The sequence below is a fragment of the Rutidosis leptorrhynchoides genome, chromosome 5, assembly GCF_046630445.1.
Source record: "Rutidosis leptorrhynchoides isolate AG116_Rl617_1_P2 chromosome 5, CSIRO_AGI_Rlap_v1, whole genome shotgun sequence".
In the NCBI taxonomy this organism is placed as follows: Eukaryota; Viridiplantae; Streptophyta; class Magnoliopsida; order Asterales; family Asteraceae; genus Rutidosis; species Rutidosis leptorrhynchoides.
In genome coordinates this window covers 32,131,828-32,203,916 of record NC_092337.1, presented here as the reverse complement: position 1 = coordinate 32,203,916, position 72,089 = coordinate 32,131,828, and the positions used below count along the sequence as shown (strand labels likewise).

At 35.5% G+C, this 72,089-nt stretch overlaps 2 protein-coding genes across 2 annotated transcripts; both read left to right on the top strand.

Moving 5' to 3' along the window:
* Positions 1–27,880: 27,880 nt before the first annotated feature.
* Positions 27,881–31,995, top strand: LOC139846901 (glucose-6-phosphate/phosphate translocator 2, chloroplastic-like). The gene is made up of 5 exons (XM_071836452.1): positions 27,881–28,588; positions 29,091–29,316; positions 29,406–29,628; positions 30,340–30,553; positions 31,708–31,995. Exons 1-5 carry the CDS (start codon positions 28,100–28,102, stop codon positions 31,717–31,719), a joined length of 1,164 nt encoding a protein of 387 aa, XP_071692553.1. The 5' UTR covers positions 27,881–28,099; the 3' UTR covers positions 31,720–31,995.
* Positions 31,996–32,774: 779 nt separating this feature from the next.
* LOC139848506 (uncharacterized) lies at positions 32,775–34,158 on the top strand. The gene is made up of 2 exons (XM_071838235.1): positions 32,775–33,000; positions 33,212–34,158. The coding sequence occupies exons 1-2, from the start codon at positions 32,775–32,777 to the stop codon at positions 34,156–34,158; spliced, it is 1,173 nt and encodes a 390-aa protein (XP_071694336.1).
* The last annotated feature ends 37,931 nt before the right edge of the window (positions 34,159–72,089 follow it).

Below are 72,089 nucleotides of genomic sequence, written 5' to 3'. Positions count from 1 at the left end.
GGATTTTGATTTTCCTTTACCAAATTGTAACTTATTATCTTCGCATCTGGATCCTTTTCTAACTCCGTCCATTCTTTCTCTGATTACTGATACTAATTCACTCGGTAGTATGTCATTATTTCTTTTAGTGATCAAAGCGTGTAGCATTAGACCATGGTTTAGTTCACAGGCAGTCTTCATTTCGTAAAAACCTAAAAAAAATAAAAATTCAGAATGGGGGGAGAAGACTAGTTCTTTAGGGTCTGCTAGGGAAAGACCATACGTGTTCCATTTTCGAGAACTACACGAAAACAGACAATCTAACTCTAACAGAAATACATATTATCCTTTAAAGACTTTATTCTCCCCACACTTAGTTAGCTGTGGTGTCGAAATTGTGATTAACTTCGTTGTCGACTTCCATCGGACCATGTATGTAATGTTTAACTCTGTGACCATTAACTTTAAATTCAATCCCATTTGAATTTATTAATTCTATCGTTCTGTATGGGAAAACTCTTTTGACTATGAATGGTCCAGACCATCTTGATTTCAATTTTCCAGGAAATAGCTTGAATCGTGAATTGAAAAGAAGAACTCTGTCTCCTTCTTTGAATTCTTTTGAACTTCTGATTCTTTTATCATGCCATTTCTTCGTTCTTTCTTTATAGATTAACGAATTTTCGTATGCTTCATGTCTTAATTCTTCTAATTCGTTTAGTTGACTTAATCGTAGACGTCCGGCTTCATGTAAATCAAGATTACATGTTTTCAAAGCCCAAAATGCTTTGTGTTCAATTTCTACTGGAAGATGACATGCTTTTCCATAAACAAGTCTAAAAGGTGTGGTTCCAATTGGAGTTTTGTAGGCTGTTCTAAAAGCCCAGAGTGCATCCTCCAATTTAATGGACCATTCCTTCGGATTTGATCCTACGGTTTTCTCTAGAATACGTTTTAAAGCTCGGTTGGTATTTTCAACTTGTCCACTTGTTTGTGGATGATATGCGGTGGAGATTTTATGAGTTACTCCATATCTTTTAAGAACTTTCTCAAGTTGATTATTACAGAAATGAGTACCCCGATCACTTATTAAAGCTTTCGGTGTTCCAAACCTTGCAAAAAGACGTTTTAAAAAGTTGACTACAACTCGTGCATCGTTAGTTGGGAGAGCTTGTGCTTCCGCCCATTTAGATACATAATCAATGGCTACGAGTATATATAGATTATTATGAGATTTTGGAAATGGACCCATAAAGTCAATACCCCAAATGTCAAATACTTCACATACTTGGATGACATTTTGTGGCATTTCATCACGTTGACTTATTCTTCCGGCCCTTTGACATGCATCACAGGATTTGCAAAGAAGGTGTGCGTCTTTGTAAATTGTAGGCCAATAGAATCCAGCTTCATAAACTTTTCTTGCTGTTAGTTGAGGCCTATAATGCCCTCCTGTTGGTCCTGTGTGACAATGGTTTAAAATTTTACTAGCTTCATCTCCAAATACACATCGGCGTATTATTCCATCGGGACAACTTTTAAACAGATGTGGATCTTCCCAGAAATAGTGTTTTATATCACTGAAGAATTTCTTTCGTCTTTGGTACGATAATCCTTTTTCAAGGAATCCACAAACTAAGTAGTTTGCATAGTCTGCAAACCATGGGATTTCTTTATAATCTATCTTCAATAGATATTCATCAGGAAAGTTGTCTTGTATGGCCGATTCATTCAGAACTTCTAATTCGGGATTTTCAAGACGAGAAAGATGATCAGCGGCGAGATTTTCTGCTCCTTTTTTATCTCGGATTTCAATATCAAACTCTTGTAAGAGTAAGATCCAACGGATTAATCTTGGTTTAGCATCTTGTTTTGAAAATAGGTATCTAAGAGCAGAATGGTCGGTATAGACCACCGTTTTTGCTAGAACGAGATATGATCGAAATTTGTCAAAAGCAAAGACAATAGCAAGGAGTTCTTTTTCAGTAGTTGTATAGTTCGTTTGTGCTCCTTGTAATGTCTTACTAGCATAATATATAGGTTGAAATCGTTTTTCAATCCTTTGTCCTAAAACGGCTCCCATTGCAAAATCACTTGCATCGCACATTAGTTCAAATGGTAGATTCCAATTTGGTGTTATCATGATCGGTGCATTAGTGAGTTTCTCTTTAAGAATATTAAAAGATTTGATACATTCATCTGAAAAGATAAATGGCGCATCCTTTTCTAGGAGTTTATTCATAGGAGTGGCAATTTTAGAAAAATCTTTTATGAAACGTCGGTAAAAACCGGCATGCCCTAGAAAACTCCTAACTCCTCTAACATTGGTGGGATGTGGAAGTTTAGCAATTACATCTACTTTAGCTCTATCCACTTCAATTCCTTCTTTTGAAATTTTATGTCCAAGAACGATGCCTTCTTTCACCATGAAATGGCATTTCTCCCAATTAAGTACTAGATTTGATTTTTCGTATCTAATTAGCATTCGTTCCAGATTAACTAGACATGATTTAAATGTATCACCGAAGACTGAAAAGTCATCCATGAATACTTCCATGCATTCTTCTATCATGTCGTGAAAAATCGCCATCATACACCTTTGAAAGGTTGCAGGGGCGTTACAAAGTCCAAATGGCATGCGTTTGTAAGCAAAAGTACCATAAGGGCACGTGAATGTGGTTTTCTCTTGATCTTCGGGTGCTATTGGAATTTGAAAATATCCGGAAAATCCATCTAGAAAACAATAGTAACTATTTCCGGCTAATCTTTCCAACATTTGATCTATGAAAGGTAAGGGAAAGTGATCTTTTCTGGTGGCGTCATTTAATTTTCTATAATCAATACATACACGCCATCCTGTTACAGTCCTAGTAGGAATAAGCTCATTTTTCTCATTTATAATGACAGTCATGCCACCCTTCTTAGGCACGCATTGAACTGGGCTTACCCATGGACTATCAGAAATTGGATATATCAAACCTGCATCTAGCAGTTTAATAATCTCTTTCTTAACTACATCTTGCATATTAGGATTTAGTCTTCGTTGGCGTTGCACATAAGTTTTATGACCTTCTTCCATAAGGATTTTATGTGTGCAATACGAAGGACTTATTCCTTTAATATCATGAATCTTCCATGCAATGGCTGGTTTATGAGCTTTCAACACAGAAATGAGTTGTGATTTCTCATTTTCAGTAAGAGAAGACGATATTATTACAGGTAATTCAGATTCACCATGTAAATAAGCGTATTCCAAATGGTTTGGAAGTGGCTTTAACTCTAATTTCGGAGGTTCTTCTATCGATGATTTATATCGATATCTGTCTTCTTCTTTTAGCATTTGAATTTCTTCTGTTGTTGGTTCATATCCATTAGCTATAAGTGTAGCTAACATTTCAGCTTCATCAATTGGTTCATTACCTTCTCCTAAAGAACATTCTCCTGTTCCTTGTAATTCTGGAAATTCTTCTAATAATTCTGCATGTGCATCTATAGTTTGAATATAATAACATGTATCATCTGCAGATTGTGGTTGTTGCATGGCTCTATCCACTGAAAAGGTAACACTCTCATCCTCTATACTTAGGGTCAGTTTCTTACCGAACACGTCTATCATTGCTTTAGCCGTGTTTAAGAATGGTCTTCCTAATATGAGAGGAACTTGAGAATCTTCTTCCATGTCCAAAACAACAAAATCTACTGGAAATACTAAAGTACCAACTTTAACTAGCATGTTCTCCATTATCCCTCTAGGATATTTTATTGATCTATTGGCTAGTTGTATGCTTATTCTTGTTGGTTTTAATTCTCCAAGGTCTAGTTTAGCGTATAGTGAATACGGCATTAGATTTATACTAGCACCTAAATCTGCCAATGCTTCTATTGAACTAAGACTACCCAGAAAACATGGAATTGTGAAACTTCCTGGATCAGATAGTTTTTCTGGTATCTTATTCAACAGCACTGCTGAACAATTAGCATTCATAGTAACAGCCGAGAGTTCTTCCATTTTCTTTCTATTTGAGATTAGATCTTTCAAGAATTTAGCATATCTTGGCATTCCTGATATCACATCAATGAAAGGAAGATTTACATTTATCTGTTTAAACATATCCAAGAATTTGGATTGCTCGGCTTCAAGTTTTTCTTTCTTCATTTTACTCGGATAAGGAAGTGGTGGTTGGTATGGTTTAACATAAGGTTTATCCTTAACTGTGTTATCTTCATTAACCTTTTCAACTACCGGTTCTTTTTCCTTTTCTTTATCAGGTTGTGGTTCTTGTGGAGTAGGAATAGTTTCATCAGAAGTTACAGGTATTTCAGGTGATTTAAGTGTTGTACCACTTCTTGTGGTAATAGCTTTAGCTGTTTCATTCCGGGGGTTAGCATTTGTATCGCTTGGTAGACTTCCCTGTTTTCTTTCACCTATTAACCTTGCTAGGTTACTTACTTCTTGTTCCAGATTTTGAATAGAAGCTTGTTGATTTCTAAATGCTTGAGCATTTTGTTCATTTGTTTGTTTTTGAGATGTGAAAAACTGCGTTTGAGTTTCAACTAGCTTCGTCATCATATCTTCTAAATTCGGCTTTTTATCATCGGTTTGTTGTGGTGGTTTGTTTTGAAAATTTGGTCTTTGCTGATTATAAGTATTATTGGATACTTGTTGATTGCTAGGACCTTGTTGGTTATTGTATGGAATATTTCGGTTATAATTCTGGTTTTGATTGTAAATCGGTCTTGGCGGTTGATAATTATTCTGATAATTATTTCCAGGCCTTTGGTTTATGTATGAAATATTCTCTCTTTGTTCCATTGTTAATTCAATACTGAGACAATCTTTTGTCAAATGTGGTCCTCCACACTGCTCACAACTAATTCGTATTGAGTGAATATCCTTAGTCATCTTTTCCATTCGTCTCTCGAAAGCATCTATCTTTGCCGAAATGGAATCTAAGTCTTGGCTAGAATCGGCTCTAGCTGCTTTAGATGATCTAATGATGTCTTTTTCTTGGTGCCACTCATGTGAGTGGGAAGCAGTGTTATCAATAATTTTGTAAGCATCAGTTTCGGTTTTCTTCATAATAGAACCACCAGCTGCTATATCTATGTCTTTTCTTGTAGTGATGTCGCATCCTTGGTAGAATATTTGTACTATTTGACAGGTGTCTAAACCATGTTGCGGACATCCTCTTAACAATTTTCCATATCTTGTCCACGCCTCATATAGAGTTTCATTTGGCTTCTGTGTGAACGTAACAATTTCTGCTTGAAGTCTTACGGCTTTAGATGCAGGAAAGAATTGTTTAAGAAATTTATCAATTAAAACGTCCCATGTATCGATCGCCCCTTCAGGTAATGATTCCAACCAATCTTTGGCTTCTCCCTTTAAAGTCCAGGGAAATAACATGAGATATATCTGTTCATCCTCCACTTCTCGGATTTTAAATAGTGTGCAGATCCTATTAAAGGTACGTAGATGTTCATTCGGATCTTCCTTCGGCGCACCACTAAATTGGCATTGATTAGTCACCATGTGTAGAATTTGTCCTTTGATTTCATAATCTGGCGCATTAATGTCTGGATGAGTAATTGCGTGACCTTGGCCAGTGCGTTTAGCTCTCATTCGGTCTTCCATACTTAAAGGTTCCAGATTCTCCATAATTGAATTTGTTGAATCGGAATCACTAGATGATTCTGATTTAATGGTTCGATCCTCAACAATCTCTGTTTGAATGATTGGTGGTTCCGGAGGAAAGTTTAATGGTTCAGGATCTATGAACCGTTCCTGAATATTTTCTGGATTCTCAATTGTGAGGTCGGGTTCAAAAAATGGATTATCGGAAATTTGAACTGAAGTACTTGGTCGACTGGATGACGATTCTAAAGAAAAATCAACGGCGGTTATATTTGTTAAACGATGTCTTGATCGAGTTACAGGTGGTGAACGTACAAAAGGTGGTGAACGTCTTGCTCGGTGCATTCACTGAATATCTTATTAGTTTTAAAAAGGAAAGAAAAATTATAATAAGTTATCCAATCAATAGACTTTTCTGATTTTGCCCACGTTTCGAATAGCCAAAAGATGCAGCAGAGGGGCAGGATTCGTTTGGTCTCAATATAATTGAGGACTGTTTGGCTCCAATAACCCGGTCCACGTACAAATCCAACTATTACTACGAACCAGAAAATTTTGATGTCTATTAATTTAACCACTTAAAATAAATTTTCGTAATTTTAAGAAATTTAGATAAGAAGTAGAAAAAAAATTCTAAGTCCTAAAAACTAGAATGGCGAGAAATAAGAAAGAAAAAGAGTTCGTCGCAAAAGGTCGAAAAAGAAAAATGATTGAAAAATAAAAGGTGACGGAAAAATAAAAGAAACTTATAAAAACTTAAAAATACTTAACTAATTTAACCTTATTACTATAACTAACTTAAAATTATAATCGCAAATTGATATTACTAATTGGAATGATAATTGATACATAGTAAAAGGTCTAAAAATATTAAAGCTTACAGGAAAAACTAAATCCCAAATGGAAATAACTTAAAAAGAAACTAAAACTTAAAAAGGCGTCGCAAAATTCTAAAGCACCTAAATCTTAGTCTAAAGAAAAAGCACTTGAGGAATTCTACGGCAAAGCCTAAAAATCTAGGAGTAAAAATAACTATAGCAAAAACTAAGTTTAAAATTAAATATGAGCTAAAAAAATACTAATTTTACGCTACAACGATTAAAAAGGTACAAAATATAAAAATATACAAAAAGTTGTAAAAAGTACAATTTTTATAAAAATATTATTTTTATATTATTTATTTAATAAAACTACTAATTTTATAATTTAATAAAACTAATTTATACTAAATACAAATTAAATAAAACTTAAATTAAAATAAAACTTAATTTTAATATTAATTAGGGTTAATAATAATAATAATAATTAAAAATCCGTAATTAATGCAGTTTTAGGGCATCTGTTCGCGTGTCAGATAGTCTCCGCGAGTTGCGGTGATTATTGAGGAAAACCCCGCGAGTCGCGGGGTTCAGAAATTCTGTTGACAGCTGATAATTTTTACGCGTTTTTCTTTATTTTTTTTTTTTTTTTTTTTTATTTTCTGTTTTCTGTTTTTTTATATAAATAAAAGATGTTTAATAAAATTTATATTATTATAAACTAAAATAAAGATAAAGAAACTTATAAAACTTAAATATTTAACAAAATCTTAAAAATACTAATATTTTTGTTTTTCTTTTTATATTTTTCGAATTTTTAAAACGTAATTTTACAAAAACGACTTTTAATAAAAGTAGATAAAAATTTTTTTTTTTTTCTTTTTATATTAGCGTTGCGCTTCCGGCTTTTAAGAGTGTTCCCCGGCAGCGGCGCCAAAAATAACTTGATGTGAAGCGAGGTGTATATAAAATAGCTTATATTTTACTAGGAAAAACTATTAAATACGATACAATTTTACACAAGATATTTATTTATTTATAGAATGGATATACTTAAACCTTGCTACAACACTTATAGGCAGTGTACCTAATCGTACAGTAGTGTAGTTTTTAGTAAGTCCGGTTCGTTCCACAGGGAAATCTTTAAACAAAGCTCAACGCTATATTAGTTTATTTTTATAAAAATACAAACATATATATAAGTAATATTTATTATAAAGGGGGGTTTTTACCGTTTAATGACCGGTTTGTCGATTTTAAGACTTTAGTCGCAGTTAAAACCTAATGTAAAATATAAAATAAATACAAGACTTAAATTAAAGCGTAAAGTAAATAATGATAATGAAATTGCGAATAATAAAAGTGCGATAAAATAAACTTGCGATAATTAAAAAGTACGATAATTAAAAGTGCGATAAAATAAAATAAATAAAAGTGCGATAATTAGAAGTGCAATTAAATATAAAATAAAGGAAATTAAATATGAAATAAAAGAATTATGCTTATTTAAACTTCCGTAATCATGATGTTTGACGTGTTGATTTTAGTTTTATGCCCATGGGTTAATTGTCCTTTGTCCTGGATTATTCAATATGTCCGTCTGGTTTTTGTCCATAACAGTCCATCAGTCATAAATATAAATTGCAAGTGTCCTTGTCAAATTATTATTATACCCGAAGATAAATATTCCAACTAATTGGGGATTCGAATTGTAACAAGGTTTTAATACTTTGTTTAATGAATACACCAGGTTATCGACTGCGTGTAAACCAAGGTTTTACTACTTTGTTAACAATTACACCAATTACCCTTGAATGTAATTTCACCCCTGTTTTAATTATTCTAGTGGCTATTAATCCATTCCCGTGTCCGGTTAAATGAACGATTATTCGTACATATAAATACCCCGCCCATCGTGTCCGATCGAGTGTATATGGTAATTTATAGGGACGCCCAATTGTAAATCTTTATATTAACATTAACAAACTTTCATTTAGTTAAACAAATATAAAGCCCATTAATAGCCCATAGTCTAATTTCCACAAGTGTCGTTCTTTTATCCAAACCCCAATTATGGTACAAAGCCCAATTACCCAATTTTAGTAACTAGCCCAACATCATGATTACTTCGTTTTAAATAAGCATAATAATAACTTAGCTACGAGACATTAATGTAAAAAGGTTGAACATAACTTACAATGATTAAAAATAGCGTAGCGTTACACGGACAAAATTTCGACTTACACCCTTACAACATTCGCTAACATACCCTTATTATTAGGATTTAAAATTAAAATTAAAATTAAAATATAAATTATATATATATTACGTATATATTGAGAGAGAGATTGAGAAATAAGATATGAAATTTGATCAGAATTTGGTTTGCTTTATAGCCAGACTTGATTTTTGGGGCTCCGCGACTTGCGGCAAAATGCCCTTCAAACTCCGCGAGTCGCGGAGATAGAAATTACAGCTCAGTCCTTGGAGTTTTCTCTGCCGACGGTTTTTATTATATATATATAATATATATATAATTAATATAATTAATTATATATTATATTATATTTATATACATAGTTAACTTGTAATTTTTAGTCCGTTGCGTCGAGCGTTAAGAGTTGACTCTGGTCCCGGTTCCGGATTTTCGAACGTCCTCGCGTACAATTTAATATCTTGTACTTTGCGTTTTGAATTTTGTACTCTTGTGATTTCGAGACGTTTCATATCAATAATTGGAACCTCTTTGATTGTCTTTTGTTCTTTTGAGCTTTTTGGTCGTTTGCGTCTTCAAATCGTCGAATCTGTCTTTTGTCTTCACCTTTTATTATTTAAACGAATATCACTTGTAAATAGAACAATTGCAACTAAAAGCTTGTCTTTCTTGAGGAATAATGCTATGAAATATATGTTCGTTTTTAGCATTATCAATGTATCATATAGAGGTTAAGTACCTCGCGATGTAACCAGATGTAATGTATTCGTCCTGATGGATTAGGACGGGTTGTTAGACTTTTAAACCTTTTGGGAGAATTTACTGACTTAGTAACCATTGACTTAGGTTGAGGACCTTTTGGATCGACCAACTTACTTGTTTGGACCGACTTACTACTTGCTTACATTTTCTTATCGATTTCACTGCACATTCACTGTGAGTTATAGCTCCCTTTCTACTTTACTATTTTTGGGACTGAGAATACATGCGCTTTTTATGTTTTACATACTAGATACGAGTACTTAAACTTTATATATGTGTGGGTGATATAACGGCACAAAGATTCCCCTTAGCAAGGTAACGTTTAGTCATTGTTTTATGAACCGGTGAACGCGAATCTTAGATATGGATCTATAGGGTTTGACATCCCCACTCGAGCTAGTCGCGCTAGCATTTAACGGGTGTTTAATACTTCGAGAACATACGCACTTACCAAGTGTACTTTTAGGGGGTGATATATTATTTTTACGTTAAGTTAGTTATCGAGTGCCCACGGATAAGCATATACTTTATCATACGGATTTGAGATACTGTTTTGAATACAAAATCTCGTGGTCAACATTACATTGTTGTTTACAATCAAACTATAGCTCACCAACATTCGTGTTGAATTTTTAAGCATGTATTTCTCAGGTGCTTAGACGTTGTTGCTTCCGCTGTTAGACTTGCTGTTATAGTCTTGGTGTCATAGACTTGCTATTACAGACTCGCTATGTTAGACTTCCGCTGCATTGTTTAGAGATGTCTCAATCATGGAACTTTTATTTTGCATTCACAACTTATGTTATTTACGAGCTATGGTTTTGTAATAACCTTTGTGTCACGTACTTATGTTAATGCTCTCTATTCGTAGGAGCACGTTATCTTTTGTAAAGCATTTTACGTTGGTAAAGACGTTATCTTTTCATGAATGCAAAACTTGTTTTAAAACAGCATATAGTGTTGTAACCGTGTAATGATCCTATTGTTGATGATTCGTATACGTTGATTTTGTATGGGGCGTCACATCGCAGGTTACTATCGTAGATTCATCGAAGGTTTCTCTCTAATTGCACGTCCTTTGACCGCGTTAACTCACAAAGGAAAGAAGTTCGTTTGGGCAACCGAACAAGAGTCAGCATTCTAAACCCTGAAGCAAAAATTAACCACCGCACCTATCTTATCCCTTCCCGAAGGCAGTGATTACTTCGTTGTATATTGCGACACCTCGAAACATTGTTTTGGGTGTGTACTGATGCAACGAAAGAAGGTTATTGCTTACGCCTCCCGACAATTGAAGATTCACGAGCGAAATTACATGACCCACGATCTCGAACTTGGAGCCATTTTCTTTGCACACAAACTGTGGAGACACTACCTTTACGGAACCAAAAGCACTATCTTCACTGACCACAAAAGCCTCAAACACATTTTCGATCGAAAGCAGCTGAACATGAGAGATCGAGACGTTGAACGATTATGATTATGAACTTTGTTACCATCCTGGCAAGGCAAATGTTGTAGCCGATGCCTTGATCCGAAAGGAAATAATGGTACCTCTTCGTGTCCGTGCCTTAAATATCACCATCCACACGAATCTCAATAGCCAAATTCGTGTAGCCCAAGAGGAAGCTCTCAAGGAGGAGAATATTTCTCATGAACACTTGAACATTCTCGTCTCTCGATTCGAGGTTAAAGAGACTGGACTCCAATATTTTGCCGGAAGAATTTGGGTACCTAGTTATGGGGATCTACGAAGCCTTATTCTAGACGAAGCTCACAAGTCAAGATATTCAATTCATCCAGGAGCTGGTAAGATGTACCACGATCTCAAGGAACAATAATGACGGACAAATCGAACGCACAATTCAAACATTGGGGGACATGTTACGAGCTTGTGTTATTGATTTTGGAAAAGTTTGGGAAAAGTATTTGCCTCTAGCCGAATTCTCTTACAACAATAGCTATCACGTGAGCATTAAGGCCGCACCTTTCGAAGCTTTATATGGTCGCAAATGTCATTCTCCTATTTGTTGGGCCGAAGTAGGTGAAAAGTAAATCACCGGACCCGAACTCGTCCATGAAATAACCGAGAAGATTGTCCAAATTCAAGCAAGGCTCAAGACGGCCCGTGATCGTCAAAAGAGCTATGCTGACCTTAAACGTAAAGATCTCGAATTCCAGGTAGTGACAGCGTGATGTTGAAAGTCGCACCTTAGAAAGGTGTAATCCGTTTCAGAAAGCATGGGAAGCTAAATCCGCGATATATTGGTCCTTTTGAAATCTTGGAGCGTGTTGGACCCGTTGCATACCGTTTGGATCTTCCGAATCAATTGAGCTCCGTTCATCCCACTTTCCACGTATCAAATCTAAAGAAATGTCTTGCTGAACCAGAACTTGTCATACCACTAGATGAGCTTACGATTGATGACAAACTCCACTTCGTGGAAGAACCTGTTGAGATCATGGACCGTGAGGTCAAAACCTTGAAACGCAACAAGATTCCAATTGTCCGAGTCCGTTGGAATGCTAAACGAGGACCTAAGTTTACTTGGGAGCGAGAGGATCAGATGAAGCAGAAGTATCCTCACCTCTTCACAACTCTACCGTCTACCTCAGCTTAAAATTTCGGGACGAAATTTTCTTTAACAGGTGGGTAATGTAACGACCCGACTTTTTTGACTTATATTTGTGCTTATTACTTTCGCGAAACTACGTATTTGTGCGTACTGTGTTATTCTGGTATCATTATTCTTGTTAATTACTTTCGTTAATACCTTACAACGTGCTATTAAGTACTTGGTTACTTAACTTGATCCCCGAATGCTTTTATGACCGTTAAGTGTCACTTGTCGTTTAAAGCGAGCTACGTACTTGGTACACGTTTAACTTTTGTCATAATTGGAATATTATGACTACGTAATACTAATTGTTATTTTCTAATGACAATTACTCGGCTTATTGGTTGCTTAATTACGCTTAGTAATTTACTAATGCACACTAGTTAGTCTTATTGGACTTTTATCTTAATGGACTTAAGCCCACCCTACTCTAGTTAATGGACCATTGGATTAGCCCAACTTTAATGGATTTATGATCCATTAAGATGTAGGACAAAAACCCATTAAGATGAGCCAACATACTAGCATTTTTGTTAACCATTACCACATATGTTGCATGGGATCCCAACAATAAGCACCACCTTTAGACCACCACTAAGCAAAAACCAAAAAGTTGTCCCCTTGTCCCCCCCCCCCCCCAAAACCCACGGCCTACACCACCCACCACCATTATAAATATCAAGCCTCATTCACCCATTTCACACTTGATTTCATTCTCATTTTACACACTCTTACTCTCTAATTATCTCTCTAGTCTTTCTCACACTAAAATTGTAAGTTTTAAATTTTCTTCTTCTTCTTCTTCTTCTTCTTCTTTTCTTCTTATACACTACATCATCATCATCATCATCATAAGATCAAGCTTTTTTAGCTTCTTGATCTTGTTATATCTTGTAGATTCAAACTTTGATTTGAATCCTTCAAGAACATAAAAGATTCAAGATTTCTAGCTTTGAATCTTCATTACTTTGTTGGATCTAAGTTTTCTAGCTTATGATCTCTTTATTTTTGTTAAAAGATCAAAACTTGTGTTTATGATCTTCATGAAACTTGAAGATCTAACCTTTTGCTTTAAAGATCTTCAAGACCATAAAAGATTCAAGCTTTCTAGCTTTGGATCTTCTTACTTTGATGGATCTAAGTTTTATAGCTTAAGATCACTTTGTTTTTTCTAAAAGATCAAAACTTGTGTTTATGATCTTCATGAAACTTGAAGATCTAACCTTTTGCTTTAAAGATCTTCAAGAACATAAAAGATTCAAGCTTTCTAGCTTTGGATCTTCATTACTTTGATGGATCTAAGTTTTATAGCTTAATATCACTTTGTTTTTGCTAAAAGATCAAAACTTGTGTTTATGATCTTCATGAAACTTGAAGATCTAGCTTGTTGCTTTAAAGATCTTCAAGGACATAAAAGATTCAAGCTTTCTAGCTTTGAAATCTCATAATTATTGTTAAGGGATCCAAGCTTTCTAGCTTAGAGTTTCATTACTTTGTTTGATCTAAGTTATGTGACTTAAGGTCTTGCTTGATTTGAATCAAAGTTTGTAGCTTTAATCTTGAATGGAACTTGTATTTGTGTTAAGACTAAGAACATGATGTAACCTTGGTTCATCATCCTTCTAAAACTCTTAAGTGAGATGTATTTCTTATTAGTCTTGACATTGTGTGTTGATGGTTGAAACTTGTTCAAAGTAATGCTAAAACATCAAGAGTTGTACACTTGAGGCTTATACGCATCAAGGATGAGAATCGTGATGAGCATAAAGCACCAAGAAACCCACCGGAGCACTTGTTTTCTGTTTTTCGGGGTCTGATCAGACTCCTGGGACTTCTGGAAAATTTATTTTCAGATAGTTCGGTTCGAGTAAATGACTTTTCGTTTAAGACTCACCTAAATCCGATATACGGTTTAGGATTTATAGCCTTCCGAAAGTCACTACGCCTTTGTAACGACGTTGCTGAAATTTCTGACCTACTCGCGCTTGAACCGTAACCACGGTCAAACGACATCGAGTTAGGATCTGAAAATTGGAAAGTGGTAAGAAGACTCACAAACGGAGCCTTGACCACTGGCCGCGCATCATTTTAGTTTATATAGAGGTCGTAGCAGCAGTCCGAAGTCATCCCTTTGTTTCGATCTCTATTCTTGTTGAAAACTTACTTTATCTTTTACGAATGATGATGATGATGATACTTAAGACTTAACTTATTTACTTTTAAACTTTTGGAGACAAATTACTGACTTAGCAACCATTGACTTAGGTTGAGGACCTTTTGGATCGACCAACTTACTTGTTTGGACCGACTTACTACTTGCTTACGTTTTCGTATCGATTTTACCGCACATTCACTGTGAGTTATAGCTCCCTTTCTACTTTACTATTTTTGGGACTGAGAATACATGCGCTTTTTATATCTTACATACTAGACACGAGTACTTAAACTTTATATATGTGTGGGTGACATAACGGCACAAAGATTCCCCTTAGCTCGGTAACATTTAACTATTGGTTTATGAACCGGTAGACGCGAATCTTAGATATGGATCTATAGGGTTTGACATCTCCACTCAGGCTAGTTGCGCTAGCATTCAACGGGTGTTTAATACTTCGTAAACATACGCACTCGCCAAGTGTACTTTTAAGGGGTGATATATTACTTGTTAAGTTAGTTATCGGGTGCCCACGGATAAGCATATACTTTTCATACTGTTTTGAATACGAAATCTCGTGGTCTACATTACATTACTGATTACAAACAAACTATAGCTCACCAACATTCGTGTTGACATTTTAAAGCATGTATTTCTCAGGTGCTTAGGCGTTGTTGCTTCCGCTGTTAGACTTGCTGTTACAGACTCGATGTGTTAGATTTCCGCTGCATTGTTTAGAGATGTCTCAAGCATGGAACTTTTATTTTGCATTCACAACTTATGTTATTTTTGAACAATGGCTTTATAATGACCTTTGTGTCTGATGTTATGCGAGGTGTATATGAAATAGCTTATATTTTACTAGGAAAAACTATTAAATACGATACAATTTTACACAAGATATTTATTTATTTATAGAATGGATATACTTAAACCTTGCTACAACACTTATAGGCAGTGTACCTAATCGTACAGTAGTGTAGTTTTTAGTAAGTCCGGTTTGTTCCACAGGGAAATCTTTAAACAAAGCTTAACGCTATATTAGTTTTACTTTATAAAAATACAAATATATATATAAGTAATATTATTAATATAAAGGGAGGTTTTTACCGTTTAATGACCGGTTTGTCGATTTTAAAACTTTAGTCGTAGTTAAAACCTAATGTAAAATATTAAAAATAAATACAACTTAATTTAAAGCACAAAGTAAATAATGATAATGAAATTGCGATAATTAAAATTGCGATAATTAAAAAGTACGATAATTAAAAGTGCAATTAAATACAATGACAATAAATAAAAGTGCGATAATTAGAAGTGCAATTAAATATAAAGGAATTATGCTTATTTAAACTTCCGTAATCATGATGTTTGACGTGTTGATTTTTAGTTTTATACCCATGGGTTAATTGTCCTTTGTCCTGGATTATTTAATATGTCCGTCTGGTTTTTGTCCATAACAGTCCATCAGTCATAAATATAAAGTGCGAGTATTCTCGTCAAATTATCCTTATACCCGAAGTCAAATATTCCAACTAATCGGGGACTTAAACTGTAACAAGGTTTTATTACTTTGTTTAATAATTACACCAGGATATCGACTGAGTGTAACCCAAGGTTTTAATACTTTGTTATCAATTATGCCAAGTGTCCTTGTACATAATTTCACCCCTGTTTTAATAATTCCATAGACTATTAATCCATTCCCGTGTCCGGTTAAATGAACGATTATTCGAACATATAAATATCCCGCCCATCATGTCCGATCGAGTGTATATGGTTATTTATAGGTACGTCCAATTGTAAATCTTTATATTAAAATTAACAAACTATCATTTAGTTAAACAAATATAAAGCCCATTAATAGCCCATAGTCTAATTTCCACAAGTGTCGTTCTTTTGTCCAAACCCCAATTATAGTACAAAGCCCAATTACCCAATTTTAGTAATTAGCCCAACATCATGATTACTTCGTTTTAAATAAGCATAATAATAACTTAGCTACGAGACATTAATGTAAAAAGGTTGAACATAACTTACAATGATTAAAAATAGCGTAGCGTTACACGGACAGAATTTCGACTTACACCCTTACATCATTCGCTAACATACCCTTATTATTAGAATTAAAATTAAAATTAAAATTAAAATTATAAATATATATATATATATATACACGTGAGAGATAGATTAGAAAAAGATATGTTTTATGATCACCAAAAACGCGAGTTTTATAGGCCTGTGACCAGAAAAAGGGGCTCATGCGATCGCATGAGCTTTGCCCTTCAAGGCCATGCGATCGCATGGCCAGCTGGGGAGGCTCACATGTGGTTGTTTTCTTCTGCCGACGGTTTATTAATATATTATATAATATATAAATAATTATAAGAATTATTTAAATATTATATTATATTTATGTGCATAGTTGACTTGTAATTTTTAGTCCGTTGCGTCGAGCGTTGAAAGTTGACTCTTGTCCCGGTTCCGGATTTTTGAACGTCCTTGCGTATAATTTAATATCTTGTACTTTGCGTTTCGCTTCTTGTACTCTTGTAATTTCGAGGCGTTTCTTATCAATAATTGGAACCTCTTTGATTGTACTTTGTACTTTTGAGCTTTTTGGTCGTTTGCGTCTTCAATTCGTCGAGTCTGTCTTTTGTCTTCACCTTTTATTATTTAAACGAATATTACTTGTAAATAGAACAATTGCAACTAAAAGCTTGTCTTTCTTGAGGGATAATGCTATGAAATATATGTTCGTTTTTAGCATTATCAGTGTCACGTACTTATGTTAATGTTTTCTATTCGTAGAAGCACGTTATCTTTTGGTAAAACATTTGACGTTGGTAAAGACGTTATCTTTTCATGAATGCAAAACTTGTTTTAAAACAGCATATAGTATTATACCGTGTAATGGACCTGTTGTTGATGATCCGTACATGATGGTTTTGTACGGGGCGTCACACTTATGCTAATTCAGTAACCTCAGCTCCTACTGACATTGAATCCGCCATATACACGATGAGTTTAAATCCTCCAGATAATAATTGGTACATGGATACGGGCGCTACATCTCACATGATGGGTTCTCCAGGTAAGCTCCTATCTTATTCTCAATCAAAGCTTCCTCGTCATGTTATTGTTGGTAATGGACATAAAATTCCAATTCACGGTTCGGGCCACTCCTTCCTACCTTCCTTAAATCGACCACTTTATCTTTCTAATATTCTTTACTCACCTAATCTAATTAAAAATCTCATATCTGTTATCTGTTGATAATAATATTTCTCTTGAATTTAACCCATATGGTTTTACTGTGAAGGATTTTTCGAAGGGGACTCCCATTTTGCGGTGTAATAGCTCAATTGATCTTTATCCTTTCAACGGCCCACTACTCCAACAACATCTCAAGTCTCATTCCGCTCTTACTGATGTTTCTTCTAATTTATGGCACCGTCGTCTCGGTCATCTGGGCGATTCTATTCTTAAAGCTCTTAACAATAAACGTTACATTGAATGTAATTTGAAACTTAGCAATAAAATTTGTCAATCTTGTGTGTTTGGCAAACAAGTTAAATTATTTTTATGCTTCTAATACTTCTACTTTTGCACCATTTGATATAATCCACAGTGACTTATGGACATCGCCAATTGCTAGCATCGAGGGTCACAAATTTTACATACTTTTTTTAGATGACTACACAAATTATTTATGGACCTACCCCATCGGCCATAAGTCAAATGTATACTCGATATTCACCACTTTTCATGCTCATATCTTAACTCAGTTTCAAAGACACATTAAAACTTTCCAATGTGATAATGGCACCGAATACAACAATCAATCTTTTCACAATTTTTGTCAACAACACGGCATGGTATTCCGGTTCTCTTGCCCATATACATCATACCAAAATGGAAAAGCGAAAAGAAAAATTCTAGCTATAAATAACATAATAAGAACTCTTTTATCTCACTCTCATGTTCCCCCCAAAATTTTGGCACCACGCTCTTGTAATGGCCACATACATTCTAAATATTCTTCCAAATAAAAACTATCGCAACTACTCTCCTACACAACTCCTCTATAACCGCACACCAACATATCAACATCTACGAGTCTTCGGGTGCTTATGTTACCCACTCATTCCATCCACACAACGAAATAAACTCCAACCTCGCTCACTTCCATGCGTGTTTCTCGGTTATCCCTCCAACCACCGTGGCTACAAATGCTATGATCTTTCTTCCAACAAACTTATCATATCTCATCACGTAATTTTCAATGAGAATATTTTTCCTTTCTCCACAATACACACTCCACAAAATGATACTTATAAATTTCTTCATTTCTCTCTTAATCCACTTTTTTATTACACTGACCAAACCTCCCCCTCGTACACTATTGGGCCAACCGAAACAATCTCACCAAATAATGGGCCATACCAAAATGTTCCTCAATGAGCCCACCAAATGATACTCACTCGCCTTCTGTCTCTAGTCCATCTAAATCCACTACAAATACTTCACCCCACATAATAACACCACTAAACTCAAATACTACATCTTCTGTTAATATGCCTTCTGCTAATTCTAATACAAACAACACATCTCATACTCATACTCATAGTCCACAAACATCAACTCCCTCTTCCACAAATATCTCTAATACACCACAATCACCATCAACTGTTGAAACTAATATTCCTCGTCGTACTATGACCACTCGAGCCATGTCAGGTATTTTCAAACCTAAAGCTCCATTTAATATTTCTACTACATCATCTATTTCTCCTATCCCATCTAGTTCAAAAGTGGCTCTTACTGATGTAAATTGGAAACGTGCTATGTATGGTGAATATAAGGCTTTGATTAATAATAAGACTTGGACTCTTGTTCCGCGAAAACCCAACATGCAGGTAATAAAATCAATGTGGATTTTTCGTCACAAAACTAATTCCAATGGCAAGTTTGAACGTTACAAAGCAAGACTAGTTGGTGATGGGCGTTCTCAAAAATTGGGTAGTGACTGTCATTAAACCTTTAGCCCCGTTGTCAAGCCGGCTACAATCCGCACAGTTCTTAGCATCGGTACCACCAAATCATGGCCTATTCACTAACTTAATGTAAAAAATGTTTTTCTTCGTGGAAATCTTAAAGAAATTGTTTACATGTACCAACCTTATGGTTTTCGGGATCCAAACACCCTGATCACGTGTGTCTCCTACAATATATGGTTTAAAACAGGCACCACGTGTGTGGTATCAAAGATTTGCAGATTTTGCATCTACAATCGGCTTTCAACATAGCAAATGCGATCAATCCCTATTTACATACCATCATGGATCGAATATCACCTATCTTCTTCTATATGTGGACGATATAGTGCTTACAACCTCCAACGATCAGTTGCTAATATCGTTAATGTCCATGTTTGCACGGGAATTTGTGATGAAGGATCTTGGTTCACTCATCTCGTTTTTGGGTATATCCATAACTAGAAACACTCACAGCTTGTTCCTTAGTCAGAAAGCATACGCCTTTGAAATAATTCAGCGAGCTGGTTTAACATCCTGCAATCCAGTTGCTACGCCCGTAGATACAAATGGTAAATTAGGTCCATGTAGTGACAAGCCCGTTGCCAACCCGAATCAGTTTCGTAGTCTAGCGGGTGCCTTACAACATTTAACTTTCACGAGACCTGATATCACATACGTCGTCCAACAATTGAGCCTACACATGCATGACCCTCGAGAAACTCACATGAATGTTATCAAACACAATGTGCGATACTTACATGGAACAACTGATCTTGGTCTTCATATTTCTAAGACTTCCTCACATACTCTCATTGCATATACTGACGCGGATTGGGCAAGATGTCCCAAATCACGTTGTTCCACTTCAGGATATTGCGTATTTTTGGGAGATGATCTTTTATCCTGGTCATCAAAAAGACAACCTACCGTCTCCCGTTCTAGTGCTGAAGCTGAATATAGGGGTGTCGCAAATGTAGTAACAGAATCATGTTGGTTGCGCAACCTCTTACTCGAACTTCATTGTCCTTTTACCAAGGAAACCTTAGTATTCTGTGATAATCTTAGAGCGATCTATCTTTCTGGGAACCCCGTGCAACATCAAAGAACCAAACATATTGAACTCGACATCCACTTTGTTCGGGAGAAAGTAGATCGGGGTCAGATTCGTTTGCTTCATGTTCCTACATGTTACCAAATCGCAAACATCTTCACTAAAGGGCTACCTCGTCTAATGTTTATCGATTTTCGTTCCATTCTTTGCATTCGTCCACCGATAGCTCCGACTGCGGGGGAGTAATAGACCATATCGAGAGAGTTGACTAACAAGATAATATGTAACAAACTTTAGAGTATTTCTAGCATGTGAATATTTATATTTATGCTTTGTATTATGTCCCTAAATAAAGGGATACTAGTTACCAAAGTTATAGGATCAAAACCGTGTACTCTTGGGTTATTTATACCCATCGTTATTATGCAATGAGACATAGATTACAGTTTATCAGACTCTGTTGGTGATTTATATATAAATGTGCTAATGGAATACAGTATATAATTCGAGCCAGGATTACAAGTTACTCTATGTTTTGGATCCGTTATTGTTTAACTGATAGTATTTGTCTTATGTAAAGTACGATAATACGGAGTACGTGGTTATTCATGGATCGAGACATGCAAAGCGTACTTACTACTCAACAATGGTTTATTAAAACTTAGATAGGGCAGTGCTCTCTCTTCTATTGGGCTAGCTGTTGGAGGCCCTTTTAATCTTTTAGAGTAGGGCCAACAAAGTTCAAAAGCTCTTTTTGCCCTACAACTAAGTCCAGCATATATTCTTAAATGTGTAGTGACCCGAACTTTTCTATGTTTATATATATTAAATGAAATTGATATTTACATGATTAAGTGCTTCCAACATGTTAAGCAATCAAACCTGTTAAGACTTGATTATTTGAAATGAGTTTCATGTAGACAATTGACCACCCAAGTTGACCGGCGATTCACGAAGGTTAAAACTTGTAAAAATGACATGACGATATATATATGGATATACATATAGTTAATATGAGATTATGATAAGTAAGTATCTCCATAAGTATATTAACAATGAGTTATATACATAAAAATGAGACTACTAAGTTAAGAAACTCGAAACGATATATATAACGATTATCGTTATTACAACGTCTTACTAAATACATATGTATCATATTAAGATATTGTTACACTATAACTAACATGATAAAATGATAATTATATATATCATTAAGTATGTTAACAATGAACTACATATGTAAAGCAAGACTACTAACTTAAGAATTTTGAAACAAGGCATATATGTAACGATTATCGTTGTAAAGACATTTTAATGTATATATATCATATTAAGATATATTCATACATCATAATATCATGATAATGTAATAAATTAACATCTCATTAGATATAATAAACAATGGGTTAACAACATTAAATGAGATCGTTAACTTAAAGGTTTCAAAACAACACTTACATGTAACGACTAACGATGACTTAACAACTCAGTTAAAATGTATATACATGTAGTGTATTTAGATGTATTAGTACACTTTTGAAAGACTTCAAGACACATATCAAAGTACTTCTACTTAACAAAAATGCTTACAATTTCATTCTCATTCATTTTGATCAACAATTCTACTCGTATGCAACCGTATTCGTACTCGTACAATACCCAGCTCCTAGACGTATATACTATTGGTATATACACATAATAATTCAGCTCTTAGTAGCCCTAGATAGTCAACAAACATGTGGAACTAACAATTAGACAACTAGCATGACTTATGAGCAAGGAAACAAAAACAAGAACTCCTTTTAACCCCACTCACCTTCACCACTCACCACCTACTCCATTTCACTTCCAATTTTCTTCCCAATTCTCTCTCAAAACACACACACTCTTCCATGAACGTCTAAGTTAATATTTTTCCAGCAAAAATCATCAAATACAAGCTTTGGTTATTACCTATAATCATCATAAAAACAATTACTCAAGAACACATCAAGAATACTTCCAAGTTTACAAGTTTACTTCCAAGTTTTCTAATCCATTCCAAGCAATCATCTAAGATCAAGAAACCTTTGTTATTTATAGTAGGTTATATTTCTAAATCAAGGTAATATTCATATTCAAGCTTTAATTCAATTTCTATAACTATAACTATCTTAATTCGAGTAATAATCTTACTTGAACTTGTTTTTGTATCATGATTCTATTTCAAGAACTTCCAAGCCATCAAAGATCCTTTGAAGCTCAAGTTATTTTTTCATCATTTCCAGTAGGTTTACCTACTAAACTTGAGGTAGTAATGATGTTCATAACATCATTCGATTCATATATGTATAACTATCTTATTCGAAGATTTGAACATGTAATCACTAGAACATAGTTTAGTTAATTCTAAACTTGTTCGCAAACAAAGTAAATCCTTCTAACTTGACTTTTAAAATCAACTAGACACATGTTCTATATCTATATGATATGCTAACTTAATGATTTAAAACCTGAAAACACGAAAAACACCGTGAAATCGGATATACGCCGTCGTAGTAACACTGCGGGCTGTTTTGGGTTAGATAATTAAAAACTATGATAAACTTTGATTTAAAAGTTGTTCTTCTGGGAAAATGATTTTTCTTATGAACATGAAACTATATCCAAAAATCATGGTTAAACTCAAAGTGAAAGTATGTTTTCCAAAATGGTCATCTAGACGTCATTCTTTCGACTGAAATGACTACCTTTACAAAAACGACTTGTAACCTGTATTTTCGACTATAAACTTATACTCTTTCTGTTTAGATTCATAAACTTAAGTTCAATATGAAACCATAGCAACTTGAATCACTCAAAACGGATTTGAAACGAAGAAGTTATGGGTAAAACAAGATTGGATAATTTTTCTTGTTGTAGCTACGTGAAAATTGGTAACAAATCTATATTAATCATATCCTAGCTAACTCATATTGTATTATACATGTATTCTAATATATTATGTAATCTTGAGATACCATAGACACGTATGCAAATGTTTTGACATATCATATCGACCCATGTATATATATTATTTGAAACAACCATAGACACTCTATATGCAGTAATGTTGGAGTTAGCTATATAGGGTTGAGGTTGATTCCAAAAATATATATACTTTGAGTTGTGATCTAGCCTGAGACGTGTATACACTGGGTCGTGGATTGATTCAAGATATATATATCGATTTATTTCTGTACATCTAACTGTGGACAACTAGTTGTAGGTTACTAACGAGGACAGCTGACTTAATAAACTTAAAACATTAAAATGTATTAAAAATGTTGTAATTTTATTTTGAAGATACTTTGATATATATATATACATATTTGTTATAGGTTCGTGAATCGACCAGTGGTCAAGTCTTACTTCCCGACGAAGTAAAAATCTGTGAAAGTGAGTTATAGTCCCACTTTTAAAATCTAATATTTTTGGAATGAGAATACATACAGCTTTATAAATATTTTACAAAATAGACACAAGTACATGAAACTACTTTCTATGGTTGAACGATCGAAGCCGAATATGCCCCTTTTTACTTGGTAACCTAAGAATTAGTAAACCAGTCTACTAATTGACGAGAATCCTAAAGATAGATCTATTGGGCCCAACAAACCCCATCCATTGTAGCGGATGCTTTAGTACTTCGATGTTGTTTTATCATGTCCGATGGATGTCCCGGAATGATAGGGGATATTCTTATATGCATCTTGTTAATGTCGGTTACCAGGTGTTCAAACCATATGAATGATTTTTATCTCTATGAATGAGATGTATATTGAAATATAAAATCTTGTGGTCTATTATTACGATTTGATAAATATATAGGTTAAACCTATAACTCACCAACATTTTTGTTGACGTTTAAAACATGTTTATTCTCAGGTGATTATTAAGAGCTTCCGCTGTTGCATGCTAAAATAAGGACAAGATTTGGTGTCAGCATGCTTTTATTATATTGTTTAAAACTGCATTCGAGATTTACTTTGTTGTAGCATATTAATATTGTAAACCAATATGTATTGGTAGTGTGTAAGTGTGATATTTTTTTTAGATTATCATTTCTGGATAATCTAGGTGATGTCCTTTTAACCTTGTCGATAAAATAAAGGTTATGGTTTGTTTTTAAAAACGAATGCAGTCTTTGAAAAACGTCTCATATAGAGGTCAAAACCTCGCAACGAAATCAATTAATATGGAACGTTTATAATCAATATGAACGGGACATTTTAAAATGGGTCCAAAACTTTAAAATGAACGGCTATAAATGCATAGTTCATGAGATAGTTATGTATGGTACTAAAGTCCGTGAGATAGTTATGTTGGTACAAGTGTTTTTTTTTTAATTTATTTTTTATTTATTATAAAGTTATGTATAGTACTAAAAGCACACACCATATATGCTTCTAAAGGTAGAAAAATTTAATAAATAAATAATTGTTTACACTTACACTTCTGAATTATACTTGAAACATATCCGATTAACCCTTCACGACACACATTGTTTGGTTGTGCTACTAGCTGCACGTATGCACAATAACAATTATATCCAATCTCACAATGCCTTGATGGCTAGCTCGTGCAATCAATAAAAATTAATTCGCGTTAGTAATTACGCGTAGCCGATCGAAGGTTTTACTGAGTGAATGAAATATTTTTGATTTCATTTTTTTAGTTTATAGTCGAGAGATATGACGATTAAGAAAATTAACTCTAGTTTGAAAACTCATCTCAATCTACGAGGAAGAGAGAAAAAAAAAATTTAAGAAAATGGCATTAATAGGTGCCCATATATAACATCTAGTACTATACATTTGTGGGACGCATATTTTTTGAATTGATATGTGTGGTCTATGTATACCGAGTGATTCAATATCTATATTCATGTAGTTTTAAATCTATATTGATTTTCATATAAATAACATTCATCAATTCATATCTATATTCGTTTAATTAAGCGGGTTAACTGATATTTGTTGGATGTTAAGTTATTCTTTTGATATTTTATATTATAAAATGAAATCATCAAAGTTTTCTTAACAATAATATGTAAGATATGTGAATTTAATACTATTCACATAGTTGTATTTTTTCACAATCTATACTTTTGATGATATTTTAATTGTTAATGTGTACATTTATAAAGATATGTAAATGTATATGCATTTAAGTAAATATGTATTATATATATATATATATATATATATATATATATATATATATATATATATATATATATATATATATATATATATATATATATATATATATATATATATATATATATGTGGTATCATCCATATCCATATCCACTTATTATATATTTAGATTGTCCATATCATTTAAATTGATCGGATCGAAAGGATATCCGCTGAATCGAACATCCATTGTCATCCCAGGTGCATGGCTACGCGAATACGGTTGATTTGCATATATTCTCCATATTTTATTTGTCTTTATTTTCTTCACTTGGTGGCTTTTGTTTTGACTTTTATATATATCATATAACTAAATACTTTCACTTAGTACAAACTCATGGACCATGAAAGCAAAGCTGCCTATGTTTGAAGAATCATTTTTCGCCTTTTCCTCGTAACAATCTAGAACCACACACTTGGTCAAGACAAACATGCTAATCTCTTATAGCAAGTCAAGTGTTGTAGTCATGTTAATCAAGCTTTCTATACAAAATAGCTAGATTTGTTGCATTCGTCTTTGTTGTTACCAACTCATATCTTTTTTTTTTTTTTTTTTTTTCTGTAAATCTTTTAGATGTTTAAAAGTGACAAGGAGAGTTTGTTAATCTTTCATACTTTGTGTTAGATTAAGTTTATGTGGTATGTCACATTCTTGTTCTAGTAACGTTTAATTTATTATAATTGTTGGGGTGTGCACCCGTTTACCAAAAATAAAAAAAGGAGAGTTCTTTAACATCAATTGTAAATTGTAAATAAATTTCATTACGAACCTTGATTGCATAGACATTCTTGTCCATTTTGAATGACCTTTTTGTGACATAAAGTAACCAAAATTTGGTGAACCTTTGAGTAAGGTGAAGGGGTTGAATTGTATTTGGTGAAAGGACATCCATTTGGAATATGCTGTTGGGGGTCTCACCCAACCTAACCCCCCACACCACCAATTGAAGAGTCACCCTTATTTTCCTTTAATTATTATTGAAGCTTGAAACAACTTGCTAAAGAATTAAAGTTGTTCCTTTCTTATGATTGATAATATTTGCATCAATAACTAACTTAAATAAGAAGGGTCAATAGCCTAGTTGGTGAATGACTCACTCTCCCTTAGGGGAGGTGAGGGTTCGATTCTCACTAGGTGAGGATTTTCCAAATAATTGGATCAAAAACCATTCTTACCGGGCTCAAATGATCCCTTGGTCCCACGCATGCGAAGATTGCAACAATATCAATGCAGGTTCGAATTTCGGGCCTGACATGCTGTGGAGTAATTGGTGATGGTGTTTCGCCAGGCTCCAGTGGGCTATCGGGAACCGCTGGATGGGTTGACAAATTCAACACAGAGCTAACATGTCCCTGCCGATACACATGTTTTTGCAACAAAAAACTAACTTAAATAAGATATTCTCATTATTATTAATTTTGTTTTCAAAAACATACTATTAGGACTACTCAAACATTAACCAATAAAATCAAAATCAATCATCATTTAATCAGGGGTCGTTTGGTTGATGTTAAGGAATTACCATAAGATCAAGATTAACTCAAATTTTATAAATCCATCATCACATATGCCCACTAGTAAACAATTCTTTTTTAATTTGCATGTTTTTTTTTTTTTTTTTTTGAACGGCAAGCTTGCATCAGTCCGGACCGAAGCCTAGTCATCATTTGCAGATACACACGCGTTCGGGCAGGAAACCCGAACCATATTACAGGGATCCGAACCTTAAACCATCCCGAGGGGCAGGCGGGTCGGATCTGGGTCCTGAATAGGTCGGTAAAACCTTCCCAGGGGCAACCCGGCTTATGGTAAGTAAGCCTACCACGGGTATTTTTAAAGAGTGGGATTCGAACTTGAATCCACTGCTACCCCTTGCCCTGGCCCCACCGAAGTGAAACCAAGGATACCACTCAGCCACCGCTGGAATGGTTAATTAATTTGCATGTTCAATTCTATATACCAAATATCAAATATGTTACTTTTTGACTATCAGCACCAAATCCATTCCAAAATGAGAAATTCTATGGCTATAAAATTTTTACAAACCAAGTTATACAAAATGACATGATGGATATTTAAGTAAAACAATTATGTTAGTTTTTATTTTATTTTAATAATATAACATAACATCTTAATCTTATTTTATGGAGTAATACTTACGGGGGATGATTTTAACACACCCTTTTTTGATCCTCACACACCTATTTTAACCTTTTACTCTTCTAATAATACTTCATTTCTTTAAATTGATGTGTGAGGATCAAAAAAGTGTGTGTGAGAATCATCCCCCTTACTTGTACAACGACGTATCACTAAAATATTCAACATAGGTACCTCTTCATTTTGATTATATAAATTGTTTGACTAAAATATGACTTATATTACAAGAAATACTACAAAACGAGTATTGAGATACGGCATTAGAGTCCAAATCAAATTGCTTTGAGGAGCTCACACGTGAACCCAATAAATCTCTATTCTTATACACCAAAACCAAAGATCAAAACTTTATTGAAAATTCTTTCAATTCTTATTACTGTATTAACTTGTTAATCAAACCCCAAAATTTTGATCTTGAAAATATCATTGTAACACAAATTCACAATGATCTTTTCATTAAAGCAATCGCATATAACAAGTCCTGTATGCAATTCCAAGATCATTGATCATCGGAAAAATACTCAATCACAATTCTTGGTTTTACCGCCTGTTTCTAACCCTAAAATTAACAAACTTTTAATTGCCTCAAATTTAAAACCTTTACATGTATCTTCAATTCAAAATTTTGGGTCATTACAGAAATCAAGTGTTGCATGTAAGGCATATGAAGCTGATAGATCTGATGGGGAATTAATTGTTGAAAAAGTTGAAGCAGCAAGAAAGGCTAAAATTGGTGTTTATTTTGCAACATGGTGGTTTTTAAATGTTATTTTTAATATTTATAATAAAAAGGTTTTGAATGCTTTTCCGTATCCATGGTTGACGTCACTGTTATCTCTTGCTGCTGGATCAACCATCATGTTGATATCTTGGGCTACAAAAGTTGCTGAAGCACCTAATACTGATCTTGAATTCTGGAAATCTTTATTCCCTGTAAGCAAGTTTTAATTTTTTTTAGGGTTTATGATATGGGTACTGTTTAATTGTTTAGAAAATAATCTTGGTATTGTTCAATTCATCAAAAAATTGATCTGGGTATTGTTTATTTATGTTTTAGGGTTTATGATATGGGTTATGTTTGATTGTCTAAAATCAATCATGGTATTGTTTAGTTATTCAAATTTTGATATGGTATTGTTTATATGTCACTTATTAGGGTTTATGAGCTGAGATTTGGTTAACTGTTAAAATAACTAATCTGGGTTTGGTTAAATTAGTAAAAAATAAAAAATAAAAAATCTGGGTATTGATTATTATGTTACTTTTTAAAGTATATATGATCTGGATTTTGTTCTGAATTACCTTTAATTTGTCTCCATGTGATCTGGGGTATGTTTAATTGTTAATTTAAAAAAAAAAAATCTAATTTTTAAAATTTGTGTTTCTGTGATTACTTTTACAACTGTAAGGTTATTTTAATTATGACATTGTACAGGTTGCGTTGGCGCATACAATTGGCCATGTAGCAGCAACTGTAAGCATGTCAAAAGTTGCCGTTTCTTTCACACACATAATCAAAAGTGGTGAGCCTGCGTTTAGCGTTTTAGTCTCAAGATTCATCTTGGGAGAAACGTTCCCAATCGCGGTTTACTTGTCTCTTATACCGATCATTGGTGGTTGTGGTCTTTCCGCTCTTACTGAACTCAACTTCAACATGACTGGTAATTAAGGAGTATATAACTTGAAATATAGAATTAATTACTGGTTCTAATATGCGTTCTAATATGTTGTTTCTTGTTGATGTGTTTAGGTTTTATGGGAGCTATGATATCCAATTTGGCTTTTGTGTTTAGAAACATATTTTCGAAAAAAGGCATGAAGGGGAAGTCTGTTAGTGGAATGAACTATTATGCATGTTTATCATTGTTGTCACTTTTGATTCTTACGCCGTTTGCAATTGCTGTTGAAGGCCCAAAGATGTGGGCTGCTGGATGGCAAAATGCTATTACTGAGATCGGACCCCATTTCGTTTGGTAATGATTTTCGGCTTCTTAACTTTTACGTCTATTTCACAAAACATCTTTTTCACTGAAGTGTCTTCTTGTAGTCGTTTTAGCTATGGAGTCTTACTTTAGTAAATGATAGGATAGGATATTTCTAAAACTCAAATAATAACAACTTCAAATGAAATAAGCACACTGCATGTCCAAACGCTAGTTTCGACCTGCCTGTATACAACTGATTTTTGAGTTCTGAAATTCAACATCGTATGATGGTTTTCAAAAGGCACATCTAAACATGCCCTTAATTTATGGGGAAAAGGGTAGAAGGTTTTCCCCATTCGGGCTACCCGGAAGGGCGAGTAATCCGGCCCCATACTCTAATGTACACAGCCCAACAGAATTACTCTCTGGCTCTTTCCAACCCATCCCCGGCCACCACTAAATATTCGTCCTAGACATGATTCGAACCTGAAACCTCTTGCAAGGAACTCAAGAAACTTAGGGCCCAGCAGGATTACGCTCTTAGTTTATGAGTATACTAATTTTTTTATCAAATACGTAAGTTAGGGGGACAATCGCACCTGCAAGCCCTCTTTGCTTGCTGTGTAGTTATGCTGATAAAATTTAAAGACGACTCTTATATTAGTTTGTATGTTCAAATTGTAGATGTGTTCTTTCATGTTTGGTTTTATTGTGACATTAAAAGGCTAATAGTTTTTTAAAAAACTTTGTGAATAATAGGTGGGTGGCGGCCCAAAGTATCTTCTATCACTTATACAATCAAGTTTCGTATATGTCCCTTGATGAAATATCCCCGCTAACATTTAGTATTGGAAACACAATGAAACGTATATCTGTTATTGTTTCTTCTATCATCATTTTCCGTACACCCGTTCAACCAATCAATGCTCTTGGAGCTGCAATCGCTATTTTTGGAACTTTCTTGTATTCTCAGGTACCCTCTTGCCTTTCATTTACATACTGGTTATTTTTTACTATCTCATGACAAAATTTAATCCACTAGTCTGATATTTAACAGTTAATGGACTCGATTTACTAAAAGATGTGTCTTTTATTGCATAACAAATAAAATTTGATAATTTCAGTTAGAGGTAGCAATTTTGTCCTGTTTATGGTAAACGGATCGATTTTGGGTTATATTCTTTAACGGGTCATATGGGAGAGTTTTTAAAATTGGAATGTTATTGTTCGTTTTTGGGTTATATGTTCTTTTCAACTTTGTATGGAGTATATTGGAGGTTTTGAAGTCGAAATTATGATCAAAACATGATTATATAAAACAAAATGCTTTAATGGGTCCAAATTGCCACATCTATCTCTACTTATGTAAAATGTTTCATACCTGAAAACAGAGCCTCCGGGCGTTTGAAATCCTGACGTTTTGCAAACTAGTGAAAGTAGACAAGTCTTCTTTGGTTCTTAAAATAAATTTTAAAAGTAAGAGTTCAAAGACTAAAGTTTTTTCTTTGAGCCCCTTGAAATGAATGAAAAGATGGAGAGTAAGTATATGGAGTAAGCTTTGGGTGTTCATATCAAACTTTGTATCTTAAGTGAAGTAATTATTTAAATAAACATTTTGAATAAAAGAATAGGACAAAATTATGACTATTTTGCACCACTACATTGTGATAAGGTTATAGTCTAGCAATTTGTTAGTCTAATAAATCTATGTACCACAAGAACATCTTTTGATCTGAATAGTCAGCATTAACCGAAAGTTATTCACACATTCACATAATCAGTTTTACAGTTACTCATCATATTACCTTAAACCAAAAAAAAGGGTCAAATTTGATTACCTTCAAACAAAATCTTTATGGTTTTTGTCCTAAAAAGGCGGATTACCTAAATTAACACCAAAAGTCTGTATCTTTGTGATATTTTCTTGCTTTTTTACACATTTTGTAGTGTTTATTCTTCGGGTGATGATATGTATACAACCAAATTTTGATATGTACACAACCAAATTGCTTTGAATGTTGTACTGTACAACACAATAAAGCATATTTGGTTGTGTACATATAAAAAATGGTTGTGGACATATCAATTCCCTTATTCTAATATCATCTTTGTTTAAACTTGAAAAAGGCGAAACAGTGAAGAACGGAGAAGAAAGATTTACGAGGTTGTAGTGTTAACGGATAATGTTAAATATATCATCCATGATGGCATTATCAGCAAGGTAAGATAGTAGCTTGAATATGTTGTAGATAATAAGAATGGATGAGTTATTTACTTAGATACTGTAGAAAGGATTAGACTTTTTTGCCCCCCAAGTTTGTGGGTGGTAAGGAGTGAGTTCTGTTTTTCCTTCCAATAAACATGGGCGAATTCGGTATTTAGTTTTTCAATAAAACAACTATTGCTTTGCGATCATACAATGTTATTTAGTATCATTTGGTATCTGTTCTTAAGAAGCTGAAGCATCAAGGGTAACATCCTAAAAAATAAATTGTTGACAATCTTTCATGATACATACTAATACTATATACTAGTTGGACTCCAATTGCAAAAAATTATAATGTTGAACTGAAAATGCAATTTGAGAAGTACCACAAGACCTGGTTTTCGATTTTTTTTTTACTGCAAACTCGAACCATACAAACAGGATTCGAACACATGACCTCAGTCCTCAAAGTCAAAGTGACTTCTCGATACTGCTAGGCCAAAAGCACATTGCTACATGGTTTTAGAATTTATTCTCTTGTAATCAAAGCCCAAATACTTTATTCATAATGTAGAACCAAAAAAAGAAAACATAACAACTATTTTATTTCATTAACATTATGAAGTACTACAAGAAAAGAAAAAACATAAACAAAAAACAGCATTGGTAACCCAAAAAAAACTAATACATTTTTTTCAATATTTTATTCGTAACATTTTTCTTCTTTGGTCGAGATCCTTTTTCTTGCACTACTAGGAACAAGATTGATGGTCTAGCCAAGCCAAGCTCGGTTGGGTTTGAATCAGGGTTCATCATTTTTAAGTCATTTTGGTATCAACATTTGAACTATGTACAAGTAAAACAACACATCATGGTTGCTATCTAGTTAAGGTCTATAATTGGTTCGCCTAAGTTTAGGTTAGGTTGAAAAGACTACTCTAAGTTGAATAGCCGAGCCTTAATGAACTTGAAAATCTTGTTCACATTAATGTTGTGTGTCGAGCTCGAAAAGAACAATGTTGCTTTCATAACCTTAGCATATGTTCGTCCCTGCCACATCATTGACGATCTACTTTATTCCAAGTTTTGTTTATGGCGAAAAGACGGTAATAATACAAGTAGACATAATGATGTGGAGGATATTTTTGGTCTTGGAGAATTATTGGGTATTAATTTGTCTGGGTGCAAAAATTCGTTGAATCGTGAGCGAAGAAGTAGTTTCCAATGAAGATTGTTTCTATTAATAGTTGTGGATCGAGAGTTCGTACTAAACGAATTGGATTCGTGATTTTTGTGTATCGGTGAATGTTCAATTCTTGGGCATTCAAGAATCTAAATTATCCCGGTTACAAATGTTTCGGTTAAAGTCTTTCTGGGGAAATCATAACTTTGATTATGCTTTACGTTTATCTCATGGTTTTTCAGGTGGCATCATTTCGATTTGGGACCCAACAGCGTTTTCTAGATCTGATATATGGTGTGACGATAATTATGTTATTGTAAAAGGTACGTGGGTGCGTGAAAAATTAGAGGTGTTCATGGTTAATGTTTATGCCCCTCAAATGTTAGCTGATAAAGTTGTTTTATGGAGTAAGTTATCGTCGTTCATGAATGCTAATCCGGGAAATTTCATTTTGATGGGTGATTGGAACGCTGTTAGGGTGCCGGGTGATAGATGTGGGTCTGATTTTTGTGCTCATGATGCTCGTGAGTTCAATGATTTTATTGATTCTAATATTCTGTATGAAGTTCCTTTAGGTGGTCTTCATTTTACTTGGCGTACCAAAGCAGGTGATAAATTAAGCAAACTGGATCGATTTTTTGTTTCAGATAACGTGCTTAATGTTGTTAACGATTTGAAAGGGTTGGTGTTACCTTGCGGGTATTCGGATCATTCCCCGATTTTGTTGTTTCAAGATAAGGTGGACTTTGGTCCTACGTATTTTAAAATTTTCGATTCTTGGTTTGCTAGAGCTGATTTTGAGGCGACTGTTAAAGATGCTTGGAGTTCGATTAACAGGAAGTCGAACGATGATATTGTGGTTAAGATGCGTGCCATGAAACAACACCTAAAGAACTGGATTCATATGTCTAGAGACAAAGAAGACTCGCGACTTATTGATATCACTAATAATATTAATAATCTCGATGTTCTTATTGATGCAGGTAACGCTAGCCAGGACACGATTAACAGGCGTAATTCCTTGGCTGTTGAACGTGACGAGCTTATAAAACTTAAAGAGTCAGACGTCTTACAAAAAGCTAGAATTAAATGGGACGTGGAGGGGGATGAAAATTCTAAATTTTTCCATTGCTCCATGAAACATAAAAGAAGGAATCAGAACTTGCAGGGTTTGATGGTTGATGGGTGATCAAGCATAGAATAATCGGGTCGGGTTCGGTCCATGCTTGACATCAATAATGGGGATTTAAGGGTCAATTGAGTTTAACTCTCCTGTCCAGAGTACCGTGAATAACCCCTTGCGAGATGATGATCTCAACAGGGGTGGTTAAACATTAGACCCACCTCAGCGGGTGGTCCGGTCATTGATGGCTCGCGCTATAAGATAGGGTTTCTGTTCACAGAACGTTACCTGTATTTCAAGAATGTCTAGTGTAATGCTATGAGTCCGGTAGCGCGGGTATATTTGCGCTATGCGCTGCTGTTCTTAGAACGTGTGTGTGAAGGTGGAAAAATCTAGATCCCTTTCGTTCTGTGGACGAAGTCTTGTATTTATAGGATAAGCTTTCTTGTCTTCTATTGCCACGTAATGAGGCTAAACAAATCGTGGCCTGCAAATAGTACGTCCTCAGGCGAGCTGGTCCGACAAAAGTAAAAAGTGTTCTTGTCGGCTCTGATTCTTGTCTGCCAGGTGTCCTCTGCCAGCTACAGCATCGCCCGTCATGTGACCGCTACCTATGCGCGCTTATAGGACTAGCGCAATGGTAATAAGTATAGCGCTTCAGGCCTTGGCGCGCTCTGGTAATTCCTAGTGGCGATGCTGTTTGATACGCTACACGAGCTGATCGGGTATGCATATCATTAAGTCCCCCCAGTTCAATGTTATGCGCATTTGCGGCGCATGGCATTGAACTCAACTTGTAGCTATCGTTCAATGGCGCGGGTAGGTGCGGCGCGTGGCGTTGAACTCAACTCGTAACTGACGTTCAATGGTGCACGTAGGTGCGGCGCGAGGCGTTGAACTCAACTCGTAACTGTCGTTCAATGGTGCGCGTAGGTGCGGCGCGTGGCGTTGAACTCAACTCGTAACTGTCGTTCAATGGTGCGCGTAGGTGCGGCGCGTGGCGTTGAACTCAACTCGTAGCTGTCGTTCAATGGTGCGCGTAGGTGCGTCGCGAGGCGTTGAACTCAACTCGTAACTGTCGTTCAATGGTGCGCGTAGGTGCGGTGCGTGGCGTTGAACTCAACTCGTAACTGTCGTTCAATGGTGCACGTAGGTGCGGCGCGTGGCATTGAACTCAACTCGTAGCTGTCGTTCAATGGTGCTCGTAGGTGCGGCGCGAGGCGTTGAACTCAACTCGTAACTGTCGTTCAATGGTGCGCGTAGGTGCGGCGCGTGGCGTTAAACTCAACTCGTAACTGTCGTTCAATGGTGTGTGTAGGTGCGGCGCGTGGCATTGAACTCAACTCGTAGATGTCGTTCAATGGTGCGCGTAGGTGCGGCGCGAGGCGTTGAACTCAACTCGTAACTGTCGTTCAACTACTTTTTTACTGCGCGCCGCCATCTTCTTCTTTTTTATATTTAAAAAGTATTTTGTCCTGTTGCATTAAATGCAGGAAAACCGAAGCGACGGTTTGTCAGATGCTACAGTTGTATTCCTGCCGATTTCGCCGCCTTTTGTTTCCTCATACTCTTCCTGTAACGACCCGGATTTTTCCGATCGTTTTACACTTATAAGATTAATATTTACATAAATTAAACCTTACCAACATGATAAGCAATCTAAATTGTTGAGACTTATGTTTTTGAAAAGAGTTTTACACAACGTTTGACCGTCCAATTTGACCGATGATATCACGAAATATATAACATACGATAATTATACGTTTGTGTATATATATGTATTTTTATATATTTAACATGATCTAAGAATGTTTTAACATCTCATTGTGTACTAATAACAATGAGGTATAAGTATATTTTGAGACTACTAACTTAAGTTTTCAAAACGATAACTATATGTGACGTTCTTCGACTTAAATACTTAAAACTTATAATGCTTATACATGTATCGTATAGATATGTATTTTATCACTTTTAAAGGATTTATATACATAAAACAATATAAGTATATTTACAAAAGATAGCTATATTTGAATCCTCGTTCCGTTTTCTCAAGATTTTTATACGTATATCTAGGGTATATGTACCCGTATCATACCCAGCTTCTATACGTATTTACTATTGGTATATACACATCACAATCACTTTATTAGCAGCCATGAGTCAGCCAATTTTGGATCTTAGTATGCATGATTAATCAATTTGGCATATTACAAGACTTTTGCACAATATTACAAATTTATACATCTTTTCACCACCATTTATACTCCATTCCATTTTCATTTTTACTACACATTTTCTATAACCAAAAACACACTCTTAGGAACCTTAAGTGTTCTTCACAATCTCAGCAAATAACCATGAAGATCTAGCTTCAAAAACAACCCTTAATCATCATAAGAAAATCCATTCAAGAACACTTCAAAAATCCTTCCAAGTAAACAAGTTTACTTCCAACCTTTCAATCCAACTCCACCACTCTTTTGATTCTAGGATTTTTCTCATCTCTTACAGTAACTTTGTCCAAGTAACTTGAGATAGTAACCTTATTCATAATCTTATTCAATTCATATTCATATAGCTATCTTATTTTGTGGTATAAAATTTTAACAACAAGAACATAGTTTGAATGATTTCAAACTTGTTCGCAAACTAAATAGATCCTTCTAACTTGACTTTTAAAACACTTCAAGACATGTAATATATCATAATGATATGCTAACTTAACAAGATATAACTTGGTTTTACAAAGAACACCTTAAAAACTGAATCTACGTCGTCGGAGTGCAACCGGGGGCTGTTTTGGGTTGGATAATTAAAAACCATCTTAAGCTTTGAATTGGAAGTTCATATTCTGGAAAAATGATATTTCTTATGAATATGTTAACACATAAAAATTTCATGGTTTAACTCAAAGTGTAAGTATTTTTAGAAAAATGATCATTAAATGTTGTTTTTATGATGGAAAATGATCACTTTCATAAGTTTCACCAAAGTTTGACCTATAACCTGTGATTTCGAATACAACCTAAGGTATTTTCAGTTCATATTCTTAAAATTTGACTCGATCCAAGGAAGTGGCAAGTTGAACCAACAAAAACGGAGTTGTAATGAAGAAACTACGACTAAAACAAGATCGGGTATGCGAAGCTAGTTTAGCTACGAAAATATTTGGAGAAAAATTAAATTAATCATATATTTCTAATTAATATGATATTTCATATATATTTACTTATGATTTGATTTTATATATTTCAGGACCACCCGTAAACAACACGAGAAGATTAATCATAAGACCTCATGATTGTACGCAACACGTCATTTGACAACACGGTACTTTATGTACGCAACACGTCATTTGACAACATGGTACCATGGGTCAAGATTAATTCTGATCAATACGAATACGATGGGGTATTTATTTATTTTATTGAGCAACTAATTGTGGACCACTAACATCGGACTGCTAACTACGGACTAAGAAAATATTAAAAGTATTAAAAGTATATATATATATATGTGTATATATATATATATATATATATATATATATATATATATATATATAAATATAAATATATATATATAACGATTACTTAAAAAGAAAATATGTTGATATATTATATATATGGTTAGGTTCGTGATATCTATCGGAGACCAAGTCGTGATAAATACCTTCAAGGCAAAAGTGAGTATATAGTCCCACTTTTAAACTCTAAATATTTCGGGATGAGAATACATGCATTTTATGATTTACGTTATGGACACAAGTGATTAAAAATATATATTCTACATTGAGTTGTACCACTGGCATACTTCCCTGTAACTTGGTAACTATTATTTACATGAGGTATTGTAAACGCGAATCCTGTTGATAGATCTATCGGGCCTGACAACCCCAACCGGACTGGACGACCAGTATTCAACGGTTGCACAGTACTTCGTTTCGGTGACTACACTTGGTACGGTGTAGTAAGATTTCATAATAAAGGGAATATGCGACGTTGATTAAATGTTAAGTATGGTTATCAAGTGCTCAACAACTTAGAATATTTTTATTAAAACATTTATATATGAAATCTTGTGGTCTATATTTATAACGCTGCCGGCATTAAACCTATATCTCACCAACTTTATGTTGACGTTTTAAGCATGTTTATTCTCAGGTGATAACTAAAAGCTTCCGCTGCAACATGTTGAATTTAAGCAAGATCTTGAGTATGCATATTTGTGTCAAAAATAAAACTGCATATCGGAGGATTTGTAATGTAAAATATGTTGGAGGTCGTATTGTTATTATCACATGTAAAGTTTGTAAGTCTAAGATTATCGCTAAACGATAATCATTATTAAGTTGTTTAAACCTTGTATTTGTAATAAAAGCTATGGTTTGTATTGTAAAAACGAATGCAGTTTTTGAAAAATGTCGCATATAGAGGTCAATACCTTGCGATGAAATCATATGTTATTGTATTCGTCTTTATGGTTAAGGTCGGGTTATGACATGTTGTATCAGAGCGTTGGTCTTAGAGAACCAGAAAATTTGCATTAGTGTGTCTTATCGAGTTTGTTAGGATGCATTAGTGAGTCTGGACTTTGACCGTGTTTGATTTCGAAAACTATTGCTTATCCTTGTTGGTTAAAAAAAATTAATATGTAAATATTATGTGGTACTAACGTGCTAGTTGTTATGTGATAGATGTCTGGCTTAGAACTTGTTATCACATTCAACGACTCCGAACCAGAATCTTCAGATGGTGTTCCAGTCATTAACCTGTCCGATGATAAAAACGATACCTTTGGGGAAGACTCAAAATTTTCGGATGAATCAATTGAAGAGGAACCGGAAATTGATCCTGAGGAGGAAGAAATACAGGAAATTACGAAAGACAAGTTTGAAAGAGGAAAGAAACGAAAGGCTACTGAATTGGAAAATCCAAATCCCAAGTTTAGTGAGGATGTTGTGGCACCAACTCCACCAGACACTTCCACCCCTATTCCCGCTATTCCTATTAGTTCTATCCCGGCATCCAGTTCTTCAGCCCCTCCACCAAAACGCAGGGAGACAGTCAAGATAACCAATAAGCGATTTCTTTGAACACAAACGTTTTGGGTTAAATGATGCGCTGTTGTTTTAAACCATGGGATCATATAACGTTTTGTATAATATTACTAGTGTGGTTTGCTTAATATTGGATGTAAGATAAGCATATGTAAAATAGTGAAGTGTGAAATTCAATAATTTTCCATGGTTGAGTATTATTTGGGTGATAGTAATTGATTTCTGTACTAAGCTATTAAGTATGAACTTTAACGGGTAGGTACTACCCTAGATATAATTATAAAACGCTAATAAGAAGAAAAGGCTTTTATAATAATAACTGGTTCATATTATTAATAAGCTACGGTGTACTGTAAATACATACTACATCTATAATATTCCATGTGAATAATTATTTTTTTTCATTCTTATTGAAGATTATGGCGCGATTGAACCGAATGACGGAACAAGAAATCGAGGAACTCATCAATCAGCGAGTGGACGACAGAATGTTATGGGTCGAGGCTGCGAGAGGTGCTGCAGTTAACCCAAATCCTCGTGTGGGATGTACTTACAAAACTTTTCAAGGTAGCCCTCATCATTCAGTGGAACAGAAGGACCAGTCGGTTTAACCCGGTGGATCGAAAAGATTGAGTCTGTGTTTAAAATCAGTGGTTGCATTGAGAAGGACATGACCAAGTATGCATCGTGCACCTTACAAGATAGTGCACTCACATGGTGGAAAAACTATGTGAAGGCCGTAGGAGGAGATGTAGCTTATGATACTCCCTGGGAAGAATTCAAAACAATGCTAATCAACGAGTATTGTCCAAGGAACGAGGTTAGGAAGTTGGAAGCTGAATTACGAATCCTGAAAGTTGTTGGTACTGAACTCACCAACTACAATCAGCGATTCATGGAATTAGCTTTGCTATGTCCCGAATTGGTACCAACCGAAGAACGGAAGATAGAACTGTACAAAGATGGTTTGCCTAAAAATGTCAAAGCAAATGTTACAGCATCGAAACCCAAGACTATTCACAAAGCCATCACCATGGCGAACGAGTTGATGGACCAGATTATTCTGGATAAGAACACCGATGTCAAGACATCGGGAAACAAAAGAAAGTGGGAAGGTAATCATCAACAATCCAACAAGAAACAAGAAACCACGCAAGGTGCGGGTAGCGGTTCGAACTCAGGTTACAAAGGACGAAATCCTTTATGTAACAGATGCCACAAACATCACTCTGGTTATTGTAATGTGGTGTGCGAAAATTGTAATCGAAGGGGTCATCTTGCTGAAGATTGTCGGATTCCTGTTACAAATACAAATGGCACCAAGACTCCTGCCACTAATGCAAATAGAACTGCCTTGGCCACTGTTACCTGTTATGGGTGTAGGAAACAGGGTCATTATAAGAGCCAGTGTCCGAATCCAGAGAAGAATAATGGATCTGCACGTGGAAGAGCATTTGTTATTAATGCTAGAGAGACGTGTGAAGACCCGGAGCTTGTTACGGGTACGTTTACCATTAATAACTTATCCGCATCTATTATATTTGATACTGGTGCCGATAGAAGTTACGTGAGTAGAGACTTTTACGCTAAATTGAATTGTTCATCATTACCTCTAGATGCTAAGTACATGATTGAGTTAGCTAATGGTAAACTAATTAAATCCGATAAAATTTGCCGTGATTGTAAAATAAATTTAGCCGGAGAAATATTTAAGATTGATTTGATACCCGTAGAATTAGAAAGTTTTGATGTAATAGTCGGCATGGACTGGATGTCCAAAATAGGAGCTGAAGTTGTGTGTGCCAAGAAGGCAATTCGCATTCCTCGTAAGGATAAAACGCCAGTAATGATTTATGGAGAGAAGGGTAACTCAAAGCTAAAACTCATTAGTTGTTTGAAAGCTCAAAAGTGCTTGAAGAAAGGGTGCTATCTTAGCACATGTTAATAAAGTCGAAACGAAGGAAAAAGTGAAGAGCATCAATGGCGTGCCTGTGGCAAGAGATTTTCCTGAAGTCTTTCCGGAAGAGTTGCCGGGATTACCTCCATTTAGATCTGTAGAATTTCAAATAGATCTAGTACCAGGAGCTGCACCAGTGGCTCGTGCTCCATATAGACTTGCACCATCTGAGTTAAAAGAACTTCAGAGTCAGTTAAAAGAATTACTGGACCGTGGATTCATACGACCAAGTACTTCACCGTGGGGAGCTCCGATTCTATTCGTCAAGAAGAAAGATGGATCTTTTAGGATGTGTATAGATTATCATGAATTAAATAAGTTAACTATCAAGAATCGGTATCCACTACCGAGAATTGACGACTTATTTGATCAACTGCAAGGATCATGTGTGTACTCGAAAATCGACTTAAGATCGGGCTATCATCAATTACGTGTCAAAGAAGAAGATATTCCGAAAACTGCTTTTCGGACACGTTATGGTCATTACGAATTTTTGGTTATGCCGTTTGGGTTGACTAATGCGCCAGCTGTATTCATGGACCTCATGAATCGAGTTTGTAGTCCGTATTTAGATAAGTTTGTTATCGTTTTCATTGACGATATTCTTATCTATTCCAAGAGTGAGCAAGAGCATGAGCAGCATTTAGAATTGTTAAGAAAAGAACAGTTATACGCCAAATTTTCTAAGTGTGTATTTTGGTTGAAAGAAGTGCAATTTCTTGGCCACGTTGTTAGTAGCAAAGGAATTCAGGTTGATCCAGCTAAAATTGTGGCCATTGAAAAATGAGAGACTCCTAAGACACCAACGCAGATACGCCAATTTTTGGGTTTAGCTGGTTATTATAGAAGGTTTATTCAAGATTTTTCCCGAATAGCTAAACTATTAACAACGTTAACGCAAAAAGGGAAGAAGTACGAATGGACTTCTGAGCAGGAAAGTGCATTTCAATTACTGAAGAAGAAGTTGACTACAGCACCTATTTTATCGTTACCTGAAGGGAACGATGATTTTGAGATATATTGTGACGCTTCGCGACAAGGTTTTGGTTGCGTCCTTATGCAACGGAAGAAAGTTATAGCATATGCATCTCGACAATTGAAGATTCACGAGCGGAATTATATGACGCATGATTTAGAATTGGGAGCAGTAGTGTTTGCATTGAAGATATGGAGACACTATTTATATGGGGTTAAATGCACTGTGTTTACTGATCATAAAAGCCTTCAACATATTTTTGATCAGAAACAGCTGAACATGAGGCAACGTAGGTGGGTCGAGCTGATAAACGACTATGATTGTGAGATTCGCTATCATCCCGGGAAAGCGAATGTAGTGGCCGATGCTCTAAGCAGAAAGGAACGGGAACCAATTCGAGTACGAGCAATGAACATAAAAATTCGCATGAATCTCAACTCACAAATCAAAGAGGCTCAACGAGAAGCTCTTACTAAAGAAAACATAGGAAATGAAATAATGAAGAAGTATGAGAAGCAACTCGTTATGCGGGAAAACGGAATTCGATATTTTGCAAACCGTATTTGGGTACCAAAGTTGGGTGGATTAAGGAAGTTGATATTGAACGAGGCATATAAGACAAGATACTCGATACATCCTGGAGTTGGAAAGATGTATCAAGATCTTAAGACGCATTATTGGTGGCCTAATTTGAAGACAGACATTACAACATATGTTGGGGAATGTTTAACTTGTTCCAAAGTCAAAGCAGAACACCAGAAGCCGTCAGGGTTACTTCAACAACCAGAAATCCCAGAATGGAAATGGGACGGTGTTACTATGGATTTCATCACAAAGTTACCTAAGACTGCCTGGGGTTATGACACCATTTGGGTAATAGTTGATCGTCTCACCAAATCTGCACATTTCTTGCCTATAAAGGAAATGGATAGAATGGAGAAACTATTACGATTATACATAAAGGAAATTGTTTCAAGGCATGGAATACCTATTTCCATTATATCCGATCGTGATAGTAGATTTACATCAAAGTTTTGGCAATCACTACAGGAGGCCCTGGGAACTCGTTTGGATATGAGCACCGCATATCATCCACAAACTGACGGGCAGAGTGAAAGAACAATTCAGACTCTTGAAGACATGCTCAGGGCATGTGTGATAGATTTTGGAAACGGATGGGATAAGTATCTACCATTAGCAGAATTCTCGTATAATAACAGTTATCATGCGAGCATTAAAGCTGCACCATTCGAAGCACTGTATGGAAGGAAGTGTAGATCCCCTATCTGTTGGAATGAAGTAGGAGATCGACAATTAACTGGTCCCGAGATCATACACGAAACGACTGAGAAGATAGTACAAATCAAGGAGAGATTGAAAACAGCCCGTAGTCGCCAAAAGAGCTACGCCGATGTCCGAAGGAAACCATTAGAGTTTCAGATCGGTGACATGGTTATGTTAAAGGTGTCACCTTGGAAAGGTGTAATACGTTTCGGTAAAAGGGGTAAACTGAACCCAAGGTATGTAGGCCCGTTCAAGAACATCGAACGCATCGGACCGGTAGCTTATCGACTCGAGTTACCACAACAACTCGCCGGAGTACATAATTCATTTCACATCTCAAACCTCAAAAAATGTCTTGCAAAGGAAGATCTCACCATTCCTCTTGAAGAAATCCAAGTCGATGAGAAACTACAATTCATAGAAGAACCAGTCGAAATCATGGACCGTGAAGTTAAACGGCTCAAGCAGAGCAACATACCAATCATTAAGGTTCGTTGGAATGCTCGAAGAGGTCCCGAGTTTACTTGGGAATGAGAGGATCAGATGAAACAAAAGTACCCACATTTGTTTCCCGAGAACGCAAAATAGGTACAACTTTAAAATTTCGGGACGAAATTTATTTAACGGGTAGGTACTGTAACGACCCGGATTTTTCCGATCGTTTTACACTTATAAGATTAATATTTACATAAATTAAACCTTACCAACATGATAAGCAATCTAAATTGTTGAGACTTATGTTTTTGAAAAGAGTTTTACACAACGTTTGACCGTCCAATTTGACCGATGATATCACAAAATATATAACATACGATAATTATACGTTTGTGTATATATATGTATTTTTATATATTTAACATGATCTAAGAATGTTTTAACATCTCATTGTGTACTAATAACAATGAGGTATAAGTATATTTTGAGACTACTAACTTAAGTTTTCAAAACGATAACTATATGTGACGTTCTTCGACTTAAATACTTAAAACTTATAATGCTTATACATGTATCGTATAGATATGTATTTTATCACTTTTAAAGGATTTATATACATAAAACAATATAAGTATATTTACAAAAGATAGCTATATTTGAATCCTCGTTCCGTTTTCTCAAGATTTTTATACGTATATCTAGGGTATATGTACCCGTATCATACCCAGCTTCTATACGTATTTACTATTGGTATATACACATCACAATCACTTTATTAGCAGCCATAAGTCAGCCAATTTTGGATCTTAGTATGCATGATTAATCAATTTGGCATATTACAAGACTTTTGCACAATATTACAAATTTATACATCTTTTCACCACCATTTATACTCCATTCCATTTTCATTTTTACTACACATTTTCTCTAACCAAAAACACACTCTTAGGAACCTTAAGTGTTCTTCACAATCTCATCAAATAACCATGAAGATCTAGCTTCAAAAACAACCCTTAATCATCATAAGAAAATCCATTCAAGAACACTTCAAAAATCCTTCCAAGTAAACAAGTTTACTTCCAACCTTTCAATCCAACTCCACCACTCTTTTGATTCTAGGATTTTTCTCATCTCTTACAGTAACTTTGTCCAAGTAACTTGAGATAGTAACCTTATTCATAATCTTATTCAATTCATATTCATATAGCTATCTCATTTTGTGGTATAAAATTTTAACAACAAGAACATAGTTTGAATGATTTCAAACTTGTTCGCAAACTAAATAGATCCTTCTAACTTGACTTTTAAAAAACTTCAAGACCTGTAATATATCATAATGATATGCTAACTTAACAAGATATAACTTGGTTTTACAAAGAACACCTTAAAAACTGAATCTACGTCGTCGGAGTGCAACCGGGGGCTGTTTTGGGTTGGATAATTAAAAACCATCTTAAGATTTGAATTGGAAGTTCATATTATGGAAAAATGATATTTCTTATGAATATGTTAACACATAAAAATTTCATGGTTTAACTCAAAGTGCAAGTATTTTTAGAAAAATGATCATTAAATGTTGTTTTTATGATGGAAAATGATCACTTTCATAAGTTTCACCAAAGTTTGACCTATAACCTGTGATTTCGAATACAACCTAAGGTATTTTCAGTTCATATTCTTAAAATTTGACTCGATCCAAGGAAGTGGCAAGTTGAACCAACAAAAACGGAGTTGTAATGAAGAAACTACGACTAAAACAAGATCGGGTATGCGAAGCTAGTTAAGCTACGAAAATATTTGGAGAAAAATTAAATTAATCATATATTTCTAATTAATATGATATTTCATATATATTTACTTATGATTTGATTTTATATATTTCAGGACCACCCGTAAACAACACGAGAAGATTAATCATAAGACCTCATGATTGTACGCAACACGTCATTTGACAACACGGTACTTTATGTACACCACACGTCATTTGACAACATGGTACCATGGGTCAAGATTAATTCTGATCAATACGAATACGGTGGGGTATTTATTTATTTTATTGAGCAACTAATTGTGGACCACTAACATCGGACTGCTAACTACGGACTAAGAAAATATTAAAAGTATTAAAAGTATATATATATATATATATATATATATGTAACGATTACTTAAAAAGAAAATATGTTGATATATTATATATATGGTTAGGTTCGTGATATCTATCGGAGACCAAGTCGTGATAAATACCTTCAAGGCAAAAGTGAGTATATAGTCCCACTTTTAAACTCTAAATATTTCGGGATGAGAATACATGCATTTTATGATTTATGTTATGGACACAAGTGATTAAAAATATATATTCTACATTGAGTTGTACCACTGGCATACTTCCCTGTAACTTGGTAACTATTATTTACATGAGGTATTGTAAACGCGAATCCTGTTGATAGATCTATCGGGCCTGACAACCCCAACCGGACTGGACGACCAGTATTCAACGGTTGCACAGTACTTCGTTTCGGTGACTACACTTGGTACGGTGTAGTAAGATTTCATAATAAAGGGAATATGCGACGTTGATTAAATGTTAAGTATGGTTATCAAGTGCTCAACAACTTAGAATATTTTTATTAAAACATTTATATATGAAATCTTGTGGTCTATATTTATAATGCTGCCGGCATTAAACCTATATCTCACCAACTTTATGTTGACGTTTTAAGCATGTTTATTCTCAGGTGATAACTAAAAGCTTCCGCTGCAACATGTTGAATTTAAGCAAGATCTTGAGTATGCATATTTGTGTCAAAAATAAAACTGCATATCGGAGGATTTGTAATGTAAAATATGTTGGAGGTCGTATTGTTATTATCACATGTAAAGTTTGTAAGTCTAAGATTATCGCTAAACGATAATCATTATTAAGTTGTTTAAACCTTGTATTTGTAATAAAAGCTATGGTTTGTATTGTAAAAACGAATGCAGTTTTTGAAAAATGTCGCATATAGAGGTCAATACCTCGCGATGAAATCATATGTTATTGTATTCGTCTTTATGGTTATGGTCGGGTTCTGACACTTCCCTTTCCATCTTTCGACACGTGGCTCAATCTCCGCCCTTGATATTTTAACCGCCCATTTTCAACTTCCCTTAGGGCCTCTTCCATGTTTTTACTCTCCTATAAATACTTCATAATCATCTCTCTCAATTTTTTACTTCATCTTTGCTCTTCATTCTCGTACAAATCTTATCGGCTTACTACTTCGACCTCGTCTATTAGCTTTTTCAGGTTAGCGCCCACTTAGTCTCTCTTCTTACGATTCTTTGATTTATTTGTTAATAGATGGCCTCGTCTTCCTCTACTACTGAGCCCCCAAACTGTGAGGTTATCAACTCTGTTATGATGCAGCGCAAAGTCGCGCAGTTGGTGAAGTGGTATCCACCTTTGGCTTATTTGAATCCTGTTGCGCCCCTGGCTTGTCAGCGCTCTAGTGATGTTATTGATGGTAAGGTTACCGTATATAGGCAGGTCATGTTGGATAGGAATGTGCGCTATCCTCCTACTTCTTTCTTTATGGAGGTTCTTAGTCACTTCAATGTTGGCATCGGGCAGCTGCACCCTTATAGCGCATGTCGCGTTATTCTTTTCGAGATGATTTGCCAGCACTATCAATTTCCTCCATCGCTAAGCTTGTTTAAGAACGTATTTTCATGTCGTAAGAATCAACAGAGCTGGTATTCTTTCAATGACAGGATTTTGTTTGTTCAGCGCACGAAAGCTGGGGTGCGCAGGAGGTGGAAGAATTCGTTTTTCTTTATCGACGATTCATTTATCCCGCTTGCATATAGAAATATTTGTGCGTGGCATACCGGTGCTATTAGCGCGGAGTTAAACGTTAGGCCTCCCCTTTCCCCTGATGAGCAGCAGAGACTTGTTCATTTTTATAACCGCGAACTCCCTATCCGTCCATATAGCTCCGATATTTTAAGGGTTGCTAATTTGTGTCCCTATCCGCCTGCCATGTCAGTTATCTTAGACACCGATGATAACGGTAGGCGGCAGAGATGCATCTAGACAGGCTTCTGGCTTCGCGCGATATTGAGGGCGTTCATACTGAGACGCCTAATGTGGAGAATCAGGGTGACCAGGTGATGTTATGCGAGGTGTATACGAAATAGCTTATATTTTACTAGGAAAAACTATTAAATACGATACAATTTTACACAAGATATTTATTTATTTATAGAATGGATATACTTAAACCTTGCTACAACACTTATAGGCAGTGTACCTAATCGTACAGTAGTGTAGTTTTTAGTAAGTCCGGTTCGTTCCACAGGGAAATCTTTAAACAAAGCTCAACGCTATATTAGTTTACTTTTATAAAAATACAAACATATATATAAGTAATATTATTATTATAAAGGGGGGTTTTTACCGTTTAATGACCGGTTTGTCGATTTTAAGACTTTAGTCGCAGTTAAAACCTAATGTAAAATATAAAATAAATACAAGACTTAAATTAAAGCGTAAAGTAAATAACGATAATGAAATTGCGAATAATAAAAGTGCGATAAAATAAACTTGCGATAATTAAAAAGTACGATAATTAAAAGTGCGATTAAATAACAATAAATAAAAGTGCGATAATTAGAAGTGCAATTAAATATAAAATAAAGGAAATTAAATATGAAATAAAAGAATTATGCTTATTTAAACTTCCGTAATCATGATGTTTGACGTGTTGATTTTAGTTTTATGCCCATGGGTTAATTGTCCTTTGTCCTGGATTATTTAATATGTCCGTCTGGTTTTTGTCCATAACAGTCCATCAGTCATAAATATAAAGTGCGAGTGTCCTCGTCAAATTATCCTTATACCCGAAGTTAAATATTTCAACTAATTGGGGATTCGAATTGTAACAAGGTTTTAATACTTTGTTTAATGAATACACCAGGTTATCAACTGCGTGTAAACCAAGGTTTTACTACTTTGTTAGCAATTACACCAATTACCCTTGAATGTAATTTCACCCATGTTTTAATTATTCTAGTGGCTATTAATCCATTCCCGTGTCCGGTTAAATGAACGATTATTCGTACATATAAATACCCCGCCCATCGTGTCCGATCGAGTGTATATGGTAATTTATAGGGACGCCCAATTGTAAATCTTTATATTAACATTAACAAACTATCATTTAGTTAAACAAATATAAAGCCCATTAATAGCCCATAGTCTAATTTCCACAAGTGTCGTTCTTTTGTCCAAACCCCAATTATGGTACAAAGCCCAATTACTTAATTTTAGTAATTAGCCCAACATCATGATTACTTCGTTTTAAATAAGCATAATAATAACTTAGCTACGAGACATTAATGTAAAAAGGTTGAACATAACTTACAATGATTAAAAATAGCGTAGCGTTACACGGACAGAATTTCGACTTACACCCTTACAATATTCGCTAACATACCCTTATTATTAGAATTATAATTAAAATTAAAATTAAAATATAAATTATATATATATATTAGGTATATATGAGAGAAGAGAGAAAATAGATTATTAATTGTGATCAGAATTCGGTTGGCTTTATAGGGATTTTCGATTTTTGGGGCTCTGCGACTCGCGGTGAATTTTGCCTTCAAACTTCGCGAGTCGCGGAGATTGAAATTACAGCTCACATCTTTTGGAGTCTTTCTTGCCGACGGATTTTATATATAAATATAAAATATTAATTATTATTTATATATTATATTATATTCTTGTGCATAGTAGACTTGTAATTTTTAGTCCGTTGCGTCGAGCGTTGAGAGTTGACTCTGGTCCCGGTTCCGGATTTTCGAACGTCCTTGCGTACAATTTTATATTTTGTACTTTGCGTTTTGAATCTTGTACTCTTGTAATTTCGAGACGTTTCTTATCAATAATTGGAACCTCTTTGATTGTCTTTTGTTCTTTTGAGCTTTTTGGTCGTTTGCGTCTTCAATTCGTCGAATCTGTCTTTTGTCTTCACCTTTTATTATTTAAACGAATATCACTTGTAAATAGAACAATTGCAACTAAAAGCTTGTCTTTCTTGAGGAATAATGCTATGAAATATATGTTCGTTTTTAGCATTATCAAATATTCCCACACTTGAGCGTTGCTTGTCCTCAAGCAATATCGTCTTGAAATACTAGAATCACTTCTTTATTCTTCACACTTTGTACATCAGTGATTTCTATATGGCGGTATAAACAATGGTAGTAACGATATGGTTTACAGTCCCACATGACTATAAAAATTTAGATCCATTAAGGAAATTGGATCTTTATGAAAACATTTGATCTTTTGAAAATTAAATCTAGTTTTTACCCTAGATAGGTTTTCCGGAATAACCCTTTACCGGTGTTTGCAAAATATTTTTGTGGGTTAGGTGGGTTTCAGATTTGAAAATTTTAGCTCAAAACTTGCGGTTTTGTGTCACCCACTTGCTAACCTTGTATTTGGAAAGCAACACGTCCAGTTTACTTGTCCCGTATATTACCTTTCGATAAACTACCGTCCGGTTGTAAAGGAAAGCGTTGAACAAGCTACTGTTAAGGCAATGTCCCCTGACATGCTTTTAATTATGGTCTATAACGTGTCGGACGCAATTACTATCCTTGGTAGGAGCAATAGTAAAGCTCACCCTTATAATTTTTTCGATCTGGTACAAGGTCCTGTCTTTGACCATGCTATGCATCCACCGTTCTTACGGTTGACACCCGATTTAGTTCAGGTGACCTAATGAATTCCAGGTGAATTCCTAGGATTTTACGTTCAATGGTAATGAACGCATTGAAAATAGGGTTTTCAGAAAACAAATCGGTTTATAATTTTTGATCAAAATATTTTCTCGTTCAAGCTCGAGTTTAGATATCATTGAATTCCATGAGTTTGAATTCTCAATCTTTAAGGTCAATCTCTAGGATTGAGTAATATCAGTCTTAAAAGCTGATTTTTAATCTTTAAGGAGATTATCCTTTCTGGGGATCTGATTCATTAGTCTTATCCAGCTAATTTGCATGGTGCCCCCTCATTGTACGAGATAAATCCTTCTCATGGTTAGGATAAATCTGACCACTTGGCGACCCTGTTTAATGCTGAGGTCCGTGGATTTCCTGCTGATTTTAGTGATGACTTTTCTAGATTTTTCGTCAACCTACAGCTGGTCTGGACGACAACTTCATGACCTAAATCAAGAAGCGCGTTTCTTTTTCGGAAGACTTTACTTCCTTTTAATGATGGAATTGATTCATCGTGTAGATCCATCTCTTCTTTTCTTTCATCGGGTAAAACAGTTTAGTTTAGTCCAAAGCAAAAGTATTTTCAGTTATTTGTTACAGATATATGTGACATATGTTTAAGATAACTTGGTAAATTTTCCCACACTTGGCTTTTATTTTTCTTTTTATCGTCCTCTATTCCATTTTAAATGAATTTTTAACATTTTGGTTTGTTTCTCAATTTATGTCCTTTCCGAGGTTACAATAATTTCGGTGTTAAAACCTAGTTTTATCGTTCATAAATATGTATAAACATGATTTTGAATTCATTTAATTGAAAATTTTGAAAAATTTTACTAGAATTGGGTAGTCAGTATATAAGACTAGGGCTGTTCTTTTTTATCAGAGAGCACTAGATTCTAATACAACTACTGCTTTACTAGTATTTTTAATGGTAACCAAGTGTATAAAGTAAAAAATTTTAAAATCCGAAAGAATTTAACCCCTTCCCACACTTAAGATCTTGCAATGCCCTCATTTGCAAGAAATCAGTAACAATTTAAATTATTGAGGGTGATTTGTGTGAAAATGATTAAATTTTTACCAAAGTTTCCAAATATATTGGCGTTTGTTTGCTGAATGATAAATGGTGCACATCATTTGTTCATTCCGTCTTGTTGTTATTTCACATATATTTTGCATCTTGTCGTCAAAATTAGTTGCTTTTGCTGAACTTAATGCCAGTCTTTGAAAATGCGTTGTTTTACACTGTTGTGTACATAAGATAAACTGCAAACATATATACATATTTTTGAAGTTTGGTATATTACCCCACATTCAAAAATTATTAAAGTCTAAGAATAAAAGTTAGATAATTATAAAAATGATTACAATATTAACAAAAGTATTAAACGTATCAATAATTACAAATTACAAAAAAAAAAAAAAATAATAAGTAAACTAAGGATGATATTGGTACCAATAGGGGTTCCAGGCATAACCATAGGTGCTATAGAATGCTTCGGCAGGGTCATACGTAGGATATGGTGGCTGCATCTCTATAGACCAAGGAGGGAAGATGGGTTTCGGTGTAGGAATATAGTTTCTACCTATATGTTGGCAATGAGCTATGATCTGGTTCTGATGAACTTGCCAATCTTCAAATGCTCTCTGTCTAGCATTTTCGTATTCCTGAGAAGCTATAAACCTATGCATTTCTTGCATCTCATTCCCCCCTCCTACATTACCTTGCTGCTGGTTTCTCTCCACCTGTGGATGTCTACCATGGTATCGTACTGCGGCGTTATTTCGCCTCTTCAAAACTTTCGCACCATGGTATACATTTAAACCTATAGTATCGCGGGGTTCCGGCTCTTCTAGTAATAATCCCCCCCGACTTATATCCACACCGAGATATTCACCAATCAAAGTAATAAAAATACCACCTCCTATTATGTTATGTGGTCGCATCCCCCGAACCATAGCTGATAAATAATAACCCACACAATATGGTATACTTACAGCGCTTTGTGGGTCTCGAATACACATATGGTAAAACAAATCTTGTTCATTTACCTTTTCCTTGTTTTTACCCCTTTGTGTAATCGAATTAGCTAAAAACCTATGTATCACTCTTAATTCGGCTCTATCTATATCCAAATAAGAGTAATTTCCCCCTTTGAAACAGTGATGGCTTGTCATTTGACTCCACACACCGTGTGTATCAAAATTTTCATCTATCTTTCTACCGTTTAGTATCAATCCTCTACAATCGGCAGACGCTAACTCCTCAGGCGTATATATACGTAAAGCCTGAGCCATGTCCAGTAAAGACATGTGGCGCATCGAACCGCCTAACAAAAATCTAATAAAAGAACGATCGGTTAACCTAGCTACCCGATCATTCAACTCTATACTACATAACAATTCTTCACACCATACTTTATATACAGGTCTACGTATGGTGAATAAACATACCCAGTCATTAAAAGAAGAATTACCATACCTCTGTACAAGTAATTCCCTAATTGGCCCGGCCAATTCTACAGCTTCTAAGGGTCCCCATTCTATGACCCTTGATACCTCAACAACCTTAGAATGAAGAGTATGCAAACCCCTTTGATATTTTGGATAATCTATCCAAAGTCTGTCAAATCTCAGGTTTGGGTGCAACTCTTCCAAGTGCATATCGGAAAAGGTCATGACTGGATGAGGTATATCCTGCTTGTAGTAGTTATCCACCTCCTGTTGTTCCAAATTCTCAGCAGGAGCATTGCGGGCTTGGGATGAAGATTCACCCCTTTCATTCTGCAAAACACATCAAACACAATTTTTGTGCATCCAAATATGCATTAGTGTCAGCAAAATCATCAATCAAAATAATTACAATGACATTATCAATTTACATCAAACTTAAGCTCATTTTCACATTTTTATCAAATCTACACTTTTTCAAATAAGCATATACGAAAATGTTCGCCAAGTTCATAAACATTCAACTCAAATAACATGTCAAAATAATCATTACTAGCAATTAAACAAGTCTCAAATGGCATTATCTTTCAATAATCAAGTTCATGAATTTTAGACTTGAAAAAGTCCACTTTAATTCTCAAAATCATGTTTAGGCTCAAAGTTTGGATCATTTAACTACCTAGACATGTTACACTACTCAATTTAGCAACAATTCATGACAAAAATCGGCCATAACCTGTTTATATCAAAAAGCCCCAAATTTGCTCAAGAACACAAACCCTAGATTATTCAAAATTTGAAGTTTAAGGCTTCTAATCATGTTAAACAGCATCAATCTAGGTTATACAAGCATAATACATAAACAATTTAAGCCTAATTACACTAAAAAGCATCAAAATCAAATTGGGGAAAAAAATAGCTCAAGAACACCAAATTTCGAATTAAATGGTGTTTAGGTGTAGAAATTTACCGTTTTTCTTGAGTAATTCTTAGATAGCATCCTTCTCAACATGATTTTAGCAAAAGATTTGGTGATTAACGGTTAAAAATTGTGATTTTGGGGTGTATTTGGGTGTATTTTCGGACAGTTTTTCGCAGGTTTTCGAGTTGGGGAGTGTGAAACTGAGCTGTTGCAGCTCTTTATTTTTTTTCTGTAATCCGGCCCTCCCGCGAGTCGCGGGGATTTACCCTCCAAACTCCGCGAGTCGCGGAGTTTGGTATATATATTTTTTTTTTTATAATCATTAACTTATGAAAACAATTAAGAAATTAATTTTAAAATTTTGTTTCCCTTGTTATTTAGGACGAGGTCGTTTCGGATCGATGTCCTAGTCCGTCCCTCGACAAAATTTTAAAATTTGTCTTTTTGTAGCGATTGTTTTAAAAGCTAAGATTTTTGGGTTTTTTTTTTTTTTTTTTTTTAATGTTTTTGGCATACTTTAAATCAATAAGATTAAAAATAATGATAATAAAAGTTCTCGTCCCTCCCTCGGGTAAAGCAATTTCGGTTCAAAGACCTAGTCTTCAACTTACGACGAATTTTAAAAATCATATTTTTAACTTAATGAGATAAAATAAATTTTTGTTTTTAAATTCACACAACTTAAATATAAAATTCAAAATTTATATTAAAAATTCACACCAAACTTAAAATTTGAAATGCATAAAATTAAAAATTTATATTTTAAAAATTAAAAAATTCACACCAAACTTAATTTAAAAATTCATATTATAAATTCACACCAAACTTATATTAATTTTTCAAATATTTACAATTTTAAATATATTGTTTTTACAAAGTTTACAATATTAATTTAAGATTTAAATATTAATTTTAAAAATATGGTAAAAATAAAATTAAAAATCTTTTTGTCTTTTTATCCCACTTTAATCAATCAAATATTATCAAAAATATTCGTCCCTCTTTTCGGTAAAGTAATTTCGGTTCCAAGACCTAATTTAACTCATGACGAATTTTTGAAATATTTTGGTTTGATTGATTAAAGATATTTATACCTTAAGAATAAACGTTAAATTTCGCAGTGATGTAATAAATTTTTGAATGATATCAATAATTTAGGTCGCCAAACCTAATTTTATTCAATACCAATTTAATACTTTTTAGCGAACAAATTAGCGTTTATTATCAAAAGGTTAAAAATAAAAATAAAAACTGTACAGACATACTTGTGAAATAGATTTCTTAGTTATATGATCTATCCCATTCATAAGATAGTCGGTTTAATTGGCTTTCCATGGCTACATAGGCGTAACCTCGAGCATTCAGTGTCTTTTCTTCTAAACATATGAACGGTCCGTCTCTGCATAAAGTAACAAATTCGGTATTTGAATAGGTTTGATTATTTGAACATTTACCTCCATGTGACCATTTTCCGCATTTGTGACATCGTTCTAGGTGTCGTGCTCTTCTTTTCGCTGCGGATTTTGATTTTCCTTTACCAAATTGTAACTTATTATCTTCGCATCTGGATTCTTTTCTAACTCCGTCCATTCTTTCTCTGATTACTGATACTAATTCACTCGGTAGTATGTCATTATTTCTTTTAGTGATCAAAGCGTGTAGCATTAGACCATGGTTTAGTTCACAGGCAGTCTTCATTTTGTAAAAACCTAAAAAAAATAAAAATTCAGAATGGGGGGAGAAGACTAGTTCTTTAGGGTCTGCTAGGGAAAGACCATTCGGGTTCCATTTTCGAGAACTACACGAAAACAGACAATCTAACTCTAACAGAAATACATATTATCCTTTAAAGACTTGATTCTCCCCACACTTAGTTAGCTGTGGTGTCGAAATTGTGATTAACTTCGTTGTCGACTTCCATCGGACCATGTATGTAATGTTTAACTCTGTGACCATTAACTTTAAATTCAATCCCATTTGAATTTATTAATTCTATCGTTCCGTATGGGAAAACTCTTTTGACTATGAATGGTCCAGACCATCTTGATTTCAATTTTCCAGGAAATAGCTTGAATCGTGAATTGAAAAGAAGAACTCTGTCTCCTTCTTTAAATTCTTTTGAACTTCTGATTCTTTTATCATGCCATTTCTTCGTTCTTTCTTTATAGATTAACGAATTTTCGTATGCTTCATGTCTTAATTCTTCTAATTCGTTTAGTTGACTTAATCGTAGACGTCCGACTTCATATAAATCAAGATTACATGTCTTCAAAGCCCAAAATGCTTTGTGTTCAATTTCTACTGGAAGATGACATGCTTTTCCATAAACAAGTCTAAAAGGTGTGGTTCCAATTGGAGTTTTGTAGGCTGTTCTAAAAGCCCAGAGTGCATCCTCCAATTTAATGGACCATTCCTTCGGATTTGATCCTACGGTTTTCTCTAGAATACGTTTTAAAGCTCGGTTGGTATTTTCAACTTGTCCACTTGTTTGTGGATGATATGCGGTGGAGATTTTATGAGTTACTCCATATCTTTTAAGAACTTTCTCAAGTTGATTATTACAGAAATGAGTACCCCGATCACTTATTAAAGCTTTCGGTGTTCCAAACCTTGCAAAAAGATGTTTTAAAAAGTTGACTACAACTCGTGCATCGTTAGTTGGGAGAGCTTGTGCTTCCGCCCATTTAGATACATAATCAATGGCTACGAGTATATATAGATTATTATTAGATTTTGGAAATGGACCCATAAAGTCAATACCCCAAATGTCAAATACTTCACATACTTGGATGACATTTTGTGGCATTTCATCACGTTGACTTATTTTTCCGGCCCTTTGACATGCATCACAGGATTTGCAAAGAAGGTGTGCGTCTTTGTAAATTGTAGGCCAATAGAATCCAGCTTCATAAACTTTTCTTGCTGTTAGTTGAGGCCCATAATGCCCTCCTGTTGGTCCTGTGTGACAATGGTTTAATATTTTACTAGCTTCATCTCCAAATACACATCGGCGTATTATTCCATCGGGACAACTTTTAAACAGATGTGGATCTTCCCAGAAATAGTGTTTTATATCACTGAAGAATTTCTTTCGTCTTTGGTACGATAATCCTTTTTCAAGGAATCCACAAACTAAGTAGTTTGCATAGTCTGCAAACCATGGGATTTCTTTATAATCTATCTTCAATAGATATTCATCAGGAAAGTTGTCTTGTATGGCTGATTCATTTAGAACTTCTAATTCGGGATTTTCAAGACGAGAAAGATGATCAGCGGCGAGATTTTCTGCTCCTCTTTTATCTCGGATTTCAATATCAAACTCTTGTAAGAGTAAGATCCAACGGATTAATCTTGGTTTAGCATCTTGTTTTGAAAATAGGTATCTAAGAGCAGAATGGTCGGTATAGACCACCGTTTTTGCTAGAACGAGATATGATCGAAATTTGTCAAAAGCAAAGACAATAGCAAGGAGTTCTTTTTCAGTAGTTGTATAGTTCGTTTGTGCTCCTTGTAATGTCTTACTAGCATAATATATAGGTTGAAATCGTTTTTCAATCCTTTGTCCTAAAACGGCTACCATTGCAAAATCACTTGCATCGCACATTAGTTCAAATGGTAGATTCCAATTTGGTGTTATCATGATCGGCGCATTAGTGAGTTTCTCTTTAAGAATATTAAAAGATTTGATACACTCATCTGAAAAGATGAATGGCGCATCCTTTTCTAGGAGTTTATTCATAGGAGTGGCAATTTTAGAAAAATCTTTTATGAAACGTCGGTAAAAACTGGCATGCCCTAGAAAACTCCTAACTCCTCTAACATTTGTGGGATGTGGAAGTTTAGCAATTACATCTACTTTAGCTCTATCCACTTCAATTCCTTCTTTTGAAATTTTATGTCCAAGAACGATGCCTTCTTTAACCATGAAATGGCATTTCTCCCAATTAATTACTAGATTTGATTTTTCGCATCTAATTAGCATTCGTTCCAGATTAACTAGACATGATTTAAATGTATCACCGAAGACTGAAAAGTCATCCATGAATACTTCCATGCATTCTTCTATCATGTCGTGAAAAATCGCCATCATACACCTTTGAAAGGTTGCAGGGGCGTTACAAAGTCCAAATGGCATGCGTTTGTAAGCAAAAGTACCATAAGGGCACGTGAATGTGGTTTTCTCTTGGTCTTCGGGTGCTATTGGAATTTGAAAATATCCGGAAAATCCATCTAGAAAACAATAGTAACTATTTCCGGCTAATCTTTCCAACATTTGATCTATGAAAGGTAAGGGAAAGTGATCTTTTCTGGTGGCGTCATTTAATTTTCTATAATCAATACACACACGCCATCCTGTTACAGTCCTAGTAGGAATAAGCTCATTTTTCTCATTTGTAATGACAGTCATGCCACCCTTCTTAGGTACGCATTGAACTGGGCTTACCCATGGACTATCAGAAATTGGATATATCAAACCTTCATCTAGCAGTTTAATAATCTCTTTCTTAACTACATCTTGCATATTAGGATTTAGTCTTCGTTGGCGTTGCACATACATTTTATGACCTTCTTCCATAAGGATTTTATGTGTGCAATACGAAGGACTTATTCCTTTAATATCATGAATCTTCCATGCAATAGCTGGTTTATGAGCTTTCAACACAGAAATGAGTTGTGATTTCTCATTTTTAGTAAGAGAAGACGATATTATTACAGGTAATTCAGATTCACCATGTAAATAAGCGTATTCCAAATGGTTTGGAAGTGGCTTTAACTCTAATTTCGGAGGTTCTTCTATCGATGATTTATATCGATATCTGTCTTCTTCTTTTAGCATTTGAATTTCTTCTGTTGTTGGTTCATATCCATTAGCTATTAGTGTAGCTAACATTTCAGCTTCATCAATTGGTTCATTACCTTCTCCTAAAGAACATTCTCCTGTTCCTTGTAATTCTGGAAATTCTTTTAATAATTCTGCATGTGCATCTATAGTTTGAATATAATAACATGTATCATCTGCAGATTGTGGTTGTTGCATTGCTCTATCAACTGAAAAGGTAACACTCTCATCCTCTATACTTAGGGTCAGTTTCTTACCGAACACGTCTATCATTGCTTTAGCCGTGTTTAAGAATGGTCTTCCTAATATGAGAGGAACTTGAGAATCTTCTTCCATGTCCAAAACAACAAAATCTACTGGAAATACTAAAGTACCAACTTTAACTAGCATGTTCTCCATTATCCCTCTAGGATATTTTATTGATCTATCGGCTAGTTGTATGCTTATTCTGGTTGGTTTCAATTCTCCAAGGTCTAGTTTAGCGTATAGTGAATATGGCATTAGATTTATACTAGCACCTAAGTCTGCCAATGCTTCTATTGAACTAAGACTACCCAGAAAACATGGAATTGTGAAACTTCCTGGATCAGATAATTTTTCTGGTATCTTATTCAACAGCACTGCTGAACAATTAGCATTCATAGTAACAGCCGAGAGTTCTTCCATTTTCTTTCTATTTGAGATTAGATCTTTCAAGAATTTAGCATATCTAGGCATTCCTGAAATCTCATCAATGAAAGGAAGATTTACATTTATCTGTTTAAACATATCCAAAAATTTGGTGTAACATCCCGCCTTTTTCCATTTACTTTTCCGTTATACTAATATAAAGTCCGTTATATGTTTATAACATCTCCCGTTGATACGCGTTTTAAATTATCTCGTTTAGGTAATTCCCGCACCCGAACGAAAGTTGAGGGACTAAACTTGACAAGGGATCAAACCCTTGACTAGGTCAAAGGGTCAAACCCCTTTCACCCATTCATTTCCACCTCCATCTCTCTCTCTTTCTCTCTAGCAAGAACACACACACTCAAAACCAAATTCATTCAATCATCATCTAAATTCGATCTAGGAGGCTTACAACAAAATAAACTACATATTTGTGATCCTCTCTTCATCCTCTTCATTTTGGTACCAACTTCATCTCATTTGGGTAACTTTCTAAAATCACTAGATTTTGTGTTCTTGATGTTTTTAACTTATAAAAGTGTTAATTAGTGTCTATGGCTCAAGTCTAACACGAATATATGATTTATATGCTCGATCTCGTTGTTTTAGTGTAACTAGCACGAACTTGAATTTTGGTGTGTTGTTCTTGAATTTTGGATGATCATATGTTGTTAGATGTTGAAAGTTGATGTTTTAATTGTGTTACTAGCATCACTAGCTTCAATTTGGTGTGTAGGTTGCCTTAGAAAACTTCATGAACTTGATTAGTGATTTTGGTGAATTTGGATTAGGGTTTGATGAACTTGAAATAGACTTTTGATGCATTGAATGCCATGGATTATTATTGGTAAGTGTTTAGTTGGATTGTATGCTTGATTACCTTCGAAACGGCATATCATTCATGTAAATTGGTTGCCCGAATCATTGAATTGCATTTATGAACTTGTATGCGGTTAATGTTAAGCATTAGATGCGGTTTTGGTTGTTGTAATAGGTAGATTGATTGATGAAATGTGTTTAGTTGTTTTCCTCGTCAAATTACCTTCCCAACGGTATAAGATACTTGTCTTGATTGTTTGCGGATCATAAATGGTGATTGTTTGAAGTTAGGTTCGTGCATAAAACTTAAAAACTGCCAGAATTCTCTGCACAGGTACCCGCGCGGCGCGCCATATACCCGCGCGGCGCGCCGATTGGGTCTGTCCAATTTGGTCAATTTTCGAATAATGTTTGCTATGCTACGCACCTCCGATTCACATGTAACTTGTCCTAGCATGCTCATACATGATTAAAAACCTCAGAAAAATAGTTCGGGACACGACCCGAGCGTGTTGACTTTTTCGTTGACTTTGACCGACCAAAGTTTGACTTTTTGTCAAACTTAACCAAATGATTTTTGCAACCTTCCTAACTTGTTTATATACTTGTATCTTGCATGAAACTTGACAATTTGATTTCACATGCTAAATAATCGAGTAGTAACGAGCCATAGGACTAATTGAACATCTTTGACCTATCGTGTTTACCGTTATTAATACAACCTATTTGTTTAGGTCAAGACTAGCATTGTTCTTTGCACACGTTACTTGTCGAAGTACTTTTTGGTTCGTGCATACAAGGTGAGATCATAGTCCCACTTTTACTCTTTTAAACTTACTTTTGGGATGAGAAAACATAAACGATTCTTTTGAACTAAGTGAACACAAGAACGGGAAAACAAACATTCTACATACGAGTTTAGAACGAAAATCCTCAATCCGATTATCATTAGTTACATCAGATGGTGTAAGCGAGAACTTATGTTATATGGCCATATGGGTTTGACAAACCCTCATTCAAACGGTTCGCTACCGTTTACGAATGAAATATATTTTCGGGAACAGTGTTGTTCTAGCACTAATTGATGGGGTATTCAACGGACGGAACGTTAAGCTTTGATAATTGGGTGCTCGTGAATATTAACTTTTAGAATGTACTATGGCTTTATCGATGTTGCAAATCTTGTGGTTCAACTTACTATTACTCATTTACCTATTTAAACCTATGATTTCACCAACGTTTTCGTTGACAGTTTCTCTATGTTTTTCTCAGGTCCTTGAACTTAGGTGATACATGCTTCCGCTCATACTATTTGATACTTGCTTTGGATGTCGAGTATACTTGCATACGTGGAGCGTCTTTTTGACTACTTTTAATCGTGTCGCATGTGTTTCATACAAATTTTAAACATTGTTATGTACTTGTTATGGAAACTACTTTTGTAAACTTTGAAACACCCTTATTTATGAAATGAATGCGACATACTTTTCGGTCAAACTTTGTTATAAAGACTTACGACTATGTAATGGGACCATACGTAGATGACGCCGTCATTTGACGATTTGTCGGGGTCGCTACAAGTGGTATCAGAGCTTTGGTTGTAGGGATTTAGAGTTCATTGGTGTCAACCCCGAGTCTTAGGGTACATTGGTGAGTCTAGACTACAACCGGCATATAGACTTGACGTAGGAATTACTTGACTATTTGTGCATTTATACTCGAACTCTCTTACTCATATCTACTCTTATCCTATCTAAATCTTGCGTTGTATAATTTAATTGACACGCCACCTTGACTATATGATGTAATGTCGAATGCACATATGAATTAGGGTAATATAATTCCCGGAAATTATATTACGGTGACTCATATGAACATACCGACATTATGACATAAAGAATTTAAGGCGGGTCAAGGATAATTTTCTCTCTATCTTTATCCCATATCACGGTTAGTATCATTTAGAATACTAACCAACGGTATTCTTTTGTTTTGAAGGAACAATGGCTCCTCGTCGTGTACGCCGCAATGAAACTCCCGAACAAGCTCTCGAACGGATGATAGCTACCGCCGTAGATGCGGCCATGGCCGGTCACTCTTCCAACAACAATAACAATAACAATAACCACAACAACAACAACAACAATGGGGCCGGTAACTCAAACGAGGGATGCTCCTACAAAGCTTTCATGGGGTGCAAACCTCACACTTATGATGGAACCGGTGGACCGGTTGTGCTTACTCGTTGGTTTGAACAAACTGAGGCCGTCTTTAGCATAAGCGGTTGTCGGGATCAAGACAAGGTCAAATACTCCACCCACACGTTCTCCGGTGTTGCTCTCACTTGGTGGAACACCTATGTTCAATCGGTGGGTACCGATGAAGCTCATGCCCTCTCTTGGACCGATTTGAAGGAAAAGATGATTGTCGAATATTTTCCGCGCGAAGAAAACCGAAAGCTTGAAGAAGAACTAAGAGCTTTGAAAGCGGTCGGAAACGATCTTAAAGCTTATAATCAACGCTTCGCCGAACTATCCTTGATGTGTCCTAATCTTGTTAACCCCGAATCTCAAAGGATTGAGCTCTACATGCTCGGTCTTCCAAAAAGCATCAAACAAGGGGTGATGTCATCCAAACCCACTACTCATCAAGCCGCTATGAACATGGCTCGCCAATTAATTGAAACGGTTGACGAAATCATAGTACCGGCTCCTAAGGCCGAGGACAAGTCGGGTGGCAACAAAAGGAAATGGGAAGCCACTCCATCAACTAACTACAACAACAACACCTTCACCAAAAAGCCCTTCAACAACGACGGCAAGAAGGGTTATGTCGGAAACTTACCTTTGTGCAACAAGTGCCACAAACATCATTACGGCGAATGTAACAAGCTAATTTGTCACCGTTGCCAAGGAGTTGGTCATAGGGCCAACAATTGCACAAGCACCGCCCCCGTCGCTCGAAAGGGGCCCAATCCTCCAAAAACGGTCACTTGTTATGAATGTGGCCAAACAGGCCATTATAAGAACGAATGCCCGAAGAAGAAAGCCAACCCCAACAACCAAGGCCGAGCCTTTAACATCAACACCGAGGAAGCCCGAGATGACAATGAACTAGTCACGGGTACGTTTCTTCTCAACAACACTTATGTTACTTGCTTATTCGATTCGGGTGCCGATAAATGTTTTGTGTCTAAGACTTTGGCTCCTACTCTTTGCACTCCACCACACCCCTTAGATACTACTTATTCTATCGAAGTGGCCGACGGAAAACTCTTAAGTGCCGACACGTATTACCGGGGGTGTACTTTAAACATTTTGGGTAATGAATTTGAAATTGACTTGATACCCATGGAACTAGGGAGCTTTGATGTAATAATCGGTATGAATTGGATGGTCAAAAATAAATCTCACATTCTTTGCGATCTTCACGCAATCCGAATTCCTATCGAGAATGGTGAACCATTGATTGTCTATGGTGACAAAAATTGCACCGGACTCAATCTCGTTTCGTGCCTTAAAGTTCGAAAGCTACTTCGCAAGGGTTGTTTCGCGATTCTTGCTCACGTTAAGAAAGTCGAGGCCGACGAAAAGCTCATCGAAGATGTGCCAATTGTTAGTGACTTTTCCGATGTATTTCCCGACGAATTACCGGGTCTTCCACCTCATCGACCGGTTGAATTTCAAATCGATCTTATTCCAGGAGCCGCACCCGTAGCGCGTGCACCATATAGACTCGCTCCATCTGAAATGCAAGAATTGCAAAGTCAAATCCAAGAACTACTTGATCGTGGTTTTATCCAACCTAGCCATTCACCTTGGGGCGCTCCGATTTTGTTTGTTAAAAAGAAAGACGGATCCCTACGAATGTGCATTGATTATCGTGAACTAAATAAATTGACGGTTAAGAACCGATATCCTCTTCCTCGCATCGATGACCTCTTTGATCAACTACAAGGGTCTTGTGTATATTCAAAAATCTATCTCCGCTCGGGTTATCATCAATTAAGGGTTAAGGGGGAAGATGTCTCCAAAACCGCTTTCCGAACTCGTTATGGTAGTTATGAATTTCTTGTAATGCCATTTGGTCTCACTAACGCACCAGCAGTGTTCATGGATCTTATGAACCGCGTGTGCAAACCGTATCTTGACAAATTCGTTATCGTGTTCATCGATGATATTTTAGTCTATTCAAAAAGCGAAGAAGAACACGAGGAACACCTCCGACTTGTGCTTGAACTTTTAAGACAAGAACAACTCTATGCCAAATTCTCCAAGTGTGAATTTTGGTTAAAGGAAGTTCAGTTTCTTGGTCATGTTGTGAGTGATCAAGGTATTAAAGTCGATCCCACGAAAATCGAAGCCATTAGCAAATGGGAGACTCCTACTACTCCTACTCACATTCGTCAATTTTTGGGTCTCGCCGGGTACTATCGTAGATTCATCGAAAATTTCTCTTTGGTTGCACGTCCTCTAACCGCATTGACTCACAAGGGAAAGAAATTCATTTGGGCGACCGAACATGAATCCGCATTCCAAATCTTGAAAACGAAGCTAACCACCGCTCCTATCTTGTCACTTCCCGAAGGCAATGATGACTTTGTTGTATATTGCGATGCCTCAAAACATGGTTTTGGGTGTGTATTGATGCAACGAACGAAAGTCATTGCTTATGCTTCTCGACAACTCAAAATTCATGAACGAAACTATACGACACATGATCTCGAACTCGGAGCCGTTGTCTTTGCACTTAAAATGTGGAGACACTATCTTTATGGAACCAAGAGTACTATCTTCACCGATCACAAAAGCCTTCAACACATTTTCGATCAAAAGCAACTAAACATGAGACAACGAAGGTGGATTGAAACCTTAAACGATTACGATTGCGAGCTTCGTTACCATCCCGGGAAGGCAAATGTAGTAGCCGATGCCTTAAGTCGAAAAGAAAGAGCGGTGCCTCTCCGTGTCCGAGCTTTAAACATCACCATTCACACCAACCTTAATAGCCAAATTCGGGTAGCCCAAGATGAGGCTCTCAAGGATGAAAACATCTCTCTCGAACACTTGAACGTCCTCACCTCTCGATTCGAAGTTAAAGAAACCGGACTCCGATATTTCGCCGGAAGAATTTGGGTGCCTAGTTATGGGGATCTACGAAGCCTTATTTTAGATGAAGCCCATAAGTCACGATACTCGATTCACCCCGGTGCCAATAAGATGTACCACGATCTTAAACAACTATATTGGTGGCCGAACATCAAAAGGGACGTAGCTACGTATGTTTCCAAGTGTTTGACATGTTCCAAAGTCAAAGCCGAACACCAAAGACCGTCCGGACTACTTCAACAACCCGAGATCCCGCAATGGAAGTGGGAAAGGATAACGATGGATTTTATCACCAAGCTACCAAAAACGACGGGCGGTTTTGATACCATTTGGGTTATTGTTGACCGTCTCACCAAATCCGCACACTTCCTTGCCATGAAAGAAACGGACAAAATGGAGAAACTTGCACAACTTTACATTAAGGAGATCGTAGCCCGACACGGTGTACCATTATCGATTATCTCCGACCGAGATGGCCGTTTCGTTTCTAGATTTTGGCGTACATTGCAAGAAGCGTTGGGAACGCGTTTAGACATGAGCACCGCATATCATCCTCAAACCGATGGACAAAGCGAACGTACAATTCAAACCTTAGAGGACATGTTACGAGCTTGCGTGGTTGATTTCGGAAAAGCTTGGGACAAGCACTTACCTCTCGCCGAGTTCTCTTACAACAATAGTTATCACGCGAGTATTAAAGCCGCACCTTTTGAAGCGCTATATGGCCGCAAATGTCGTTCACCTCTTTGTTGGGCCGAGGTAGGCGACGTGCAAATCACCGGACCCGAACTCATTCACGAAACCACCGAGAAAATCGTTCAAATCCGAGATAGGCTTAGGACGGCCCGAAGTCGTCAAAAGAGCTATACCGACAAACGACGCAACGATCTTGAATTTCAAATCGGTGACCGAGTAATGTTAAAAGTCGCACCTTGGAAGGGTGTAATCCGTTTTGGGAAACGCGGGAAGCTAAATCCGCGGTATATTGGTCCTTTCGAAATCTTGGAGCGTATTGGAACCGTTGCTTATCGTTTAGATCTTCCGCCTCAATTGAGCTCCGTTCATCCTACTTTCCATGTATCCAACTTAAAAAAGTGTCTTGCCGAACCCGATATCGTCATTCCTCTCGAGGACCTTACCATTGATGACAAACTTCATTTTGTGGAGGAACCGGTTGAAATTGTGGACACCTCCGTCAAGACATTGAAACAAAGCCGAATCCCGATTGTCAAGGTTCGTTGGAATGCCAAAAGAGGACCCGAGTTTACTTGGGAAAGACAAGATCAAATGCAAAGGAAGTATCCTCATCTATTCGTGAATTCGGAAACGCAAGATCTCGAGGAAGAAACAACGACTACTACGCCTACTTAAATTTCGGGACGAAATTTCTTTTAAGGAGTAGGTAATGTAACATCCCGCCTTTTTCCATTTACTTTTCCGTTATACTAATATAAAGTCCGTTATATGTTTATAACATCTCCCGTTGATACGCGTTTTAAATTATCTCGTTTAGGTAATTCCCGCACCCGAACGAAAGTTGAGGGACTAAACTTGACAAGGGATCAAACCCTTGACTAGGTCAAAGGGTCAAACCCCTTTCACCCATTCATTTCCACCTCCATCTCTCTCTCTTTCTCTCTAGCAAGAACACACACACTCAAAACCAAATTCATTCAATCATCATCTAAATTCGATCTAGGAGGCTTACAACAAAATAAACTACATATTTGTGATCCTCTCTTCATCCTCTTCATTTTGGTACCAACTTCATCTCATTTGGGTAACTTTCTAAAATCACTAGATTTTGTGTTCTTGATGTTTTTAACTTATAAAAGTGTTAATTAGTGTCTATGGCTCAAGTCTAACACGAATATATGATTTATATGCTCGATCTCGTTGTTTTAGTGTAACTAGCACGAACTTGAATTTTGGTGTGTTGTTCTTGAATTTTGGATGATCATATGTTGTTAGATGTTGAAAGTTGATGTTTTAATTGTGTTACTAGCATCACTAGCTTCAATTTGGTGTGTAGGTTGCCTTAGAAAACTTCATGAACTTGATTAGTGATTTTGGTGAATTTGGGTTAGGGTTTGATGAACTTGAAATGGACTTTTGATGCATTGAATGCCATGGATTATTATTGGTAAGTGTTTAGTTGGATTGTATGCTTGATTACCTTCGAAACGGCATATCATTCATGTAAATTGGTTGCCCGAATCATTGAATTGCATTTATGAACTTGTATGCGGTTAATGTTAAGCATTAGATGCGGTTTTGGTTGTTGTAATAGGTAGATTGATTGATGAAATGTGTTTAGTTGTTTTCCTCGTCAAATTACCTTCCCAACGGTATAAGATACTTGTCTTGATTGTTTGCGGATCATAAATGGTGATTGTTTGAAGTTAGGTTCGTGCATAAAACTTAAAAACTGCCAGAATTCTCTGCACAGGTACCCGCGCGGCGCGCCATATACCCGCGCGGCGCGCCGATTGGGTCTGTCCAATTTGGTCAATTTTCGAATAATGTTTGCTATGCTACGCACCTCCGATTCACATGTAACTTGTCCTAGCATGCTCATACATGATTAAAAACCTCAGAAAAATAGTTCGGGACACGACCCGAGCGTGTTGACTTTTTCGTTGACTTTGACCGACCAAAGTTTGACTTTTTGTCAAACTTAACCAAATGATTTTTGCAACCTTCCTAACTTGTTTATATACTTGTATCTTGCATGAAACTTGACAATTTGATTTCACATGCTAAATAATCGAGTAGTAACGAGCCATAGGACTAATTGAACATCTTTGACCTATCGTGTTTACCGTTATTAATACAACCTATTTGTTTAGGTCAAGACTAGCATTGTTCTTTGCACACGTTACTTGTCGAAGTACTTTTTGGTTCGTGCATACAAGGTGAGATCATAGTCCCACTTTTACTCTTTTAAACTTACTTTTGGGATGAGAAAACATAAACGATTCTTTTGAACTAAGTGAACACAAGAACGGGAAAACAAACATTCTACATACGAGTTTAGAACGAAAATCCTCAATCCGATTATCATTAGTTACATCAGATGGTGTAAGCGAGAACTTATGTTATATGGCCATATGGGTTTGAAAAACCCTCATTCAAACGGTTCGCTACCGTTTACGAATGAAATATATTTTCGGGAACAGTGTTGTTCTAGCACTAATTGATGGGGTATTCAACGGACGGAACGTTAAGCTTTGATAATTGGGTGCTCGTGAATATTAACTTTTAGAATGTACTATGGCTTTATCGATGTTGCAAATCTTGTGGTTCAACTTACTATTACTCATTTACCTATTTAAACCTATGATTTCACCAACGTTTTCGTTGACAGTTTCTCTATGTTTTTCTCAGGTCCTTGAACTTAGGTGATACATGCTTCCGCTCATACTATTTGATACTTGCTTTGGATGTCGAGTATACTTGCATACGTGGAGCGTCTTTTTGACTACTTTTAATCGTGTCGCATGTGTTTCATACAAATTTTAAACATTGTTATGTACTTGTTATGGAAACTACTTTTGTAAACTTTGAAACACCCTTATTTATGAAATGAATGCGACATACTTTTCGGTCAAACTTTGTTATAAAGACTTACGACTATGTAATGGGACCATACGTAGATGACGCCGTCATTTGACGATTTGTCGGGGTCGCTACATTTGGATTGCTCGGCTTCAAGTTTTTCTTTCTTCATTTTACTCGGATAAGGAAGTGGTGGTTGATATGGTTTAACATAAGGTTTAGCCTTAGCTGTGTTATCTTCATTAACTTTTTCAACTACCGGTTCTTTTTCCTTATCTTGATCAGGTTGTGGTTCTTGTGGAGTAGGAATAGTTTCATCAGAAGTTACAGGTATTTCAGGTGGTTTAAGTGTTGTACCACTTCTTGTGGTAATGGCTTTAGCTGTTTCATTTCGGGGGTTAGCATTTGTATCACTAGGTAGACTTCCCGGTTTTCTTTCACCTATTAACCTTGCTAGGTTACTCACTTCTTGTTCCAGATTTTGAATAGAAGCTTGTTGATTTCTAAATGCTTGAGCATTTTGTTCATTGGTTTGTTTCTGAGATGTGAAAAACTGTGTTTGAGTTTCAACTAGCTTTGTCATCATATCTTCTAAATTCGGCTTTTTATCATCGGTTTGTTATGGTGGTTTGTTTTGAAAATTCGGTCTTTGCTGATTGTAAGTATTATTGGATACTTGTTGATTGCTAGGACCTTGTTGGTTGTTGTATGGAATATTTCGGTTATAATTCTGGTTTTGATTGTAAATCGGTCTTGGTAGTTGATAATTATTCTGATAATTATTTCCAGGCCTTTGGTTTATGTATGAAATATTCTCTCTTTGTTCCATTGTTAATTCAATACTGAGACAATCTTTTGTCAAATGTGGTACTCCACACTGCTCACAACTAATTCGTATTGAGTGAATATCTTTAGTCATCTTTTCCATTCGTCTCTCCACAGCATCTATCTTTGCGGAAATGGAATCTAAGTCATGGCTAGAATCGGCTCTAGCTGCTTTAGATGATCTAATGATATCTTTTTCTTGGTGCCACTCATGTGAGTGGGAAGCAGTGTTATCAATAATTTTGTAAGCATCAGTTTCGGTTTTCTTCATAATAGAACCACCAGCTGCTATATCTATGTCTTTTCTTGTAGTGATGTCGCATCCTTGGTAGAATATTTGTACTATTTGACAGGTGTCTAAACCATGTTGCGGACATCCTCTTAATAACTTTCCATATCTTGTCCACGCCTCATATAGAGTTTCATTTGGTTTCTGTGTGAACGTAACAATTTCTTCTTGAAGTCTTATGGCTTTAGATGCAGGAAAGAATTGTTTAAGAAATTTGTCAACTAAAACGTCCCATGTATCGATCGCCCCTTCAGGTAACGATTCCAACCAATCTTTGGCTTCTCCCTTTAAAGTCCAGGGAAATAACATGAGATATATCTGTTCATCCTCCACTTCTCGGATTTTAAATAGTGTGCAGATCCTATTAAAGGTACGTAGATGTTCATTTGGATCTTCCTTCGGCGCACCACTAAATTGGCATTGATTAGTCACCATGTGTAGAATTTGTCCTTTGATTTCATAATCTGGCGCATTAATGTCTGGATGAGTAATTGCGTGACCTTGGCCAGTGCGTTTAGCTCTCATTCGGTCTTCCATACTTAAAGGTTCCAGATTCTCCATAATTGAATTTGTTGAATCGGTATCACTAGATGATTCTGATTTAATGGTTCGTTCCTCAACAATCTCTGTTTGAATGATTGGTGGCTCCGGAGGAAAGTTTAATGGTTCAGGATCTACGAACCGTTCCTGAATATTCTCTGGATTCTCAATTGTGAGGTCGGGTTCAAAAAATGGATTATCGGAAATTTGAACTGAAGTACTTGGTCGACTGGATGACGATTCTAAAGAAAAATCAACGGCGGTTATATTTGCTAAATGTCTTGATCTAGTTACAAGTGGTGAACGTACAAAAGGTGATGAACGTCTTGCTCGGTGCATTCACTGAATATCCTATTAGTTTTAAAAAGGAAAGAAAAATTATAATAAGTTATCCAATTAATAGACTTTTCTGATTTTGCCCACGTTTCGAATAGCCAAAAGATGCAGCAGAGGGGCAGGATTCGTTTGGTCTCAATATAATTGAGGACTGTTTGGCTCCAATAACCCGGTCCACGTACAAATCCAACTATTACTACGAACCAGAAAATTTTTATGTCTATCAATTTAACCACTTAAAATAAATTTTCGTAATTTTAAGAAATTTAGATAAGAAGTAGAATAAAAATCTATGTCCTAAAAACTAGAATAGCGAGAAATAAGAGAGAAAAAGAGTTCGTCGAAAAAGGTCGAAAAAGGAAAAATGGTTGAAAAATAAAAGGTGACGGAAAAATAAAAGAAACTTATAAAAACTTAAAAATACTTGACTAACCTAACCTTATTACTACAACTAACTTAAAATTATAATCGCAAATTGATATTACTAATTGGAATGATAATTGGTACATAGTAAAAGGTGTCTAAAAATATTAAAGCTTACAGGAAAAACTAAATCCCAAATGGAGATAACTTAAAAAGAAACTAAAACTTAAAAAGGCGTCGCAAAATTCTAAAGCACCTAAATCTTAGTCTAAAGAAAAATCACTTAAGGAATTCTACGGCAAAGCCTAAAAATCTAGGAGTAAAAATGTAACGTCCTCCCAATAGGGTCTGGAAGAAACGTTACTAATATCAAATAAACCAACATATTATAATACGAGAACAATACTAAATGAGAAAATTTAACTTTATTGAGTACGCAGCGGAAAATGAAATGTCGTTACAATAATGGAAATAATGATAAAGTAATTGTTCATATGCAGAAGTAATAAATGCGATATCTCTTGATCCTAAGTCCAAGTAGCATCACATAAGTAGTAGATAAGAAAGCTTGAATCAAACAGCACCTGAGACAAAACATGCTAAAGTGTCAACCAAAAAGGTTGAGTGAAGTTCATAGGTTTAACAAAAGTAGTTATCGTTGTTTTTAGACCACAAGATTTAGTTGTAAAGTTGATCTCCCGCAGGATCAAAAAGTAGATCTCGCAGATCCAAAAGTTATGCCAGTGCATGATATTTAGACTAAACGTTCTCGGACGTAGCCGG

Bases quoted from the DNA above. Each gene is read 5' to 3' on its own strand.
- LOC139848506 (XM_071838235.1), top strand. From the start codon at position 32,775: ATGTTGTGTGTCGAGCTCGAAAAGAACAATGTTGCTTTCATAACCTTA. The intron at 33,001-33,211 runs GTAGTTTCCAAT...ATGGTTTTTCAG, and splicing joins GTTGAATCGTGAGCGAAGAA to GTGGCATCATTTCGATTTGG.
- LOC139846901 (XM_071836452.1), top strand. From the start codon at position 28,100: ATGATCTTTTCATTAAAGCAATCGCATATAACAAGTCCTGTATGCAAT. The intron at 28,589-29,090 runs GTAAGCAAGTTT...GACATTGTACAG, and splicing joins TCTGGAAATCTTTATTCCCT to GTTGCGTTGGCGCATACAAT. The intron at 29,629-30,339 runs GTAATGATTTTC...TGTGAATAATAG, and splicing joins ATCGGACCCCATTTCGTTTG to GTGGGTGGCGGCCCAAAGTA.